At 31.4% G+C, this 72089-nt stretch overlaps 1 protein-coding gene across 2 annotated transcripts; it reads right to left on the bottom strand.

Annotated features, from left to right (window-relative positions):
* Window positions 1-26589: 26589 nt before the first annotated feature.
* Window positions 26590-57324, bottom strand: LOC139511567 (LIM homeobox transcription factor 1-alpha-like). 2 transcript variants are annotated; one of them, XM_071298409.1, is made up of 9 exons: window positions 57153-57324; window positions 43768-43956; window positions 34676-34893; window positions 34062-34210; window positions 33511-33588; window positions 31513-31633; window positions 30452-30487; window positions 29645-29719; window positions 26590-28440 (listed from the first exon to the last, which is right to left on the bottom strand). In XM_071298409.1, exons 2-9 carry the CDS (start codon window positions 43950-43952, stop codon window positions 28256-28258), a joined length of 1047 nt encoding a protein of 348 aa, XP_071154510.1. In that variant the 5' UTR covers window positions 43953-43956; window positions 57153-57324; the 3' UTR covers window positions 26590-28255. The 2 variants fall into 2 exon arrangements, with proteins under 2 accessions (XP_071154510.1, XP_071154511.1); XM_071298410.1 differs by having other exon boundaries at window positions 34062-34198.
* Between the last annotated feature and the right edge of the window lie 14765 nt (window positions 57325-72089).

Here is a 72089-nt window from a genome sequence, read left to right as displayed (position 1 = left end):
AAACAAGTTTTGCAACTTATATTGATCCTTTTCCACTTGGCGGGTTCGAGAGCTGCCTTGTAGCGGCATTAGCCTACTCTTTTTCGAAATCTACAAGGGTGTCTTTAACGTGCAAGAGATATGGCTCTCTCTTAAGGATGTACTTAGGTGAGGTTAGCTGAAAATTAATAAATTAAGAACTTAAAATTGATACTATCAGTTGGTAGAGCATCAATTAAGGATAAACATAAGCTAAAAATATTGATAGGTCATGGACCTCCTTTTCGAGATATTTGAGATTTGAAATATGGCTGGAAAAGGCTGACTCGGACTTTTACCTTATATTTGCAGGCCTCAAAACAAAAGAAAGAAAATAAAAAATCTTCTAAAAATTTGGTAAATGACCTTTCATAAGGAATTAAGTCTTATGTGAAAAAATAAATGGGCGTATGGGGCAATATATTTTACATTGTATTGTATGGAAAAACACCAAGGAGTCCGAACATTTGACACAAATTCCAAAACCTCACCTAAGTACATCCTTAACACGGGTCAGCCATTTATCGTCCCCTTCCGTCGGACTGTCATCGTTTCCCCAAGACTATACTCGCAAATGGTGTCGAGGGAGAGCCGAAAATTGAGTTCCTGAAATTTTCATCCCTAACGGGAATCGAACCAGGAACCTTTACATTTGTCATTTCAGGGCCTTTCATATGACTATACCGTATGAACTTTGCTCATTGTTGAAGGCCATACGATGACCTATGATTGTTAATTGTAAATGTCTCATTATTTTTGGCAATCATATCACATATTTGCTTTTTTATTGATTTCAATAAATTAAGTTGTGTGTGGGTTTTTTTTTCGAGTAAACACGTCATATTCTTCGATTGTCCTCTTTGTTAATCCCTTAAAATGTAGACGTATGATCCCGAACCCGAAGTTGTGACATCGCAACTAAGCGTGAATTCTTTGGAAAAGCGACGGTTCTATGAAAACCTTTTGTCAATTTCAAGTTCTGTTTCGACATCATTGTAATATATGTCACTGGACGTTAAAATTCAATCCTTTATTTCGTCTTCGTCAAATAGTGCTGTTGGTTTCTTTTTATTATTATTACATACTAGTATACATGAATACACCACAAGTTATTCCTATATAATCTCATTTAGATATTTTGTAGTTAAAACATATCATATTGTTTAAAACAAATGGATTAGATATTTAGTTAAAACATATCATATTGTTTAAAACATATGGATTAGATATTTAGTGCATGCAAAGTGAAATTTAAAGATGAAAATCGTATTAGTTCGATAATGCTTCAAACTAAATATAAACTGACAATACATGTATAACTGCCGTATTCCGAATCCCCGACATTCATTTGTGTAAATGAAGAAAAGATAACAATAATTGGTATATGTTTGAATCTACGTCTCAATCACGCTTCATAAAGATATTATACAATTACTGTCTTTTGATGAGGTAAATATGCGGTTTTATTGACTTTTGAAAAACTGATATTCACTGAGGCCGACGGCCGAAGTGAATATCAGTTTTTCAAAAGTCAATTAAACCTCATATTTACCGAAACAAAAGACAGTAATTGTTTTATTCCATATTCCGAGAAAAGAAAATGATTTAATGACAAACATATTATACCAAAACAAAGTTTACATGAAACGTTTTAACGTAACGTTGCAGGTAAAAGCATGTGACGTTAAGCGCGGTGAATAACACTTTCTCAGGTGAATATGCTTTTTTATTCAAAATCCAATTCGCATAGAGAAACCTACTAAAATAATACCAATATGGAATAATACAGAATATTCAAGATTTACAACTTTTCTTGAATATGATTGTCAATGGAATAAACCATGCAGCAGATTTCAAAATAATCCAATTAATTTGTGTGTGAATTATAACAACTGAAACCGTAATTAAGAAACCGGCAGTAAAAATTAAATCTTTAAGACGAATTAAAATCCAAACTAATTATAATATAAAAAGAAAACCTTTAATCCTTAGGCAGGGGGGGGGGGGGGGGGGCTATGAATTTTGTTTTGAATAAAAAAAATATTTCCAGTTTTTGGCCCTGAAAACAGCTGCCACTTTATATAATGCTAAAATTGATTTCGACTTGTCACCAAAATTTGTCCTAAAAAAATCTAAAGCCCACGCATCCCCACCCCATTCCAAGAAATAAAAATGAAATAAATAGCTGCTGCCTAATTCATTTGAAAGGGTCTTCCCGAATCGACTTGACGTACACAGAAATATTCGCCACTGGTCTTTACTCAAACAGAGTCACGCATTAAAGCATGAGTAAAAAAAGTGTGAGGTAAATGATATGTTTGTCTAGTATCTCAGATCCGTTAAATAACACTTAAAATTTAAAAAAAAACGTCACCCTATTTCTTTACCAAATACTCCTATATTGGAGAAAAGATACCATTTGAAACAAACAGAAAAGATAAAAAATGTAGTGATGCTTAATATCTCAATCCTTTTTTTGGCTGTAAGCACGCTCCAGCAGTTAACGTTTTCTAATGCGTAATCGAGACATCTCTAGTATGTTCAAACTACTGCATATTACAAAAATGGCTTTCATTAGGTAGCAACCACTTAACTTAAAAAAAAGGGAGGGAGTTATTTTCGCGCCTACGTTTTCATTCCGTTTTGTTTTCCGATGCTGGTGATCAAATACTTTTTTTCAATATTTAACTTTATAATGTATGGGGAAACTATTGATTCAGTATATTTTTTTATCATCTGTATAACCAGATTTTTTTTATCAAATTCGGGGTCGGAATATTTCCATCCCCCTTTTGAAGTCAAATGGTCGTTCCCTTAATACTATACTAGAAAAATTGTCCGACAACTTTGAATTCAGTTCTACGTAATGAACATTTAAATGACACATAGTTTACAAGTATGAACAAATCTTATTTACAGTTAATTAAACAAGGTGTATAGATGCAGCGTTTTACGTTTCCGCAAATTGGCATTACTTTTCAGGGAAAAAGAAAAGATGTTTCCGGAAAAAAAAGTTTACGTTTCCGCAAATAAATATCTTACTTTTCCAAGAAAAAAATAACTATTCCGCAAAAAAATAATTATTACTTTTCCGCAAATGATTAAGGAATAACTGTTGATCGGAAGCAAGCCATAATAAAAAAAAACAATATTTTTTAAGTTAAAGCTCATCAAAACATGCAAGTAAAAGTCAACAATTTCATTAAAATGGATGAAAACGTCGTACAAAGAAACGTGTTGGCCATTTACCAAAATCCAGAGTCAACTAGTTATATTTAATATATTGAAGAAATAAGATCAGAACCTTTTCATTATTAAAAAAAATAAAATGAAATATTTATCTAATATAATTATATTTAAATATATATAATTTACCAGATAAATTTCCGGAAAAGTAATAAATACAAATTACGGAAACGTATACTTAAAATTTGCAAAAACGTAGTATTGATACTTTGAAAAATTAGCGGAAATGCAATACGCCCTATAGATGTGAACAAATTTAATGTGAAACCAGTGTCCATTACATTAACCTAATTGCAAACATGTTTACTTAACACGGCGTTTGGTGTGAGCACGGCCTTAAACACTTTACATCGTATATCGGGGGCACTGCCGAAAATAATCTTTAAAAAAGATGTAACCTTTAGAACTTGTATTTCAGATAATTTGACAACATGACAAGAAATTATACAATAAACATTGGTCACGCACGATAGATTCTGATATAAGACACGTACCGTTACAATACCCAGTTTACACGCATCAGCGCACACAGGTTTGTCGAATAGGCCAGTTGATTGGAGGAAAGTTACAAAAAACCACGCCTACCTTTAACTATTATCCAATCAAACGCCTTTAACATAAACATAAATAATACATGGGTTTTGAAAAAAGTTGAGACTCTTAATTCTAACTTAAAGGTATAGATTAATGCTCGTAATGCATTTTCGCAATAAATTTTTTACATACTTTCACCTATCTAGTGAGGAAAAAAATACAAATTTTAAAATATTGGAAATTACAACTATTTCGAATTATAATGCACAGAAAGGACGTATAATATTTATCCGTCCTTGTGAACAGTTTGTGATAAATGGTTGTCAAAACGTATTAAACAAAACCCAAAAGACCAGTTTCAAGAAATATTCTTTGCTTTTATTGCAAAATCGCATAAAACATAATGTTATCGTATTTTCAAAAAGAATTACCAATTTGAAAAACTATTTTTCCTTTTTACCTTTCTAAATTCATATATTACACAGATATAGATGTGGTAGTTGACGATTGAGTCTAAAAGGACTCAGAATTTACACAGATAAGACAGAATATGTCGTCTCTGTGACACAAACAAAATTGATGACGAGTACCATTACATTATAAATTGTAGAACATTTAAACTATAGGAAAAGAAGGAAATGTTTAAGGAACTACTATTAGTCAAACCTTTATATCTTTAAAGCTGATAAACAGTTAAACTCATCAAATATTGTAATATTAGAAAAACTATGCAAAAGTTATAAATGTGAAAGTCAGTCCTCCAAGTTAATCTAACTGTATCGTTTACACATGCATGTAATAATTTTACCTCAAAGTTATGTGTATGTATGTTCTTGATAACTAGTAATTGAAGTTTTATGAAAAATAAAGTATTCGTATTCCTTTAAAACCATAAATTACAGTACACCTAGACAGCCTACGAGTAAAGTACAAGTGAATATATCACAAAGATTATATCTAATCGGATCCTCATCCGTACACGTCCTTGTAAATGCAAAACTCTGGATTTTCTTTTATAATTACCTGAGAGGTTATAAAAGATCTAGAAAAGACTTCCAAAGGTGTTTGCCAAAAATGAATTGAAATTATAGATTTTTGTGTAGACGAGTTACAACATTGCATAAGCATGATTAGGAAATTTGAACAAAAAATGTAAGTGCACATATTTCTAGTGGCGAAAAACGCATATCGCGTTACGTAGACGAAAAAGAATAAGTACATTCATAATAATTATGATGTAAATTCACGAAATTATAAGGTAATAATTAGAAAACAATCTAAAACACGATTCGTCATTCCCCATGTATATAGATTAAAACAGAATTATAATTTTGATTCTTAAATTAAATTTTGAAATTCAAAAGACATGTTTCTGATACTTGACAGTTCAGCGAACACTATTACATGAAATGCACGAGGATATTGACCGAAGACAAAGGTGAAAGATTCAAATTACAAAATCAGCCGCTGATTCGTGTAGAATTTCTATCAATCATTTAACGATATAAAAAGACTTTTGAGTGTAAAAGTATGATAGAAATACTTTTAATGTGTTGAAATGTCTGTTAAATTGTTTCAGTTATTGGTTACTAGTGATTGTCAGTCCATTTCGATATATCATAGCACTTTTACAAATTCTGAAACAAAATAAAAGAAAAAACTAATATTCCCATGGGAAAAAAATATATCTTCCCATGAGAAGAAATTTGTCCCGCACAGTGTTCAACTCCCACAAAAGGGAGTCTAACCAACAAAGAAATGCTTACTCATCTGTAGATTGATTTTTATATATGAAACGATGTGTATTGATTTTACTTGGTTCAATGTTCAGTGGCAAGTATTTTATATATACGTAGGTCCTGAAACAGAAAATCAAATTATTCATTCACTTATGGTCTTCTAAATAGCGATTGCGGGATGACGGACAGGAAGACTTCAAACGTAACAGTGTGAACTAGCTGTCAGAAACTTAAGTACTCTCAGATCCTTTCTTGCAAGTGTCGTTTTGTTAATTGTTCTGGTAAACAAGTGATTCTTTCATTGTTGAATACCCTCTAGCGACAATAAAGATGAACAGGAATAAAAACGCTGACCATTGATAATTTGTATTTTTGTTAAGCTCTGACTTTGATATCTTCTAAACTATATTTTTTCGCACAATGTCTGGATATTAATTGGTGGACATGCATCATTGCGAAACCAGACATTTACAAATGAAAATTAATATAATTAACACTTAGACTATAGCCATTTAGTAGAAAAGTAAATGAACAAAAGACAAGTAATTCAGAAACATGCATAGATCACGCAAAATTATGAACATGTAGGGGCGACACCGGAGTAATGGGAGTTTGCTTCTTGCAAGACATTCGCCGTGAAAACAATTTGATATGAAGACAAGCCTTTGTTTCAACTTTGTTTTAAAATTTCAAACATGGGACTTTTTCTTCATCTTTTTGAAACCCTGGTTTTGTATTACCACTGACCAGTTCAGTAAAGAAACAGCTGCTTCATGTTTGCATAAATGTGTTTGTAACCAATCTTACATGCCATTATTTCCTTATCTTTTATTCCGTGTCTATAGGTAGTCTTGATCGGGGACGCAAGATTTATTTTGTCTGTTGGTTGCTTGGCTAGCGTAAGCTAATCGATTTACCTCACATTTTGAAGTTGGATATATATAGAGATTGTTTTTATATAAATGCCGTACCTTTGTACTTTGGTTTCCTGTCGGATTTTTTCTCAATTTTAAATTTGGAAGTTTTATCATTTGTTTTGCATTATTATTATTTTTGACTTGCAAATGAACGATAAATAAATCTAGTCCCATGTGTGCTAGCGAAATGTCTTTAGTGTAATCTCGGAGTGTAATTTTCATTTCAACTTTTACGTTTGCATCAGGAAGACCTAAACACGAAAACTTTCTTTTTTTTAAGAATGACCTTCGTTACTTCAAACAAAAATCGCTTTTATCTTTTGTTGGTTTTTTTTTGCAGTAAAAGACCGGTTTATTAAAAAAAATAATTTCTTACAATCGAATGAACGAAGTATAAGCTTCGGGTAGGTCAAGGATTATAACATATATTTCGTAATTCTGAAAAAAATCGAAAATTTACGGAAGTGAATGGTCAAATTGAAGCTTAATACCTACCAAAAAATCTCTATGAGCGAAAAGACTTTCATTTTAGTAATCTCTGGTGTATTTATGATGGCTTGGTTTGAAGCGAGAACAGACGAACTATGCTTACTAGTGCTGCATAAAAACTGAGGATATGGTTTTTCCTTTATGAATCTATATTACAAAGTTGACTCAAATAAGGATAATTTTTGTCTCATAGAAAAATCGGTAGTTTTAACCGATAATCTATTTTTCGATTGTTATCGGATATAATAGTTATTTTGAAAAATACAAACCGGATAATTATTTATTAGAGTTTTGTATGCACCATAAATCATATATAATAGTTATTTTGAAAAATACAAACCGGATAATTATTTATTAGAGTTTCGTTTGAATTATAAATCAAGCTCCGGCAACTTTTGACTTGTTCTAATATAAATAGTAATGATTTTCATTGGAGAAAAAGATAGACATTTTTGTCGTTAATGTGTAATTTTTCTAAAAAATCTGTTTGTTTAATCGGACATCGTAGAGTCTTAATTTGATTTCTGTTAGCCGAACTGGACTTCATATTGTGTATTGAATTGAAACATGAACGCGGACCTCGATGAGAACACCTGGATTGAAAGTTTGCAAACGTTCCGACCAATGAAACTCATTTTAATTTTAATATGTAACGAGAACTTCAACGAGAGCACCTAGATGAAATATTTTATCTTAACTACAATCAGTTTTAAGTTAAAAATTTCCGCTCAAATATGAAATAAAATTATATGAAAGCAACAATGCAGAATGTTTCTTTTCCATTTTTTTCAACAATGTTTTTGTTCATTTCGATTTTGTAAGTAGACTTATATGAAATGTCCAAAACGTAAATATATGTTTTCTTTTAAAATATTAAAAAACTTTAGACTATGCCGACAAATAGCCAGTCAAGGTCGTTAAACTTTAATCAACTCACCCATCGTTATCGCAGACTAAAATTTATTTCATATATACAGAATACATGTTCATGTATTACAAGTACGTCAGGGTGTATGACAACACAATAATCTTTTACAGAATCGTAAGACCAATTTTTGTTTGATATTTGCTTCTCTTCCACAATTAAGGCTCGATTTGGCCAGTGACCGGTATTACAATTTAACACAGTTTTAAAAGTTCAGTGGGCTGCTACTTCATTTAGAATTTTGAGCATGACTTTCTGTTTATCATATTCAACATACGTCAACATTATCTTCGTCAATTTTATTATTCAACAAAACCTTGTTTTTCATTACAAGCTTTTCCATATATCAATATACAGCAAGATAATGAATATTTGTTGCTTACCGGAAATATAAGATACATCGATTTAAATTATGTACACAATAAATAATTTCTGTGTAGTTTTCCGTGTCTACATTTGATTTACGAGTACAATATAGTAAAACAGAAAAAAGAGAAACGGTAAATATACAGGAATACATAAAGTTTCGTAAATAGTTGCAAAGGACCACACGTAACTTACATGCCACGAGTTTTCATAGAACTTGGCAATTTTTGAAACGCATGTGTATATGCGATAAAGATCTAGTGCACTTGAGCAAATTAGAATCATGTTATATATCTAACTATTTTATTTTCAACAGATTCAAAAGTTTTGCATTTTTAAACCGCGCGTGCATATATATTTTAATGTTTTTATTTAAAGGCCTTATATAGGTACATGTCCCGTGTATTATACGTTCGTTTGTTTAAATTGTGGAGCATCTGACTTTACTAAGACTATACGCATTTAAAGTTTGAAACAAAAAAACGATATATACATCGAGGTCGTTTTGCTTGGGTGATTTACCTGTAAAAATCCCGGGTCCTATCCATGTTTAAAACGAATTAATGCATGTTTGAAACAGTTTAACGGGGGCGTGGCCTATTAGTTTAACGCAACTAACCAGCAACTTGATTTCAATTGATTCACCGCAGAGAAATCTATTTGACTGGCGTTAAAATGAATTGATATGAATTGAAATGAATTAAATATAATATTTAATTTTTGTCAATCTTTATCAAATAACGATCAATCTCATTTAAATAGCGTTAACACGTTTTTGTCCGATCAAGTTAAATTCGGGTTACTAGTGCAGTTACATAATTACATACGTTATGATAAACTTCCTTAGCATGGTTGATTTTTCTGAATAGTAAAAATAGTAATATAATATGCTGCATTTAATACCAGCAATGTCAAAAGTTTAAAAAATGTTTTTTCCGATGGTTACACTAAGTCATTTAAAATTAGAGGAACATTGTGAAAGTTTCATCAATAACGTCCAAGATATGAATTTATGACAGTTACGCTCATCCAAAAACAGGAAAACTCCAAGACCACAAAACAACCCAAAGACAAGAATCAACAAACTCCAAAACCTGTTGTGTTCGTCTGTTGTGAGTCCTTAAAACCTAACCTTGTTCAAGAGGCTTCTATACTCAGCTGTAAATGAAGGTACTACTCTTGCGTATATTTTTCTAAATAATTATAAAACTCTTTTTCAAAATTCATTAAATGATGGACTAAATGCTAAATAAAGTTAGTACATGATACAAATGCCTCATATATAATTAAGGAGGTGTGGTATGGTTGCCAATGATACAGCTATCCACCAAAGTTCAAATGAAGTGGATGTTAGCAATTATACGCAACCGTACGACCTTCAACAATGAGAAAAGTCCATACCGTGTGGTTGGTTATAAAAGGCTCCAACATGAAAAAATATGAATCAATTCAATAGAGAAAACTAACGGCCTAATTTATAACAGTTAACGAACGAAAAACAAATATGACAGATATGAACCGACGTTAACCCCTGAACTACAGGCTCCTGACTTGGGACAGGCACATTATGAATGTGGCGGGGTTAAACATGTTTGTGAGCGTTCAACCCTCCCCGTGAGAGTATATCCATTCCAACAAATAAACTTCAGTCAGTGAAGAGTGAATGGCCTACGCATTGGCATACGAAAAAAACGAGACGTGGAAATATCAGAAGAGATTTTTTTGTTTGTTTGGTTGCTATAGTGTTTCAATGTTTTTTTTATTTGCGGAGGAAGCCTGAGTACTCGGAAAGAACCTCCAAGTTGAACCTTGAGCAGGGAAAATGGCAATCGGAGACAACCGCCAAGTTCAACCTTGATCAGGGAAAATGGCAATCCCTTAAGATCAATATCAAACACACCTCGGTCCGAACTTACAACCAAGGAAAAATAAAACTAGCCAGTTATGAGATCTTTGCATGAACTATCCGTATAAGGGGGATCATTTGTAATTTACCAAATGTATACTAGTAATGTGTTACATGTTCGTTGTATTCTCTGATATGCGTATTTCCATACTAGCCGGACTAACGTACCGAGCTACTATAGACAGGTATTACAGTTGAGAGGCAACTGATTGTCAGCAGATGTGTCAACCCTTTGGTAATTATGATATTTTCAATGTCACCATTCACGAATTTTATTAGCTGGCATAAAAACAGTTTAAGTCAAACTGCACTGCAAAAGTGGAAATGTACGCCAAACATCTTACATTGCAAACAAAGGGACGAATTGGCGTAATAATCTATTATTATATCTGCGATATAAAGCCTTTTGTTATTAAACATGATTGACAAAGTTAACGTTTCAATGTGCACAGATTTATTGGAAATGTATGCAGTGAAAATATCAAAGAAGCATTTTCATATTAGATAATACATAATTCTAGCATTGCACGTTATTATTGCATATTATTTTCAGTAATTACATCAAGAAGTAAAAACATATTAAAGATTGATTCCAAATAACATGAAGCCTCTAGATGAACCAAACTGTAAATCATTGTACGACGATTTATTTCTTTTGATTTTTACAATTTCTTACATCTCATTACTCTGACAAGCCAATACACAAGGGAAACCCGCCTCTCGTAAAATCACGCGAGGACTGTTTTGGCGTGAGATATCTCTTTTGTCATTTCCATATGTTTTTATAACGGCTCTCTAGCTTCACTATTTAAATTGATCCTTTAAGACAATCCACTTGAACATGTCGACTTGACAAATTATGTTCTTTCACAGAAAACAAAACATTATTTCACTCTCGATTTTTACAGAGCAGAAAAAGTATTTAATTGATTGTATTATAGCCGATTAGAAGTGGCCATTTGCATAAGAACAAATACGGGAGACTTAAAAAACAGAAATGTCTTAAATAAATAGTTCAATTAGCTCAGTTATTAGGACAATTATGTTTTTTGTTGAAAAAGCTATCACACGTGCAAAGTTTATCATTAAGTTCAAATTGTATTCTTTATGTGCTCGTCTAGCAGACATCATTCTGCCAAAAAAATAAAAAAAATAGTGGTAGTTGATTTTCATTAAAACAAATATTGTAACGAACCTTTGTTTTTTTAGGGTAACTTGAAGAAAATGAACAATAACATTTTCGTCGTCAAAAAGTAAAAGCTTGTCCAAAAAGAAGATTTAATCAAAGTAATGAAAGGCATGAACATTGCAAGAGGTAATTTTTTTTATGAACGAAATATAGTATCGCCTTTCAATGAAGCGTTATCAAAACATAATTGTTTACTTAAATAATGATTTTGCGAATAATTCAACTCAATCCGGTGCTAGAGATGGCCTTAAACTTTCACTGAGATGAGAAATGTTGTTAAAGTTAAAGGCCTCACTGTGACCTTGGAATGCAACACAAGTGCTGTTCTTTTTCCTTTTTGTGTTTTTGCTGTGCATGTACTGGTTTTGTGTTATGGATGGATACCTCGTATCCTTTCTTTTATATGAACTATATAATATGGATTCGCTTACGCCTATACGTCAACTAAACACTGTCGGATTGTGTCTCAATAGAAATCATATCACATCTCCTAATGTTTATACAGTAATATATATATAACTCGGCTAAATATCAGCCCAACACTGTTAGATCTGTAAATTTGCGTTAGCAAATGTGTTTGTTCTTCCCTCGCCGAGATTAGAACTCATGTAACTGACATATCGTGGTACCAAATCGCCTTGCACTATGCCCGACGCGCTAAACCACTCGACCACCTAGGTTGTACAAAAAATAAAGCTTTTGGTGGCCGGGTGTCTCCTTTCCTCGTAAGCTTTAATCTAGCGTCGTAATATGTATACGATCTAACTTGTTCTTGTATGGTTAAACATACTGATGGACTCTTTAGCCCGAGACTGATACATATAAACCCATGTTCACGGACTGGTTATCTCAACTCTGAAATGATTAAACTTACACTGATGTCCAAATTAGCTCATCTGATATATATTAGTTAACTCACATTAACGTACTCTTTATTTGGACCCTGATATAAGAAAATTGAAACCAATAGACTCCTTAGCTCGGCTCTAGGGTAAAATAAGTGTATTCAGAATATAGTCTTGATGTTTGTAGGATTCAAATATTCATATGTTTTGAACATAAATATATCAAGAGCCTCTAATAAAAAAATTCAACCAAGTTACTATCTTCTGTCTCTTTTACTCAGGTACGCAATATATACTTTTCTAAAAGGGTCATTAAAAAGGTAACATATGGACATAAACTATAATTCATTTTACCCATAATACATCTGAAAATAAAGCAGTTGTCATGAATAAATTTTGAATGACATTATTCTTGTCCTAATACGATTTTAAAGACATGGCACAAGACCTTAAATGCAAAGTAAATTAAGCGGAAGTGCTCGTCAAGATTTAAATACACAGCAATGCTACTGTTACGTGTCTCTTCAACACATCATTACAGAATAATTGTATGGAAATATCCAATTCAATAGACTTTTATTTTTTGAATAAGAATACGATTCAGAAATATAAATTATTTAATCGTTAGGGCTTGCATAGCGAACGGAATAGAAGGTCAATATGAATTTAATCCGGGTACTTCATTGTCATCCGGGCAATGGATTTGTCAGTTGTCATCAACAATGTATTGATCTGTTGACTTTCCATCAGTAGGTGGAACACAAATGTCGTCTGCTAAGTGAAGTAGTTCGGGTGCAGGGTAATGTTATCCATGTAACCAGTTTGTGGAAGATACTTTGCAGCTGAAAATGCATACTTTTTGTGACAGAAAGAAAGAAAAACCACGAAGTACAATTAGTTCTATTTAATGAATATTGAATCAAATGGCTTAGTAGTAACATGAACTAATTTTGAAGCATATGATTTTTTTTATCCTCTTTCATGGAAAACCTCATAATTGCTTTAAAAAAAAACCCCATAAAACATAATAATTTAAAAAAACGATTGTTTATTAGGATTGTTAAGTGTCACTCCGGTTGGTACCACTGTTAGCTAACTGTCAATCGCAAAATGTACCCACTAACCATTATTTCGAAAGAAATCATTCATCGTCATTATGAATACTCCGTTTCTTAATAAAGATAACGAAAAAAGAACCAGCTACAAGTTTGAAGCCTTCTCAGTTAAAGACGGTTTTGATGCTTAAGATTATTGTATTAACAGTATCTAAAGGTTATTTCAAAAAGGATGTACTAACAGCTAAATAAAAACAAACCCTACCGGAGACCAAAGTTTGTTCTCTTGCTATGAAAAGGGCGCTTGTCTGGTAAAATTGAATTATGTACACCTTAAGCAGTGTTATATAGATGGGCAAAGTAGTAACTGTATACACTTTCAAGTACATTTCGAATGACATATTCGGTAGTATAGAACCAGTTAAGAACTAAACTCATTATTTTCCTTAAAAATAATAACATCATTCACATATTTTTATTCTATTTGTTGTCATTTAGACGTTTTAATCGCTTCTATAGTACAAAATTGGTTTTACAGTTCTAATACACGGTGATAATTGTATGTTTATGTTTCAAAACACCACGAACCATATAATCCTTTACAGAAGTATGACAGCTTCATTAATTATGCATGCATTAATCTCTTGGTTGTTTCCTTTTACATTTATAACTAATCGGAACCCACTGTTTAACAACAACCGGAAGTCGTCATCACAGAATTTTTCATTATAAATCATTGGAGAAAATATTTTCCACCGACATAAAAAGGCTGTAAACGATCAATGCGAAGTACGTCTCTAGGAAATTTAGCAGTAATGACAATAGCTGCTATTGTCATCGAATCGTTTTACGACACTCACGTGCAAACTGTTAAGTGTAAAAGCGATAAATATCGCAACAAAATCGATCATATCAACAATTATAAATATAAATGAACCGATGGAAAATAAAATTATTTAGTTTGCCTGCTTTGACAAAAACTATCTTAAAAAGGTTTGTTTATTTTTTGGTGTCAATGAAAACAATATTTTATTAATGAAACTTTTCAGCAGTTTTTAATTGAAATTATATCATAACTATCCATATTTTTTTGGACAAATTTTCATCAAATACACTCTGTACAAAGCCGTATTTTCACCTTGCTGTATGACCATAGATGTGTTGGCAATTTTAGCTCCGTTTTGGTTTCAAGGATATGTCTGCATACATATGTATATTCATATTACGGAAAAAATATTACACCAGGGTTTTCGATATCACAAAATACAACTCAACATTCAGACATCTGATACGTTCAGGTATTTCACATCCAATATTTTATGGAAATATTCTTTACAAAGCACAAAAATGTCGTCAAGTTATTAAGGTTTGGATATTTTGGTAGTAATAATGATTCACTCATAGGGTCTTTGCAACGGAAACACATTTATTCTAAAACCAGTTGTTGGTATGATACGGGAAATGTTATTCTCATATATTTTGCGATGGTATGATACTGAACCCCGTTAGGGAGAGATTGTACTTGATTTTAATGTAATGAAGACACAATCTTTCAATCAGTTAATTTAGGTCTGGAGCTGGCATGTCATAAACTGTTAGTATAGTCTTTAGTTTGTTAATTTATGTATCATTGTCATTTTGCTTAATTTTTTGTGCATATTGCTATGTGTTTCTTTATTCTACATTTGCTAGATGTAAAGGGGAGGGTTGAGATATCACAAAACATGTTTAACCGCTCCGCATTTTTGCATCTGTCTCAATCAGGAGCTTCTGGCCTTTGTTAGTTTAAAATGAGTTTTGAATGTTTTCAAATTTTAGTTCATTTATGTGTTTTGGAGTTTAGTGTGACGTCCATTTTCACTGAACTAGTAAACAATTTTATTGAGGGGGCCAGCTGAGGACCACCTCGGAGGTCCCCCGGGTGCTGGATGTTCTTGCTGCGTTGAAGACTCATTGGTGGTCTTTGCCCGTTTTCTGATCGGGGTGTTGTCTCTTCTCAATGTTAAGTGTGCCCCAAAACACACAGGGAAAACAGGATAATGGTTTGATATAGTGTATTACATGTCGTTTTCTCTATTTTGACTTGAGCTTGCGTGAAAAAGAAAAAAAAAATACAGCTCGCACTATTTTTTTTGTAGCAGATTTAAATAAAGATTTTAACAATTCTAGAAAAAAAAACTCAAAGAAGGAAAGAAAAAAGAAACTCCGAGAACATTTTTAATGATATACTAATATGTAGACGGTATCATGAAAATGATTTCATATGAAGCCATTTTGATGATTACATTTGATAAGACGACCAGGATCTGTAAAAAGAATGTCCTATTCTTATATTCAATCGATATGCTATGATGAAAAATGACTACCTAATTTTCATCAAAGTATAGTGTCTGTTATAATCCCGTGACAGCTCAACAAAAGGGTAGGTTTTAAATGGGTTCCATCAATTTATCCACTAACTCATCAAATCTATATTCTACCAAGGAAAAGATGAACATATTTTGATCTCTGGATATGGTAAATCGATGTCGATCACCCCGGATCAGGCAAATGTGACAGATAACAATAAAAACGATGTAGGAGCAACTACGAAAAGACTTGTGTCAACAAATATTTCGCATCAGTCATTTTAAACTAATAATAATTTAAGAATGAAGATGAAATTTTAAAATAATTTGTCTTTGTCTATCAAATTCATTGCTGGGTTTGACCAAGGGCCAAATGGAATTTTGAAAAGCGCAAGTATCCCATCATGGTCGTTGCATTTTCGTGTTGTGTCGTAGGTTTCCTGTTTTATCATCATTAACAATCCAATGTTCACACAGTTGTAGATAAAACTAACTTTTCATCCATTTTTCACTTTCATGGATAAATAAAATCAATGTCAAAGGATTGAGAGATTTTCCTGCCGAGATATTGTTATAGGACAAAAATCGTCTTTTGTTTTATCGGCTAATATTATCATTTAACCCAGATACTTCCCGATAATAACAAATGAATTAGGAAGAAAAATGCAGGAATGTCCTTGTTTATTTCGATTTCTCATGTCATTTATTTAATTAATAATAAAAAAAAATCGCAAGTTTGATATAATTTAAAATGAAAATCTCCTGGGTGCACCTTCATCAGTAACGCTCAAACTTTAACGTTTGAAATCTAGGGTTATATAAATACGTAAATATGATAAATGGTAATAGTAATTTAATTTTATTTAGAGTCGGCATAGTATATAATAAACAAGGACATAATGAAATATCTATTGAGCTTTAAAAGGTAATTAAATTTCTCTGAGGTTGCTTGTAATAACATTTTAAAGAACATGCCCAAATTGAAGAACCATATAGACTCATCTCAACTTATAGGCAATGCTACATTCTTAATTTCTGTGTAATTTTTGTCTCTTGTTGTCTCATTGGCAATCATACCACATCTTCTTTTTTATATTTGCCAAAAACTTATTTCGATTGAAATGTTTTGCATATGATGTTCTTGTTTTTTTTATTGTTATAATTTTCTGTTTTATACTTGTATAGCCGCACCATTCGTACCGACTGTGTGTAATATACAAATACATGTATAGCCGCACCATTCGTACCGACTGTGTGTAATATTCAAATACATGTATATTGAACGTACCGACTGTGTGTAATATACAAATACATGTATAGCCGCACCATTCGTACCGACTGTGTGTAATATACAAATACATGTATATTGAACGTACCGACTGTGTGTAATATACAAATACATGTATAGCCGCACCATTCGTACCAACTGTGTGTAATATACAAATACATGTATATTGAACGTACCGACTGTGTGTAATATACAAATACATGTATAGCCGCACCATTCGTACCGACTGTGTGTAATATACAAATTCATGTATATCGTACCGACTGTGTGTAATATACAAATACATGTATAGCCGCACCATTCGTACCGACTGTGTGTAATATACAAATACATGTATATCGTACCGACTGTGTGTAATATACAAATACATGTATATTGAACGTACCGACTGTGTGTAATATACAAATACATGTATATCGTACCGACTGTGTGTAATATACAAATACATGTATATTGAACGTACCGACTGTGTGTAATATACAAATACATGTATAGCCGCACCATTCGTACCGACTGTGTGTAATATACAAATACATGTATATCGTACCGACTGTGTGTAATATACAAATACATGTATATTGAACGTACCGACTGTGTGTAATATACAAATAGATATAGGAAGATGTGGTGTGAGTGCCAATGAGACAACTCTCCATACAAATAACAATTTAAAAAGTAAACCATTATAGGTTAAAGTACGGCCTTCAACACGGAGCCTTGGCTCACACCGAACAACAAGCTATAAAGGGCCCCAAAATTACTAGTGTAAAACCATTCAAACGGGAACACCAACGGTCTAATCTATATAAACAAAACGAGAAACGAGAAACACGTATATATTACATAAACAAACGACAACTACTGTACATCAGATTCCTGACTTAGGACAGGTGCAAACATTTGCAGCGGGATTAAACGTTTTAATGGATCCAAACCTTCTCCCTTTTTCTGAAACAATAGCATAACATCACAACAAAGAAAAACATACGATAAAATATCAATTGGCAGACTTAACTCAATCAAAAAACGTATGATTAAACAATGAACGAATAAATTTGATCTGCGATATCTGAATACAAATGCACAGTTAATTAAATATTAGAGACAAACATTCATGACCAAAAAGCTAACAAACAAATTCAAAAACAGGACATGACTGAGAAATATTTAACCAATCAATGTTCACTTTAGAAAAAAAACCGGTTTTTTTTATAATCTTGAAGTTTATACAAATGTTGTAAGAATAAGTGAAGATATTACAAATAATCAAAGCTGGTGTACAGACAAGATCCGTATAAATAAAAAATGACAAAAAAGCATTATAAACAGTATCAACAGGTCGAATTAACAAGAAAATACGATTTGAGAGTACTCGCAGTTACTGACAGCTAGTTAAAAGCCAAAACCAATTAATAATAAAAAATCATGCATCAGAGACTAAAATCGACTAAAACACATCACAGGGATTTAGTATTTTAACGTCATTAATAGTCAAAGAAGACATGACTTGTGCAATGCCAAAAATAAATGTATCGACAGGTAGTAGTATAGTGAAGAGCGACTTCTATAGAAATAAAAGTTAACGTGTCTGTGTCTCTATACATCTCGCCTCAAAAGATAATGAAATTTACTTATGTTTTAATTTGCTAATGACAATATCAATATTAGTGCCAATGTGAACTATATTCAGAGATCTTATTACAATATTGGTACGATAACCCTTACTTATAAGTTTGTTTAAAGGTTCGATGAGTTTACAAGGATCACATAGTGATTTCCTCGCTTTAAGTACAATATTACCATAAAATTTAGGATGTGAAATACCATTTTTAATAAGCTTTCTACAGGTATAGCCAAATTTACTAATCAAATCTTTGTATCTATGAAAGAATTTAGTAAAAGTTTTAAGTAATTTATGGTATCGAAATCCCTGACACAACAATTTACCAGTGATGCATTGATTACGTTCGTTAAAATCTATGACATCAGAACACACACGGGCAAACCGAACGAGTTGCGATATATAAACACCGTATGATGGAGCCAAAGGCACATCGCCATCTAAAAAAGGAAAATTAACAATAGGAAATGAAAAATCGTCTCTTTTGTCGTAAATTTTAGTGTGAAGTTTCCCGTTTGAAATTGAAATGTCTAAATCTAGAAAAGGACAACTGCTGCTGTTTATGTTAGATTTAGTTAAAGTAAGTTCGTTTGGGTAAATTTCTGAAGTATATTTAGAGAAGTCTGGATTATTCAACGAAAAAATATCATCCAGATAACGGTAGGTATTTTTGAATGTATCAACCAAATGTAACAATGATGGGTCTTTACTGAGTTTGGTCATAAACTGAGATTCATAGCAATATAGAAATAAATCTGCTATTAAAGGGGCACAGTTGGTGCCCATAGGAATACCTACTACCTGACGATACACTTTATCGCCGAAACGTACATAAATGTTATCAAGCAGAAAGTTTAAAGCTTCAATCATATCCTCACATTTCCAGTAAGTGTATCTAGCATACTTTCCCTTTTCGTTACAGAAAAAGGCCTTAAACGAGTTACAGCAAATAAAATTACAATGAGATTTTTCGAAAGACCATTTTATCAAATACAAAAACTTTTTCTTTATAAGATTGTGTGGAAGTGTAGTGTACAGAGTAGAAAAATCATAACTGTCAACAGAATTGTAAGGACCATTGAAAGCATGTATTTTATCTAAAATACATGTATAGCCGCACCATTCGTACCGACTGTGTGTAATATACAAATACATGTATATCGTACCGACTGTGTGTAATATACAAATACATGTATATTGAACGTACCGACTGTGTGTAATATACAAATACATGTATATTGAACGCGTTTGATTTGGTCAGTCTTTATTGCCTTGGAGTTCGGTATTTTTGTTATACTCTGCTAAAACAATTGTAAGACATTTTAAATTGAGTACAAACAACTCATCATAGATACAAGGATTGGAGTTTTGTGTTTGCGCCAGACCTGCATTTCGTCAACAAAAGACTCATCATTGACGCTCGAATGAAACAAAGTTAAAACAGCAAGCAAAAAAAAAAAAAGATACGAAGTTGAAAAGCGTTGTGGACCAAAAATTCCTAAAAGTTTTGCCAAATACAGCTAATGTAATCTATCCTTGAGGTACATGTAGAAAAGCCTTAGTATTAAAAAAAAATCAACAGTTATTATTACCATATCAATGATAATTCATGTCTGTGGGTGTCAGTTTAAGAATAGAATGTCTAAAACATCAGTGGTTATCTTTTGTTTCTATTTGCCAATCATTTCATTGTTTTTGTGTTTTCGTCTTTACCGTCCATGGTTTACTCGTTTGATTTGTTTCACATATTGTCATTCTAGGCCTTTATTGCTTTCTATACTGCTTCGGTATTTTTTTAATTCACGTCCCAAACTTAAGTTCTCAACGTCATTGGCAATATCACCACATCTCCTAATTTTATTTTAATTAAATCTTTAATCACTTATTTTATTATTTATAATTTACACAGTGTCATTTCATAGGTTTTGCAATTGTTTGGAATATTTGCAATATTTTGTCATAACTACTTCAATAAACTGACCATTTAACAGGTGTATTTGGTCATTCTTTTCAGTGACGGACCTTAATTGAGCGATAATTCTTGTCAATTTGGTGAATTAAGTCACTTTTATGACCAGAGCTTATGGTATAAAACACCAATATGTGTGGCCAGAAATGCTGTATCTTAAAAGAAGTATAATAAAATCTGATTATATGCCCCGCTCATTTTATAAGTAGTAGGAAAACACTATCCGTCAAAATATCTTGTTAAAAATAAAATTGATTGACAAATCATTTTATTTTACTTGCATCTATTGTTAAATTTCAAATAAAACTTGAATACCCATACTGCATGAATTCATTTTTTGGAATAAATTAAAAGATGTAAGACACATGCACATGGATCATACAAGCAAAATATAGACCACACAAGGACGCGAGCGATCAGATGTGAAAACATCATGAAACGGGCGTATAATCAGCCTAAATGTCAATCAAAGGACTGTAACTTCACAAACTTTAAATAATTTCAATTTCAAATTCATGCTAATAGCATGGGAAGTAAACACCATACAAGAAATCATTCTGTGTAGCATTATTATCTCTTGAATACAACCCGTGTTTCGCTTCTATAATATGATGTAAATCCGGAATTATTTATTGGAAAAACCAACTGGTCCATAAGTTAGTGAATAGTGGTTTTCGTTTTTAAAGCGCACACCTGATCAACGCTTTCACTGAAAAGCTTTTCAGCTTTTTTTAAATAACAATATCGGTAAAGAAGGGTGTCTTAAGGATGAATCTGATTGTAACTTATTTACCAAATAATTGTATAAATATACTGATTATTAGCATATATTAACTATTCATTTCGTGACAGATACTCTATAGCAACTCTCAGCTCTTTAAATAAATTTCCTTTGAAGTTTTCCCCAATACACACTCATTGACAATTACTAAGATTTCTCGACAACATACGAAGGGAAAAACTAATTACTTGCTCTAAGCCAACAGTTTAAAGATTTGCTTAAATAAAAAAAAATACGTTAGCTTCATGAGAAAATTTCGTAGACTTTGAGAGTAACATATCGACTTTGTTTTGTTTTTATTTTTGTTATTTCTTTTTGTGACCCATCAAGATTTATCGATGTCCCTTCACATACGGTTGGTCTACAGTAGGGACAAGCTTACTACTAGTTCTTATAAATACATAGTACATAAAAAGTTTTAATACAAAAAGCACAAGGCTATAAGAAAGTTTATTATGTCTATATAAAACGATTTTAGTGTTTGTCAAACTGCTATATAACCAGTGTAATTTTTCTGATAAAACGGTTGGTTCAAATATTTTAAAATTTTATAAATTTTTGTCAAAGGGTCAAAGTTAATTCTTTGTCAAAATTTTATGAAGATTAAACGAGCCAAATTAATTTTAGTGAAGGTGTTGGGTACCACTTTAACGTCCAGTGGCAAATGTTTCATGCACGTTCAGGATTTTTCAGCTAGTTAAATGATTTCCGAGGGGGAAAAGAAGAATGTTTTGCCATTCTCGAGACGATTTATCCTACAACTTTAATAAACAAAACCATTTTGTTTTCTACTCAAAAGAACACGAATTTGTTTTCTTTAAACCAATGATTTCATTAGAAGCATGTATTTGTTCACCTGCATTCGGAGTCTTGTTAAATCGGACAAATGCAAACAATATTTTTGTCATTTTTTATTTTTGAACATAGATTCGTGTAGTGATTGAGTCCACTTTAAATATATGAAATCATTTAAAAAAAATATCATTAACTTTTACATGCAGCAGGATCTGCGTACCCTTCTGGAGCACCTGAGATCGTTTTTGGTGGGGTTGGTGATGCTAAGTCTTTAGTTTTCTGTGTTGAGTTTTGTGTTCTATTGTTTGGCATCTTGGTGTAAATTTTAAAATATTTTTAAGCAGCTGATTCAGTTTTATTTGTTACGGGTAATAGATGCTAATCAATACATTTCAGAATATGTCCATACTTGTACAGGAAAATTAATTACAAAAACTGATATCACTTTTTATCTATTTATATAGACATGATAGCTGTTTGTCAAGCCCGGTAACATTGCTTGTGACATATCCTTATCGTATTGTATAGGTAACCAGTAACATCCTGATTACCTGTTGTCATTTTATCATGAGGATATATATCTACTTTTATCTTTAATCAAATATATAACGGAACCTTCACCTCGTAAATACTAACCTATCCAAGGCGGATCTAAGTGTTTTGAAATGGGAGGTTCCCGGCATGATGGAATTACTACGTGCACAAGCTAATTAATGAAAACTAAATGTCTTGAGGGAACCAGGATCTGCTCCAAGATATTTTGAAATGGGAGGTTCCCGGCATGATTATTACATGCTCAAGCTAATTAATGAAAACAATATGTCTTGAAGTAACCAGGGCCCGCTCCAAGATCTCAAATGTCCTCCAACTTCACCTACTTTTGAAAAGGATGTGATGCATTTACTGAATGTACTGTCTTGTATTCAATTATATATATATAAAAAAGAGACATGTGTGTGCAAAATTATCTCAGAAAATTATATCTGTTCAAATATAGAAAATTTTAAATGTTAATTCGTTATCAATACAATATCAAAATTTTGAATAACTATTCTTACTTAAACAATTCTTTTAGAGTAAATGTTACGATTTTTTTATTATTGAAAATTGCAAAAACAAAAACAAAATCAGAAAAGTGCAAAAAGAAAAACAAAATCAGAAAAGTGCAAATATTTTCCTGACCTGAACTCAGTGTCATAAATTATTTAAAGCTTAACTTTTGATCTGATGTTTCTTGCATTTAACACGCATTCTCTGTGTTTGTATAGCACTTATACTGAGAACTAATAAATGCAACAAATCTTGAAATTTTAAGAAAACTACCGTACAAGTTAAACAGACAACCAACGCGAAATTCATAAACTTTCCAAAACACCACTTTTGTATAGAAGCTGTAATCAAAATTATGGATTCATAAACAAAATTAAAGAGGAGAAAACAAATAAAACATTCTCTTTGATGTTTATAAAATCTTGATATATAAAATTTCATCTGTTCCTTATAATGTCTTTTTACATAAGGTGTTAACTTGAGGCACAGATAAACGTGAAATATATGAGCCCTTTTGTAATGATCCCGTCCTCTTAATAGCAATAATAAGGAAGAGTCTTTGAAGTTTTAAAGTCTGTAGGTTAAGATAGATTTTTCTTATGTTTGAATAAGTATTATTTAGATAGATGACCCTATACCTTTACCAGGAAACGGGAATTTACGGCGAAGGAGCACGCCTGGTCACCTTGTAGTGTATACTTTATCGTAATGATATAATTTATGACTTTAATATTATTTTTGGCTTATTGATTTTCATTTGAAGTGATTCAAATTACCTTCGACTCTCTATTACAAATACTTATATTATGTTCAATAATATCTACTTTCATTTTCATTTTAATCAGTGTTAAAAGTTTTACGGACGCCCGAATGATGATACACGTAGATTGATTGAATGTAATGTAATAGATAATAATTACAAAATGTATAAAAAAGTTCACGCTCGGTTTCAGTATTGGTTTCTACTTTTCTTCGACTACTGTTTTTATGCATGAAGCTTTGATATTTTTCATTACACTTTATGCAGAGAAGTGGCATAAGCACATCATGAAAAAAAGACATAAAAACCGTACTAGATGCTGAATTAATTTAAAAGATTGTTTCGGGACCGCTATATATTTGAGTGTAATTTATTTTATTTTGAATATTATTTCACATTGTGACAAACAGCATTCAAAAACAAGCAACAATAGCCTATGTTGATTTTTTTGGCACAACTTTTTGGAATTTTGGGTCCTTTATGCTCTTCAACTTTTTACCTTTTTGGCTCTATAATTATTTTGATCTGAGCGTCACTGATAAGTCTTATGTAGACGAAACGCGCGTCTGGCGTATTATTAAATTATAATCTTGGTACCTTTGATAACTATACCACATTGAACATAGCATGTCTACATTAAAGCACATAACTCTTATTTTGTTGAAAATTTTCAACAGTATATCAAGTGAACATAAGTGTGGCAATACTACTGGCTTGTCTTAGAAGAGACACATACCAAATTATAGCGGATATGAAGTAATGACAAAAAATGAAAAACAATACTTATTGAAATAAAAAATTGTATACTACATCAAGTGAATAACTGAAAGATAAATCAAACATGTCAATAAATGAAATGATCATGATTACACTTATATAGAAATATTGTGACTGAATCTGTCTTAAAATTTAGATACATTGTTCAAATTTAGAAACTTAAAATCTTTCTTTTCACCTTAACACTAGATAATCTACTTAATCCACTTAAATAACCCTCTCGACGTGTGATTCAGAAAAATTGAGGGAAAGTTAATTTATCATGGGTATTCTTAAACCATTTTACATTTATGAATGAGAGAATAAATGAATAGTTCCGTTTCTGACAACCTATTTCAACTTAACATTCACCCCTTCCGTCAGAGGTGTTATAACTGAATAGGAGATTCATCCGCGTGAAAACAACGACGTGTCGTTGTACAAACATTACAAATCCTCCGCTAAAGTTTTGTATTGAAATAGATCAGAAGAGTCATTTATCTCTGCCAGAGGCTTACAGGACGTAAGGCAATTCGGACGAATAAGATATGCATTATTTAAAATTCGCGTGTTGGTATGGACTTTTATCGATCAAAATAGTTCACCATCTCATGTCGCATTCGACAACTGAGGTGTAAACGCATAATGGCTCTGACAAGTATTCAGCAATTAATTTCATAAACAAAACCCATAAGTAAAGCGACAAAGATAGGTCAATATGTTACCCTCATGTATTAAATAAACTTTTCCGTAACTAGTTTACAAGTAATCTACAAGTTAAGACTGTATAACTATTTAGTTCGTGTTGATATAAGCAGACATAAAGGGGAGAGGGTTCACTTGAATACCAAAAAGAAAAGGTTTAACACATGTCAACGTGCCTGTCTAAAGTCAAGAAGTGTATTATGATAATGTCTTTCTTTTAATTGAATAGGAATAGTAATACCTTTGGTTCGATTCTTTTGTGAGCTTTACCACAATTATGTTTATTCTTAACCAAGTCAAAAGCATGTAATTCAATGGTTGTGGTCAGTTTTTTGGCTCATAAATCAGTCCGCTCATTTTCTCGCTTTGAGAGTTATGTCCCTTTGAAATTTTAATCATATTGAAAATTGCATTGCATCTGCTCTCCTGTCTTCCGTTCTCTTGAGATATTTATAAGAATTTAAAAGAACAAACTAAATAGGTTTATTTATTTATTATCCTTTAAACAGATAAAAAATGTGCAACGCAGGAGACATTGGAAGTCTGTTCTTTTATATCCATATATATATTTATGAATAAACTAACCGTTAATGGTTGTCTGTATGTTTTGTCAATTGACAGCATGTTGGTCTTTCAATGTTTTTTTTCGGTTTTATTATGAAAATAAGGAGATGTGTTTAGATTGACAATGAAACAACTACCGAACAAACTTTAAATGAAGTGAATGCATTTATAGGCAACTGTACGTCCTTTAACAATGAGAAAATCCAGTACCGTGTAGTCTTTATTGACTACGTATCTTGTATAAACGTTTCTGCCTGTTTGTCGATATACACTCAATATCACTTTTTTATTTGTATTTGTGTTTTTACTGGCTGAATTGTCTTTGTCGTGTGTTGTTGCATGACTTTTTTTTATATTTTGTTTAAATATATTATCCTTCGGCACCCTTGATTAATGTAATGATACTCCTTATTCAGCGACTGTGCATGTGAATGGATTTTTTTTAAAAAGATTAATTAGACAAATATAGTGTTTCATGCTTTATGCTTTCATTTCACGCAAGCGCGTACAGGATCATGTAATATTTTAAAACTTTCATTACGATATAAAAGGTGCTTTCTCCAAATAATAATGAATATTTTAAAATGACAATCTAAACTGAGCATCTTTCATCACCATATTATTTTTTAATATGTGTGATGACTCTTCGATAACGTCTTTGCTAAATAGCACTCATGCATTTAAGATATCATGAAGGTCTTTGGAATAACACAAAAAGCAGACTAAAATATCAATTCTTTATTCAAATTTTCGTGACAACATTTGTATAACAATATAAAATAAATAAAGCACAATATAATTTTTATTTTTCAACACAATAAAACAAACCATACAAAATTAAGTCATTGGTTTAATTCAATGTCAAATACTAAACAAAAGTTGTTTTTGAAAAGCAAATATTGGATATATATGACATGATTGATCCGTTAGCTCACTGAAGCGTCTGAACATATCTTGTGAATTTTTGTCTCATGTATACCCTTCTAGATCCTTGTTCCCTTAAAGTATGAAATATTTAAAAATTGTTCAGGCAGCAATCATTTTAATTCAAAAGAGGGAAGGGGTTACGGTTTTTTGTCTGTGTTGGAGAACATAATTATTATTGGAATGTACAATATTAAACAAAATGAAAATGCGTAGAAAACAAACTTTCAGGAATGAGAAAATGTTCATGAAAATTGATTTGTTCATTCTCAAATAAATTCAATGTAGTATAGAAACAGACACATTGGCGGAAACGGTGGCAGTAACAGCGGCGAAAACATCTATTAAAAAGGAAGGGCAATGTTCAAAATCATAAAAAGAAAACGCAGTAATGTATTTCTTATTTCATTTTTAAGATAGACAAACAATTTTCGCTACGTCCGAAGATGACATCTGAATCTATCTTCATCATAGCCAGATGTTTGAAAGCATTTTACGTAAATACTTTTATGATTAAAATGATCTGAGATGATGAAATACAAACTTGCATGCTAGAATGTTTTTTAAGCTTAGCTTCTAATAAACCCAAAACAAATAGTCTTTTTATCAAAACAGCAATTAAAGAAACGTTATTGTTTTATGCTTCAAATTTAATGTAAACGGGTACATACAAATCTCAAGAATGGTCAAAATACCTCTGGAGTCTACACTTAAATATTTTAGCACATGGTACAGAATAATAAATTAATTTCTTTATATCAATTTACTAGTCTGGCTTATTTTGTGAGAAAGCTACGCGGAATACCAAGAATGAACAAAAAAACATCTTCTGAAAAATTACTGTTTTGAAACATTGGAAAAGAAAACTATTGAAAGTGGCACTTCTATTCGTTCTTACACCAAAATGAAAATTACGTTACGTTGTTATTGGTTGAATTTCGTTTGTTTAGTACGCTAATTAGGTACAAAATTATACATTTAAATAGTACTACCTGATTTTTAAGAAGAAAAAACATGGACACTGACGACAACTACTTGCAATGCCGAACTACTTTTCTTTCGATACGATATTATTTCGACTTATTCGTATATATAGGTTATCAGTATAGTTGCACAAATCTTTAGGCTAGTACATACACACAATGTATAATATTTCTAAAAGCGGAAACCAAAAACATTGTAATTGGCTTACAGTCTTAAACAATTGGAATTCAACCAATGACGTGACGTAATTTTAACTTTTTGGGGTACAAACATTAAAAGTACGTACAATCCTTTTGAGACAGAATATATCACATAATTGCACATTAATATCAAGATAATTATATATTGCTGAATAAATACCCCCAGTTCTATAATAACCTATAGAATCATATTTTTTTAAAATATTAATTAACTCGGAAGTCAACTACATGTATCTTCTTTTACCAAACATACAAATAATATATCTTATCACAGTTCCATATCATTCCACACTAAAATAAGAGTTTTGCATTGAATACAGTTTGTCAATAGGATTTAAGACATTGCCGGTATCCATAGCCGAATGTCCATGGGAATCGGTCATGAACATTTGATCGATGCAATTGATATTGTCCTCCATTGCTTGCCGTACACTCCTCGAATCGTCCATTTCGTCAAATCTTGATTCTAAAATGAAAAAATAATGTAGTTTTATTCAAGAGAATAGATTGAATTGTTTTTCCTTTCATGCTTAGCAAAATATATCTCACCTATCTGGTTTAATTCTGTTATATTTACAGTAAGTGTTTAATTCATGCAAATTCTGATCTTCTACCGACTGAAGGATGAACCATTTCATACTGTGATTTGTTTTCATTGCGAATGAAAGCAACCCATATCGAATGAAAGCAACCCGTGCCGTTTGAAAAATACCCCCGATCATATATTTGTTAGCATACCTAATAAACATGTTACACTATTTTTTGATGGTCTAATACTAGTAGCCCCCCCCCCCCCCCCCCCCCCCCGATTATCTCCAGCTTCGTAGTCAGTACTTCGACACTTACGTGAGTAATACCATAACAATCTCTTTTTAATTTTCCGTTTATGAATTTATAATAAATTTTTGACAAAAAACTAAGGTTCCAGCTCCCTCATGCAATGTTGATCTATTTTTGTGACTTCACTTTTTTGATGGAATTGGATGGAAAGTGGTCTGATTATCACTCATGCCACATCTTCCTATATCTATTGGATATTATATTTTCATGTCCTTTTTGGCCATATAGATCTTCACGTGCTTCGGTACCTATACATTCTTTGGCATTTCTGATGATGGTAATTCAAGTAAACCGCGTCGTACGCATACAATTTATAACGAATCAATGAATGTGTTTGTAGATAAATGATTTTGTGTTCTGTTAAATTGTTCCTTTTAAAATTGTTACACGATAATGACTGCGGTACCCATATTTTGACTGTTTTATTTATTATGTCTGTTAAGTTCACGAATCATTGTAAATATAACGGAATTTGATGAGACTGTCATCAAAGTGAGAGGTTTAGCGCTTAAAAACCAGGTTCAATCCACCATTTTCTACATTTTCTACAAGGAATATGACAGTTCTTGTCCATTCGTTTTTTATGTGTTTTGCCATTTGATTTTGCCATGTGATTACGGACTTTCCGATTAGATTTTCCTCTGAGTTCAGTATTTTTGGGATTTTACTTTTTAAGTGTTCTTTTCATATTTCTTTGATGCATAGCAATAACGTTGCAAATATATCTCATTCAAATTAAGAGGAAATAAGATTCAATATCATTCAACAAATTAGTTTTTGTGTACTATCATAGTTTTTAATCATGACAAAATTAAATCTAATATAATTACCCTGATATTCGCTGGCAGGCAATGGTGATATTTGTTCTGCGTTACCATGGTGATGTTTGTCTGAACTCATTGATACTGAAATGAAATGAAACATTTGAGATTTAAGAAAAAAGAAGTGGCATTGTTATAGTTGAGCGATCTCATTTTAATGTCTGAACAATGTTAAAAATAGTCTAAATAATATTATTGTTTTTGTCTTATATTCTTAAATTGCTACTTTCAAATTATAAAATATATGAGCATGATGACATAAAGTACAAGAAATTAAATTATTTTTTAGTTTATCAAAAAGTGTTGACAAATGACTGTTATTTCGAGACCGTATTTGTGTTACTTTAAAAAAAAATAATGCCTGTACCAATGTACTAAGTCAGGAATAAGAGAGATGATATCCATTCGTTTGATGTGTTTGAGCTTTTATTTTGCCATTTGCTTAGGGACTTTCCGTTTAGAATTTTCCTCTGAGTTCTAATATTTTTGTTATTCTACTTTTTTGTAGGTTACTATCTCCTTGTTTCAAATCCAAATGTTTCCTTTGCTTATATTTAAGAAACCTAAACTTAAGAATTGCCTTATATTTCTTACAATAGTTAATTCTCCTTATTACTTCATGCTAAAACCTAAATAGTCATCAATTTTCGTTCGCTACTTGTGATTAATTGGCTTATTTCTTAATTAAAGCACATTTATCCCATGTGTTGCAATCTTGATGTACTGTTTCCACTTATAAACTTATATTTCAGTAGTTAAAAAAATGCAGTTCCCTATATTTTTGTTAACTTTTATCCTGTAATTTGAGTTTCTTACCTATGGAATCTACGTCACATAGTCGACCATTACTATCTGAAAAAAATCAAAATAAATAGTTTTAAGGATTAAAGGGGACTATTAATAATAATATTGATAATTTTAAGAATGAAATTAATAATATTTTTTACAAATACTATTAAAATGTCACACATTTAGTTTCTTCTTTAACTAAGTTGTTATAAGGCTGTAATCGCCAATAATACCCCAATCATACTAGGACCACTATCCCGCTTTACATCATGCAACATTTTGGAAGTCTTAGAAAGGTCACAGTGAGGACGTACCGAGGTCGTCGTGGTCATGGATTTCCGGCACGACGACCAACTTTGAACATGCTTAAAATATTCGTAAAACTAGTCGTATTAGATGCGTAGAAGCATCGTTTTGGAAACATATTGCAAAAGTCACATGCAATTGGAAAGCCAATGGAGAAGGTTTCAGAGACAACGCAGTGGAGTTGTAGTTCGATCGTAGTAGACTAGTATTGAGATAGTAATGCGATCGAGAAGGTCTTGGTAGAAGTGTACTAAGATTATGTAAGTCGTTCTAATGTCTTATTAGACGTAGCAAAAGAGTGACAATATCGTAACTAGAACGTGTTACTATCGTAGCGGAATGTGCTTGGTCTAGTGTGATGGGAATTTAACATAGTTTTGTGGGGGTTCAAGTGCTTGGTCTAGTGTGATGGGAATTTAACATAGTTTTGTGGAGGTTTAAGTGCTTATAAACAAGTTTCCCCTGTTTGTCTACATAATCTAAGCATTGAAATGAGGTCCGAAGTTGTAGTTGGCTTCTGTTTTTCATGAACAGATGAAGAACTAAAATGACGTTTTGTACCATTCTGAGTTTTGAGTCTATCTACTACGTAGCAACTTTCCATTTTTTAGTGGTGTTCGTGATGCTCTTTTTTTTATTTTATTATTGTTTTGTCTTTTCGTCAATTTTTTTTCCATGGTCTTGTCGTGTTTTTTTAAGATTTCGATTGTCCCACAGTACAATAGCTGTATTTTAGACAGTAATTTTGGGTATAAAAAATTATTTCCCCATGAATACTTTACCTGGATCACTATCATCGCTTTTATAACCGTCCGATTTTTCTTTCTTTGAATCGCCATTTTTATTCTTATTGCCTTTACCACTACTGCCGTCTTGGCTTTGTCTTCGTGCAATCTTTTTAACCTGAATTGTAAAGAGAATTTTAATCAGTTTTGAAAGGACTAGAAATACAGTAATCTTTTGGAGGACAGGAATTCATATGTCCTTTAAATATACATAATTTTTGGGTCCCTTTATAGCTTGCTGTTCGGTGTGAGCCAAGGCTCTCTGTTGAAGGCAGTACCTTGACCTATAATGACCTATAATGGTTTATTTTTATAAATTGTTACTAGGATGGAGAGTTGACTCATTTGCACTCATACCACATCTGCCTATATCTATATATCTGCTAGGTAGTTATCTCCTTGTTTTTATATTTACACTTTACAGAGATGGTATTTACATTTACACAAATAAAAGGTTTAGATCGTTCGTAATTTTTAAAGTACATTCATTGCTCAATTTTCACAGTCATTTTCTTTAATAAGTACTGTTCTTGCCCAGTTTTGTTTTACTTTTAAAATTCTTCAAAATATTTCTTAAACTTTATTTCAAACATATTTTATTTTCTCAAAGTTGATAACTGTCTGTGTTTAAAATATGTCTTCTCTGAAATGTTACGTCATGTATTAATATGTAAATTCATTGTGGTTTCTGTTTCTAGTTGACGGGAAATAAATAAATATCCGACATGCCACGTTCTATGCACAATCTTGGTTATACCCTTCTCTCTTGCTCACCAAAGAGAGATTACACAACAATTAATTTATCATAGGTTGCCAGAAGGAAGCTAAGATAGAATTGACATTTTGTAACTGCGCCAGATGCGGGTTTCGTCTACAAAAAGACTCACCAGAAGCGCTCGAATAAAAAAGTTAATGTTCAAGGCCAAATAAAGTACAAAGTTAAAGAGCATTGAGGACCAAAATTCCTAAAAGTTTTGCCAAATACAGCTAAGGTAATCGATATCTGAGGTAGAACATACATTCATAAACTAAATACAAAATTAACCATATTATCATTCACAAAATATCGCATCTAAAACTAAGGTTGCAACTCCCTAGGCAAGGGTGAACTTCAAAGATATTGGGGCCCATTTTAGTTTTTTATGTTCTATAATAGGAATGTTTCAACTTTTGATCTGCCCACTTTATGCTGGGGTAAGACACGTACACACATATCGCTTGCGTGGAAAACGCAGTCCAGTGTTAATTTTTCGAATGGCAATGTCTACATGTAAACACTGTGAAAGAGTTACACAATCATAGATGCAGATGGTATTTTGTAAGTATTAATTACAATGGTGCTATTGTCGCGACCTTAAACTTGTTAGTATGGCATTAACACATTAGATACTATGATGTAGACATGTTGACCGAAGGTACAAAACCAATCCCCTTATCATAGAATTGAGAAGTACATTTCTATGATGTTAACAAATGCTCGACCTCTATTGTTGTTTATAGTAGAATTGAGAAGTACATTTCTGTGATGTAAACAAATGCTCGACTTCTATTGTTGTTTATACAATGTAGTAGAATTGAGAAGTACATTTCTGTTACTTGTTACTTCAAAAAAAAAACATAGTGGTTGGATTCTATTTTTATTAATTTATGAAATGTGAAGTGCTGTTTTTATAATCGTAGTTTTCTTTTTTTGGCATTGTTTACTTTATAACTTTTATGGTGGTTTTTGATTGCGCCATTGGTGTCTTTTTCTTCTGCTTTTTTCACTCTCCAGATGTAGCAAATCTATCGATACTCTATTCGGTTGTTACAATGTATTCTTTTTGGTAAGTGCTATTTCCTATTAAAATTTGCTATCCTTCTACCTATAATTTAACTTTAAAAACCCATTTCAAAACTTTGTGGATGTTCAAATGCTAAACATGTAATATTTTATCCAAATCTGTTTATTTACAGACTACTGCTTAGCTATGTAAATATGTGATCTGTTCTTACCTTAGCACGTTGATTTTGAAACCACACTTGAACGACACGCACACTTAAACCGGTCTCTGCCGCTAGCTGTTCCCTAACCTAAAATAGAAAAAAATTGCTGAGACTCTAATAAAAAAATATGTGTTACTAACTTTATGTATAGAAAAAAAATTCAAATATTCATTAGTACCTAAAATGAATCGATATGTAGGAATATTAATCAGTATTTAAGTAAGTAAGATATATCAATTTACACTTTCAGTTTACTAAAATAAAGAAGCGAAACATCCTTTCGAGAGGGAAAGGGGAAGCGTGTCTGTGATCCCTCAATGATGAAACCGGACTATTGAAAACAAAGCATACTTCTGTAATCATTATTTATTTTAACCCATCAAAACTGATTTGGCAAACATATTATGAAAATATGTGTTCCGTATGAAATGTGCATTATACACCGACATTACCGAGTGGACAATATGTCTTTTATATCTTTAAGATCAGGAGTACATATTGGTCTTTTCAATGAATTTAATCGTTTGTTCTATCGATGTTAATTTGTAAACAAATCTTACTTTTCGACAAGGTTTGGGGTTCATCTCAAAAGCTGATTTAAACTTTCTTCTTTGACTCGTTGTAAGAATTGTTCGTGGTCTTTTGGGGTGTTTACCTCCATCGCTTTCCCCGTCATCATAATCATCGCTATCGTCACCTAAAATGTAACCTGTTTTAACTCATTTTATAGTATGCAAATGACCTGTAAATTAACACTTTCCACAGCACAGAAAAACATAATATTATTAAGGAGATTTGATGTATATGTAAATTAAAAATGGAATTTATAATTTAGTTGTGATCACTAATTCAAGATTTACACGGGCAGTTAATCTAAAGACATGAATTTGAAACCGGGATCGATTTTGCACATGACAGCGAGGACTAAAATTTCAGCTGCAACGTTAAACCAGTATCATGATACACATGTTGATATTGTTTATTTTCATTTTGTTATGTTGTGTCGCGTGCTTCAAATATATAGTGTAATGGCAATAAAGCCGGATTAGAAATGAATTGATAACCAGACATAAGTTAATAAAATGATACACTTCTAATGTACTGAGTATTTAAACAAAAAAAAAAGGTTGTATAAAAACTCTCCAATCACCAGAATTTTGTTTTCATAACTTACTTTTCGGACTCATGGAATACATATGGAATTCCTTTTCAAAGTCCAGGCGACAGAAGAGCTGACCATCTCGAATGACAAAGTAATCTCCCCTTTGTAATGGCTGACCACATTCTATACAAACGAAGCACTGTAGATGATAAACGTATCCTTGAGCTCTCATTACTAGTTCATTTGGAGAAATGTGCAACCCACAACCATTGCACGCTCCACGAAATAATCTGAAATTAACAAACCAAGGTTTATAGAAATAATAAAACCTATGACCATAAAACAGCATAGAATAATGTGTCGGAAATGGACGAATATTCGAAGTTGCAATACACCATATGGACTTATAAATACTAATGTCTGCATCTTCTTATTCACCCGGAATAAAACACCTATGTTATCACTGTTATGTTGTGAAAAGGTCCACACGATTTTTACAATTTAATAGTTTGTCTTGAGTTTTTTTGCAATCCTACCACCTTAAAAATATGGACAAACTTGCACCTATGTTTTACAACGAAAATAATGTCCGATAGCTAGTTTGATCGAAACACCCATGTTCATAGAATAAAAAAAAAACGATACCAGTTGACCAAAACTTCAGGGAATAAGATCGTTCAACATGAAACAGTATTTTAAAGTTTTTTTCTGACCTGTATTTTTCATTTGAACAGAGTGTTTAGTGCAAAAAAAGTACACTGTTTCTTTAAACAAAATGACTGTTATTCAATACCTTACTTATTATTATTTGCGTTTCTTGTTATGTTTTCTATTATTCTTGTCATGATTTTCAAGAGTTATAGTATTTTTCTATTCCACTAAAAGCATGTCAAAGTCCCTTTTGTGTTCCTCTTGGTCCAATTGATGGTATCAGTTTCCAAGTGACTGAACAACTCTGATCTCGTTCTAACCTCTCTGATTGCTCTTTTCAGGGATTTAATGAATGACTGGCGTTGAATTTGACAAATTATGCTAACCGATTAAGCTTTAATTCTTTTATTATTTTCAAAAACTATTGGAGATGTGAAAAAATCAATGACAACTATTTCGCATCATTTAAGCCACAGCACACAAATTCTATTCATTTGCATTTGAACATCAAAAGACGTGATGCAATAGATTTACCATAACAGAGAAAAAAATAAAAATTCAAAAACAACAAAATACGTACAAATGATCTGAACGCCCGCAGTCTTAACGAACTGGAAAGCGTTTCTAGAAAATTAAGCAATTTCAATCAAGCTTTTATGTGAGACCGAATCATTTTTGCATTTAGTTATAACGTACGAATAGCTTAGACAACGTTTTTTACTCACACTGAAACACTAAAACGGAAGTAAATCGCAGGAATCTATTGCTAGCTTTTCAATGTAACTTTTCTAACTAAAAGCTCTCGTTCTTGTTTATCAGGCTAAAGTAAGCCGATTTCTACAATTTTCTTTGTTCTTTGTCAATACTAAATGGTTCGATCAACTAACTGTGAATAACAAATTCAAGCAGTATTTATTTCTGCCATAGAAAAGAACAATCAGAGTCGTAATGATCAGCCATTGAAATCCTGCAAATGTTCCGGAAACTCCAATGTCCGCCATTGTTCTTCAGTGAAAAGGCGTGAACGGATTAGCGTGTTTTGTAATAGAGACAAGTTTTAAGGTGTTTGATACGGAAAATGAAGGAATTATGTTATTCAAAAGACTTAAAACTTGTGAATAAGACTAATTATGTTTCAGAGATAAATGTGCTCTAATTTAGGGTGCATCTCGTTTCTAACTTTTATTCTTTGTATGCCAGAGATTTGGTACGGTGTATTTGCTTAATCGTCAAATTAGATAACATGTTATATACATTTAACTAAATAAAAAGCATTATGGTCTGTGAATTTAGCTGTCATTTAATAGATTGAGTCAACCTAATCTCACGAATAATTTTCATCTTCACAGGAAAACCACCTTAATACGAAAGTACTAAATAACACTGCCCATTTACATAAGTGAAAAATTTACTAGAGAATATTTCTTGAAATTTTAAAACAATATTTAAGGTAAATTGTAATTTGAACTTCATTCGCACAATTCTTTGTACATGTAATAAATGATAAAATAAAACAATAAGTGAACCAAATGTATCAACTTAAAGCACAAGATAAAATTTAATTCCTGTGACTTGTTTGGTTTGCCTTTCGAAGCCCAATGTATTTGAATGTAGTGAAATTAATCTTTCCAATAGATACGCAATTGAAATCTGGGTATTTGCAAGTAGAATTCAAAACTTAACTCGAAAAAAAAATTGCATACACAATTTATCACTTCCAATTTTAATGAAAAAGTATTGTTTCGTTTGCTGTACAGAAACCTTGACCATACCGGTGTACGTGAATATGTATAGTACATTTGTATGTGGGTTGACATTTTGAGGTTGTTAAAAAAAAAATACACTAATTATTTTGTTTTATAATATCGATTATCACAGTGAGCTTCATTGAATAGTTCACAGTTTGTTTGTTGGTTGCAATTTACGGAACGGAGTAGTTATTTCACGATTGTGTCACCTGTTTGTCATCCTACGATGTTTGTCTTTATGCAGACGTTACCCACGTTATTGAGTCAATACCGTCCACACTAATAAACAGTTTTTTTTTTATTTTTCTTATAATAAAATCATAACAGTTAAGTTATATAAAACTTATATCCATAGACTAGACATGTAAATACTATTCCGGAAAAAATACAATTTGTTTTATCATATTTTACTATAGTCTAAAATAAGGACAAAACGTCAAAAAGATGCGTGTCAGACGTAACAGATGATACGCATAATAACTTAAGGTGGTACCCAACACTTTCACTAAAATTAATTTGGCTCGTTTAATTTTCATAAAATTTTGTCAAAGTATTTACTTTAACCCTTTAACAAAAATATAAAAATTTAAAAAATTTTGAACCAACCGTTTTGTCTGAAAAATTACACTGGTTATATAGCAGTTTGACAAAGACCAATTTTGATCATTGAGAAGCTTAATATTCCTTTTACAACACAACGTAATTAAAACGTTTAGCTGACTTTACAGAGTTATCTCCCTGTAGTGTTAGGTACCACCTTAATTAAGTAGCCATTTTAACTGAAATTTAACCTATATTGTTGTTTCAAACCTATGAAGCCATACTTAAGTATAAATGACATTAACCAATAATCATATCAAAGCAAACTACTCGACTCGCGCCTCGTGAGTAAGCCGGGAATTTTCGGAACAACTATGATATTATTTACAATACACAATAAAACTAAATTAAAGAACATGAAATATCTATAACTTAAATTCTGACCAGTTTACCATAAACATTACACACATTCCTTTTTATTCAGCCAGTCTGAAAGGGGAATCTAGTCTTATACGTCTTTATTGTTATCCTATAGCGAAAAATTCAAAAATACAAATAGTCATACCCTAACATGAAAATCTATGTGGATGATGATAAAGTGTGGTTTCCTATATTAAAAAAAAATCTGCCAATGACGTCTAGCTTTTAAAACAATCTATTTTGATTTCTGTGTATCATAATTTAAAATTGTCGAATGATTCCCGGTCTTAATATATTCTAGGAAAAAAACAATTAAGACTCAAGTAACAAAAGCCAAGACGAAAAGAATCCAATATGCTTCTTCAATATTGCGACTATTTTTCTTCAGGCCTTCAGAACCTCTAGAATTTATTAAACATTTTTTATACCGTTTTCCCAATTCTCCATTATTAATCGAGTGAGAACAAAGACGGAGTGGAAGAGTTAAGTAATCCGACGTTGTTTAAGTTATAAAGACATGCAAAAAAGAAAGAGGTAGAAATATTAAATGAATAAACCGGTAATGTACTAAGATTAATTATAGAAATACCAATTGATTCGAGAATTATTCAAATTAAAACAACAATGGAAAACAGGTAATACACCTTTAATTAAAAGATGAATAATATAAAATCTTGAAAACGATATTTTTAGTCTTAAGAATAATGAAGGATGGTGCGGATGGGTTGTCTTCGTTTCTTTATTAATATTTTTTTTACCATTTTTCTCATTTTTTTTTTTATTATTCTTTACTTTTTACAACTCCGCTATTTTCTAATTTTTATTCTTTAATTATTTTTGCCCGTATTTTGTCTATCTTAAATAAATATATTTGCCAAATTATTTGCTATTTTGTAATAAAACCAATTAAGATCCTCGTCAAGGACAATATCAGATATTGTACAAGCGTCGAAATTCCTGTCATATAATGACATAATAGTCGTGTAACAAAATCTTCTTAAAATATCTCTCTTAAACTTAAATATAAAAATAAGGACATGTAGTAGGATTGCCAATGAGACAACTATCCACCAAATTTCAAATAAAGTGGATGTTAACAATTAAAGGCAACCGTACGGCCTTCAACAACGAAAATAAATCATATGATATACTAGTAGTAGGCTATAAAAGCCCCGACATTGGGAATATGAATCAGTTCAATTGAGGAAAACTAACAGCCTAATGTATATTTTATTTTCAAAGTTGATGTTTTTCTGAAATTGTTTAGCATTTCACAGCGGTATTATACTTTTACTTTAATTATTCATCACTTATTTTTGTTAACTTTGTATTTACATTGTATCATAGATCAAATTTATTCGTTCAGTATATGTTCATTTGTGTTACTGTATACGTCTTTTTATTGAGTAAAGCCATTCCAATTGATATTTTATAGTGTGTCTTTCTACGTTGTGATGTTACACTATGGTTTCAAATAAGCCGGGTGAATGTTTGGTACCATTAAAACGTTTAAACCCATTTTTTTTCAATTATTTGCACCTGTTCTAAGTCAGGAATCTGATGTTCAGTAGTTGTTGTTTTTTATATGGATTAGACCGTTGGTTTTCCCGTTTGAATGGTTTTACACTAATATTTATTTTTAGGTCCTTTATAGCTTTTCGGTTTGAGCCAAGGTTCCATGTTGAAGACCGTACCTTGACCTATAACGGTTAACTTTTATACATTGTTATTTGGATGGAGGGTTGTCTCATTGGCACTCATAACGCATCTTCCTATATCTACGAATTACGAAAACCAAAAATGGCAGACATTTGTGACCATTAGTTGTAGCATACTGAATTAACAGTTACAAAAATGCATTTCATATCGGTTGAGAATAAGATTCTCTTATTGGATTAAAAGGGGTCACATGACATTCATTATTCTTCAGTAATAAATTCCATCGGTCATTAACAGAAAAAAACGGACCAGAAAACCGGTCGTTAACGAACTTTTACATGATAATGACCGATGGGGCGTGGTTTCCGTCTGATAATGACCGTTGGGGCGTGGTTTCTGTCTGATAATGACCGTTGGGGCGTGATATCTCTGTTAATGACCGGTGGGGCGTGGTTTCTCTTTTTAGAGAGATGTACCTTTTATAAAACATGTTCCTGTTTTTAATATATGATTATATTTAAGTTGTTGAATTGTTTATTATATGTTTTCGTTAATTATAAAATTAAAGATAACTTGATTAATAAGTATTTATATACTGAAAAATTGCACTAAAATGAATGGCAGTATTACTACGACTGGTCTTCATTCTTTGCCATAGAAATCGTACAACTACTCAAGTTCGCTTTAGGCATTTTGAATTTATGAGAATTTTCCAAAACAAGGTTTCTCAATGAAATAAACATAATAGTTCTTGAACAACTGGTCATTATCGTGATACATTGACTGCCCGTAGGGCAGTAGTATTGACTGTGACAGCGATAATGACCTCGCCTTCGGCTCAGTCATTATCACTATCTTAGTCAATACCACTGTCCTGTGGGCAGTCCATATATCACGATAATGACCAGTTTTTCAAGAACTATTAAATAATTTTTTATCGGGTAGTCTCCTTACAGGAGCAGATTACCGAGTGACTTAGCTAATGCATGACAATGATAAGCACGGAAGTCCATTTGGTAAAATACATACTCCCATATGCAATATACACGTTGTCAAAAATATCAAAATCATTTGTATTTATCCGAAAAAGGTAAGTTTTAAACCAACTACTCTGTAAATGATACACGGACAGTGTCCGCATCGGAAAGATGACAAGAGTAGGGAAAAGATGCTCAAAGTAAGGAGTCTTATAATACTTTAATAGGTTTTTCAACCATTTTATGTATAATATAGGTTTTTCAACCATTTTATGTATAATATAAAATAAAAACCTTTAATATGCAGGGGTTTATTTAGCATTGCTCTTTTTTTCTTAGATTTTGATTCCATAACACTACTTTAACATGTTGTCCGAAAATAGTCGTACCAACGACATTCTTAGCCAAAATGAATACATTGTATTTCAAAGACTAAAAAGATATTTTAATCAAACTAGAATTTTGGTTTTTGTTCGAAATTATCTTAGGTTTGTTAATTTTAATCAATACATAAAGTTTTACCAAAATCTATAAAAATGCCAATTTTGCGTCTATTACTAAGTTACTTGTTCAAATTTACGACATAAAGTTTTTATAACCACAAAACACACACTAACAGCTGGGAAGTTTGAAATTTGGAATCAATTTTGAAAGATTTTTAAAAAATGAACCGAGTATGAAATAAATTTTACCTCAGTACCAGATATCATGAAGAAAACCTGTCTTATCTATGAAATGGAGCAAATGAAGTTTTTATTTTTTGGCGCAAATGAAATATAACCTTGTGGCGCAAATAAAATATAACCTTGTGGCGCAAGTGAAATATAACCTTGTGGCGCAAGTGAAATATAACCTTGTGGCGCAAATGAAATATAGCCTTGTGGCGAAAATGAAGGATTGGATTTTTCTAAAAGTGGCGCAAATGCAATGCGCCCGGACCGATATATATGTTTGCATCGTGATGCGTACACATAATATGACTTATCATACGGTTTATTGCGAGAAACCTTACTATCGTGTGTTTTTCTTCACTTTTCAATACCCTTAGTGCTACACAACAAAATTGAAAGAAATTGATTATCAAATTAGCTGTAACATATTGAATTTAATTTAACTGGTATTCATCGGGTGGTCTACGAACGGGTATAGATTACGACAGAAGCCTCAGCAAATACATGTTAATGAAATTCACGGAAGTCCATGTGTTAAAAATTGCATTATTTGAAGAATAAAACGTATCATTACAGAACAAATTCGTTATTAAAGTATCAGGTCACTTTCACGAATAGGGTCTGCATAAACCTATAGGACGGTGTCATTTTTATGACCATTTACTTAACTCTTCATGTTAATTTTATTAAAAATTGATCATATATACATTGGTTTAAAGAAACATTAGTTTCGAGCCCTTTCAATATTTAGATATTGACTAGCTATCATTTCCTTAGATATAAAAATGCGCAGCTTAATAATTTTCACTGAATATCTCTTACAGTAAACCGATTTATTGGCTGAAAGATAATTTGTTGATAGAGGTTTTGATATCCGGTAATTTTTAATCGATGGCGTCCCAACAGAGATTCCGGGATTTATGCAATACGTCGATAAAGCAGTTTAATAACTTTTACCAGATGTCGCGTGCCAAATTTGCCCTTATTAACATTAATAAATTCCCAAACAATTACTCTAACTTGTTACAAACATAGTTCGTACAATTTGTTCTCAGATCATACACCAAACCTTTAATTGAATCGGCAAACATTACTTCTTAGTCTGGGTTACCGTGACGTTTGAATCGTTGGTATCGTAGGAGGCTGTTAGTAGCGTTGACAGGGAAATTGCTATGAAATCATGTCAACGTCGCTTGCAGAGTTTGTTATTTGACTTTTTGTGATTAATCAACATCAAAATTGAATAAAAATGGCAACATTATGCGTATAAAAACAATCAGATATTCCAAGCTGTAGCAAAATGTCGTAAAATGGAATGGTTAGAACGACAGTTTGAGTGAGTCTTGGAAAAGAATCGACAAATAAATTATTTTTCTACCAATAATCAATTATATTTTCAAACGTAGTCTTCAAATCGCCCATATAATTATTGAAACTATCATCTGTAATTTGTATGTAGAGCAGTATTATTATTTTGTCTAGTCCTTTCAAAGTTTTGGGTTTCAGACATTTCGCATAACTATCATTAAATTTTTCATAGATTCGATAGTTACACATGTAACATTAATGTTCTTGTTATTCAGCATATTTTTGTGTGTTATTACGTGTCTGCTTATGGTGTAACACCAATAATTCAGGCCTAGCCAGAAAGCACATACCAGAAAGTAGTACATATTTAACAAAAAAAAGTTCCTACTCATGAGTGTTACTTTCAAAATATGTAGAATATTTAGGTATTTTTGGTATCAAATGAAAGCATAAGGACTGGTGATCATTGTAGAACACTTTTGGACTTTTAATTTTGAATATTAAAAAAACTGCACCAAATTTCAAAAAGAGGGTAAATTTTGTCTGTTTGTCTGATCTGAAGTACCTGTTTTGGTACATCCGAAGTTCCGGGAACCAGTTCTTTCTTATATGCCTTTAAAGGTATGTTGATTTTTTTCAGTACAAGACACCATAACGTGTTGCTTTGAAATGCAATGATTGCCACTTTATTTGAACTTAAAACAAAAGAGGTGTGCCTGCTTGAAACGGAGGAATAAAACATAGAAAGCAATAGGACCATGAATTAGTGGTGTACTTCCTTATGCATGTTTTAACTTTTTAAAAGACCAGAATATGAGCGGGAAAGTTTCTCTTTTGCCTGTGACATTAACAAGCTGCCGTCCACGAATCGTTCTTCTGTTAAGTTTTAATCAAATTGTTAAAGTTCAAAATAGGGTTTTTCGGTAATACCTTACGGGTTTTTTTTATTTAAAAAAAATAATATTCTGATTCCGAATTTGATTAAAAAAAATCTGGCCAAGCAGATGACAAAAAACAAACCCCCTTAAAGTTAAATGGTTGCTCCCTTAACTAACAGACGACAAGACAGACAAAGTGGGTCATATGGGACATACTCTCAGTTTACTAGCGACAGCTTATAGAAATTTGACTGAAATATATATGGAATTGAATGAATATTGGTAAAAATAAAATATTTAAATGTTCCTTACTTTTGGTAATCAACTTTACAATAGAGCTTTCGGTTTCTTGAAAAGCATGAATTCGTAAGAGCCATCTGACACATACAACAGCGTACACATTGTTCGTGCCAATAACAGTCCATAAGTTTCATCAAAAATCTATCTTCGATTGGATGTTGACATCCTGGACAGATCTCTTTGTGTGCTGCCGGCATTCCTCTGAAAAACAAGAAAAAAAACACACATGTTAAAATTTATGAAATTCAACACCCGTTCCTTCTTACTGTTTCTCGAATTTTGCATCAACGTGTATTTATTTAGCGGCTATATTAACTATGAATTTGTATTTCTATAAAGTAAATGTTAAGTGTCGTTTCATCATAATACAACGCCTTTTTCGGTTGTTTCACCACATAGCCACTGACCTTGAATCTGGTTCTTGTTATACACTGTTCTTAAAAACCTAGCGGACAATTGTTTCTTTTTTAGAAATTGTTCTAGATGTAAATTAAATGCTGTTTGTTTGGCAAGGATGGAATTTCAGTAATTTTTGCTTATCCTTAAAATTTTATCCTTAAAATTTTCAAAATTTCAAAACCAAATTTGTTTTGAAACATTTTATGGAAAAAAAATTATCTAAAGTTTTTATGCTCCGAAATTAAAGGCAGTTCCATTTACTTATGATACGTTCAAACATTTTTTTTGTCCATTTAATTATAGCTTCTTTCCTGATTGTTTAATTCAACTAGTTTGCTGATTTTTAAGAGAGAGAGAAAGGGAAAAAGAAACCATTTCTTTTACTTTATTTCATTTTTGATAAATGTCTCTTATTGATTTCTTTAATTTGTATTTTGGAATGCATCTTAATATTTCCACTGTCGCAAATTTTGGCGTCTTAAAAATGAAATGAACAATTCATTCTATTATCACATTTGAACTTTAAAAAAAAATGAAATCATAGTACAAAATTTTTTTTGAAATATATAATATTAACAGTTACAGTATACTGATTTAAAAATGTGAAAATCGAATTCCCATAAACAAACAAAGAAATTAAGGCTTAAATTGTCCAAAAGAAGCCTTAAAACAAATTGTTTATCAACAGAACATGAAATAAAAAGCTTAAAATGTGGACGTCAAAGATTACAAGGTGCTCTTCATGACACGTCAAAAATAAACAAACAATAACAAAGGGATTATCCTTAACATCGCGAGAAGTGACCGTGATTTAACGAGAACACATTTTTGGTTGGTCAGTTTTACATAATGTAAAATTAGTGTGAGATCTCTAAATTAAAAATCACAAGAAAAGATATTGCACTGCTTGCCCAACCTTGATAAGTTATTTCAAGGTTTATTGAGAATTATCAAATTGAATTGATTGAACTTAGAAATCGTTTATGCTTTAAATGTGAGAAAAAAGTAATCAACTATGCAACAGCTTTGCATCCAAGACACGATGACCTGCAAGAGAGCATGCAAATCATTCAACAATGTCACAAGAATTCCAAAGTCCAACTAGAACGTTTTGAAAAAGACAATAACCAAAAGAAAAATATATACAATGACAAGAACAAACAAAGAAGAACGCTAAAACAAAGCATATTAAACAGAACCAAAAAATCAAAAAGATTGGATTTTATTCCAAACTTTGATTTGTCAATGCGTCATACGGTTTTACAATTTCAATTATTTTCATGATTTCAGAAAACAAAAACAAGGAATTAAGCGAAAACACTTGTATTCAATCCTTCTTTTTTTTGGGAAACAAAAATTAGAGGAACAATTTTTTTAGAAATATCTACAGTAGAGAATCAGCCAATGTAATATCTTTAAAACAAGCTATTGTAGATCTACAAGTCTCTCAAAAAAAAATAGTGAGAAAAGATGTATTTTGTGTCCGAATTTTAAAATTACTTTATATTCTCTAAACGAGATATATGGTAATATTCCTTTTTCTTTGTCAGTACGTTACAGCAGAAATGAGCCGGTGTAGGGATGGGGTACATGTATATTATCAAACGAACTATTGTGGTTTTTATTATTAAGGTATTGAAAATCTTGAAATCTCAAAAAGTCAGAGTAAGTTGAGTGATTTCAGCAAAGCGCCTTTATTTTCAACAAACCACTAAAAATTTTCATCTTGTAGTCTCTTTTTAGCATTTGTGAGGTAAGAACATAGGGTGAAACAGTGTATCAAGTACAACTGTATGCACTTAAAATAAGTTGTGAATTTTAGAGATTTGCGAGGCTGTATAACGTCATTAAAACGTAATTTTTGTTTATTGAAAAGGAATAAAATATCGTGAGACAGTTATTCCCCTAATGATCCATGTAGATGCATAATAAGGTTATAGATGATTAGATGCTATACAAAACGAATATTTTCCTCGAATAATTGAAGCATTACGTTGCATAAGACTGATTAAATATTATGAATTTTCAAACGGACACCACCCAGCTAACGGGAACACCTCCTCGTATTCTTCACTGCGCACCAAAATATTGACACTTCTGCAGTTGTGAAGATCAAAAAACTTTTTCTTTTCACCTTGTGTGGTCATAATTTTTCAAAGTTCAGTTCATGATTTTGTGATAATATGAGAATAATATCCAAGTTTATTCACTGTAAAAGGTAAAGAGTGAAGTGTATGAGTCGCGGCGAGCTTCCGTCGACGATTATCAACTCCCAGGCAACGCGATTGCTCCGAGATGAAAATTACCTCGGAACTTGGGTACACTGCTTTTGGGTTGTCATGACATTTGCTACGAACTGTGAGATTCGAATAATCACCGTTCTGAAAAGGGTATGAATTCAACAATATTTATATCAAAGACGACTGAAATATGTAAAAATAATTGAGAACGGTCATAAACATCGGTTGTTTGGGTTATCGTCTGCTTCTCCACAATTCTAAATTACAGTACAAATAGATCACGCGGTTTTCTGTGTTAATTCAGTAATTTATAGTTAACATACAGTCTAATTAGTTATCCCAGCAGAAGAAAAAGAAACACAAAATAAAGCACAACTGTACGACAATCTATTTAGATGCTCAGTCTGACAGAACACCCGACAAAATTACTGTCGTATATTAAATGTAAAATTTAAACAATATAGCAAAAAATCATGGAAAAAATAGTGCTATAAACATATGAAATAAAAATAAGAGATTTGAAGGCTATTATTTGAAATGAACAATCGATAAAAGGTTCTCGAAACTTTTTAACTATCTAATTATCACAAGTACAAATGTATAACTCAGGGCATTTGTCATAAACAATATTGAACCCTCTGAGTGACGTTCCCTCTTAATAGCTAATCAATTCTCAAGTGCCTATCATGCACTCAAAACCATGTCAAAATTCTGACAAAGATTTTTCATAGCCCCATGAATTTCAGTAAATCTACTTTTGAAAATAACAACACGTGACGAAATCTTAGTCAGTTTTATTAGCATAATTTAAACCTGCATGAGTTTGCAAATACAATAACGCCCGACAATGCACGTGCCACAATTCGCACGATTATCGCTCTTAAAGATTTATCTCTAATGCCACTACTTGAGGGGAGTGTCAAAATGACCATTGCATTAAACGCATTACCGACGAAAACTGTCATGACGCAGACGACAATGTTATTTGTCACATCGCACGTGTACTGATGGCGATTTGATGTGGTGTTATCGCAGGTTAGGTATGATTAGGATGAATTTGTAAAATGTTATGAATTATGAAGAATACATTTGGATCAATTGTACAAATTATCACTGTCTTACAGACTTCTGTGATTACATGTTATTTGAAATTAATGACAAGTTTTATTTTATATTTAGGTTCATACACAGGTTATTCTACGCTTAGGTTATTCTATGCAAGTATGAAATATTTAGAAACTTTGATATTAAACCGGAACAAATATGTCTTTCTGTAAAGACTCACACTGATAGAGCACACAACTCATTCGATATAAATCCGAGAAAATAGTACACGCACTATCTCTCTCACTCACATAATATTCTGCGTCGCAAGTCTATAATAAAGACATTATTTGCTTAGCGAGAGCCCAGTAAACCTAGTTGCCGATTGGTAGCAGGACACACTAAACGAAGTTTTACAGAAGCATTGGCTCATAGTACAGTGCTGGATGCAATTTTGTAAATATACAGCAGTATGGGTTTTGTTCCTTGTTAAAGGCCGTACGGTGACCTATAGTTGTTAATTTATGTTTCATTTGGTCTCTTGTGGAGAGTTGTCTCATTGGCAATTATACCACATCTTCTTTTTAATAGACACACACACACTATTATATACTTATCATATGTGACATAGATACGATACGTAATACCGTAAATTCATCTCCTTAATCCCATCATGAAAATAGTAAGAAAGGGGAATTTAAATATTTTGCACTTCATGATCCATATTCTTGCATCTGTAGCGGATATTGTTTGATTATTTGGAATAAGACGATTTGTATCATGCGAAACAGTAAGCATTTCATTTGCAAGTCATCATCACTTCAAAGTAAAACATATGCGTGAAAATATTTACCTTTATACAATTGTAATCAGTCGTGTAATTAAATGTTTTACGGAATTTGTTTGCTGGGTTACCACCACCGATGCTTGGGAAGGGTTAAGTAGTGTGTTCGTAGCTAGTAAAGTTAGTACGGAAACTTTTTAATATAACTTTAATGGTGTAAACACATTTGATCTTTTTGTATTGAATATGTACCAAAAACATGTTGTAGGAGTACTTATTTCAAAATAAGTATTAGTATGATTTAGGAAAATCAAAAATTAAAAAAAAAAATCCACAGAGTTTGTTACTTTTTATTCAACTGTGTTAAGTAAATTTAAATGTGGTTTTATTCTCTATAAATTATTAAACCTTACGTTTGGATTTTTCATCAACATGATATTATCGTTTTTGTTTATTTTAGCTTATATATGAATATTCGCCGTGCGTGTACTATTTTTTTCGGATTTATATCGAATGAGTTGTGTGCTTAATTATTATGAGTCTTTACAGTAAGAAGCAGTTAATCAAACCAAATAACCATAAAAACGGAAAGGACACTTCCTTTAAAAATATATTATTTTTCCAGTTATGTAGATTTCACAATCACAATAAAATAATTCAAAGCATGGGAAAATATATATTTAAATAAAAATATGTTCATTTCCGTGTGATTACGAAATCTTAAAATGCAACGAGAATAAACGTATTTTATACGAAGAGGCCAGGCGTTAAAGTGTGCACTTAGGTTTAAAATCGGACTTTTTTTGCATGTAATCGCGTGTTAAATTGTTGAGGTGCTTGCACAATAAATATAAATATTATGCTAATATTCTAGTCTATACTTCATGACTCTTTTTGATGGATTTTTATTTAAGTTCAAGGAGTGCATGTATGTCTTTTATTTTTTTGGGAAGTCACTTAAAGAAAGCTGATATTTTGATAAAAATTCAACTGCAAACGAAATATGGTAATAGATTGATATTAAGCCAACATGTACTTGATTATACTGATGAGCCGTAAGGCTTAAAGTTAATAAAGAATGTAGTTCTTGACCAACACTTAGACAAATAAGTAAATAATAAATGAAAACAACACGTTATATAAATTTCATAAGTACAAAACGCTTTTTCGTTCAAAGCCGAATATTAAACCAAAGATACATAAGAGCCAAAACAGTTGAAGAGCTTAATGACCAAAAAAGGACTTAACACATAGCCAAATCCATCTATCATTTCTTTATGATTTTCAAATTTAGTAGTTTGTTATAAATCATGTCAGTACCAAAGTACTGACTCCAGAGTTGATAATACCCTTGAGAACTGATAGTGCACCAGTATATTTATGTATGTAAAATTGACACAGTATTTAGAAGAAAAAAAAACACCTTTCGAACATCTGTGAATAGTATATGTTACTGTACAGAAACGGATACAGAATTTGCATCTCTTGAAAGTTATTTTAACTTATATACATCTTTGACAAAACCTTGACATTTTTTCTCATGTTTTTTTAGGAATACTCCTTTACAATACAACACAAGAGAACAAAATGCATAGAACTGTAAAAGACTTTAAAAAATAGATTCTAAACATATAACGGCATGCCATCCTAAGCTGAAAGGATTAAAGAGAAATAACAGAAAAGGTGATAACAACTGATGCAGTAATGGATAAACAGGTACTTTTTTACAAACCTATTTGTTTTTTTCCTCGTCATTATGAAAAATCTTAAATGATCCTCCTCTTTAGAACATTACAGATGATGCAACAATGCAACAAGCTTTGTCACTGTTGGAGGACTCTCAGATCTATGATAAACAATACTATGATTTCTGATGTGTTTTTTACACCCATCAATAATCGACTACCTGTGTTGTTGGTTTTTTTTGTTTTTTATCATTTCATTTGCCCTACATCCTTTGCAGCATGATCTCAGTAGTCCGTATTTCGATACTGATAATACAGGGGTATCAATAGTGACTAGAAGAATTTCTTCTGGTTTTTAATCTATAAAAGTTAACCAGAAATCCACAAAACAGTTTTCTTTGTGCTGATTTTTTTTAATGAAAATTACAACCGTAAGGAACAATATACTTTGCTCCATGGGTTACCCTTCTCTCCACGTGATCCACCTTCGCTATTGAGCCAAGGGTTACGATTCAGTCCCCTTTCCACGTGGAGAAAAGTGGTCTGCATTGTAACCCTTGGATAGCGAAGATGCGTATGCTCACATCAAGTTTGATACAAAATAGCATGCAGCTATGATACGCTGTTTCTGAGAAACTGCAATGAAAAATTCATAATTGACTTTTGTTTCAGTAAATATAAGCATATCGGCAAAGGGATGAAGCCATGGAAAGGATAAACAGACTTGCAGAGGACACACAGGCGGACATGCGCAAACCAGTACATCTTTCTTTCGAAGCTTGGTATAAATAGATTTTTCTATGTAGCAATCAGTAATGATAAGAACGAAATCGTTATAATATAATTTTGTATTGTCATATAAGTAAAATGATACTTGTGACATAAAACAAATAACAACAACAAAAAATAACTGATTTGAACACTTATTTATAGTTTTCCTGAAAGCTAAACAGTTACTCTAAGTATCGTATGAACCAAAATTATTCTGAGTTTGTATGCTAAAAAAAAATGATTATATAAAAAACCCAATATGAATGCATTGGAAGATTTAAAGGGACAAAATGTTCTTCAATTTTCTTTAGTCTATTTTGTTGGACAATTTTTCTTTATTTTGTGAACTAATTGTTCACTATTCTGTATACCTTTCCACACTCTTACATACATAAAATCAAAGTTTAATTAATTGCCAGAGAGGAGCTTTTTGTTGTATAAGACGAATCATTTTTCTTGTTTTGGAAAATGCTGATTAGAGGTGGTTTCATAATCTTTCTATTATTTTTTTTTTCAATTTTATTTTGAACTTATCCGCTTTCGTTTTGTGTTGATCCTTTGTCATTTAACTATTTACTTTATGTCTTTTTCATTTTCTTCTCTTGTTTACTTAAATTTTAAGAAGATGTATACAGAGTTTAATTTAAAAACACTTCCGTCTAAGTATAAATTTGTCCGAAGACTCCTATTTCGCCATTTCAAGTCAAAATTAAAATAAGTTTCGGCAGCTGTGAGAATGGTAACAATTTGACCTTGTACATGTAACTTCCATAAAAATCTGTTTGTCAAAGGTCCAATATAATGCGAAACTAATCTTTCAATATTATATAACAAATTTAAAGAAAATACAGGCAAATGATAGAAATTCATTTACTAGTTGACACAAGACATAAACTTTTATTCTTCATTGAAAATCTAAACAAAAAATAATAACTTATTTTTGTTCCTACTCGCCCGTTTAACTACCCTTTATCTTGTTCGAACTATTAAATATTGGATCAAACAAAATAATCTACTCTAATGGTTATGTATTCTGATATATTATTCCCGTATGTAGTTAAAATATACAAGCATAACCGACGTCTCCAAATAGCATATAATTTGTATACAGAAGACAAGCAGACGTCATGCAGATTGCCGATACAACACAAAGACGCAGCTATTTATGGTCTTTTGAATACATCTTCAACGGCTTGTAAACACGCGGTAATATTTCATGACCATATTTACAAAGTCTCATTCTACATTAACATATTTCAGGATTAGATCTTAATCCTCATTACTTGGTTGAAAGTCACAATAAACGGTCAAAAGTCGTGTAAGAAGTTCATCTTTTAAAAGTTTTCATGGCTACAATTAGGCTTTAACACTGTAGCAAGACTTCAGCCCTGTCACAACGATAAAGCATTGAAAGTTAAATTCTTTGGCATATAAAAGGATCAAATACTAGACGAAAGACAGATGCAAGTCAAATTTAGTGATTGAATAATCACTCTGAAATGAATTACATGCTTTTGTAACATTCTATTAGATCATATAATTCAAGAATGACTTCAAGAGTAGACCAGTCTTTTTAAAGTTTTTATTCGGCCTTAAGGTGGTACCCAACACTTTCGCTAAAATTAATTTGGCTCGTTTAATTTTCATAAAATTTTGTCAAAGTATTTACTTTGAGACTTTAATAAAAATTTAAAAATTTAAATTTTTTTGAACCAACCGTTTTGTCAGAAAAAATACACTGGTTATATAGCAATTTGACAAACACCAATTTTGATCATTGAGAAGCTTAATATTCCTTTTACAACACAACGTAATTAAAACGTTTAGCTGATTTTACAGAGTTATCTCCCTGTAGTGTTAGGTACCACCTTAAATTATAAAATAAAATAAAAATCAATGAATAAATAAATTGTGGTCTGTTGTTGATCATATACTTTGTACCAGATCGTCTTATTTTTATATTGATAGTATTTGTACACAGCTACTTTTGCATAGGTACTATTTCTGTATCAAAAATATGTAGTACTGGAAATCTTCTTTTAATATTCAGTACTATTTTGTTACTTAAGAATTATTGTAATATTTAGGTACCTGTATTTTACAGTACTTGATTTGTACTTGAAATTTAAGTACTACAGATTTTTGGTTGCACGGTTACATTTTCAGCATTTTGAAAGTTTGTCCATTTCAATTCTCTTAAAGTTATGATGTTCAAACATGGAATACTGTGATTATTTTTGGTATTGTTTTTGTACCAATATTTTAAGAACAAATCAAGTACTGGAAAATACAAGTACCTAAATATTACAATAATTCTAAAGTAGAGAAATTGTACTAAATATTAAAAGTAAATTTCCAGTACTACAGATTTTCAGTACAGAAATAGTACAAAAATAGTATCTATCCAAAAAGTAGCTGAGTATGTAATATTTCAGATCTACAATTGGTTATGGCAAACAAGAGTAGAAACTAATAGTTCTATAATAAAAAGTAAAATCACAAAAATACTGAACTCCGAGGAAAATTCAAAACAGAAAGTCCCTATAATCAAATGACAAAATCAAAAGCTCAATCACATCAAACGAATGGAAGACAACTGTCATATTCCTGACTTGATACAGGCATTTTCAAATGTAGTAAATGGTGGATTGAACCTGGTTTTATCCACCACTTGTATGACAGTCGCATCAAATTCCATTATATTGATCACGATGCGTGATAAACTGACGTAAAATAAAACAGAACATTATTTGACATATCTGGTCACCATATGTGAGAACCATCTCTAGATTCAAAATATCACCTTTTTACTTTAAAATATAAAAAGCGTTAACGATAAGACACAAAAAAAAACTGTCTATGAAGATAAAAAATTATTTGGTAAACTACAGTATAACTTGGAATCGTGAAGCATCGGATGAGTGGATTAATGCAGATCGTTGGAGCTTTAAGGCAATCTCCACCAAAACTTTACATATTTGGAACAAAAATCTTACAATGATACAAAAAGAAGAAAAAAGCAATATCCGCTAACAATATTATGTATTCTTATTTTTAAATTATTTGATATATGTTCATAACTGACCCTTCTATAGTTCAAACAAAATTATAAATTGCCAGAATGTCAACCAATTATTGAGAGAATATGAATAAGCATGGAGTAAATATATGATGAATATAGGGGTTAGTCTTCCATTTTGGTCTTTGACAAGTTGATTTTGGAATGAAAAGACAAATCTGATTTGCTTGTTCAAAATAAGAAGCCATTTTGTTTTGTACAGAATTTTGACTTTAACGGTTATCGGAATGCAAAAAAAAAAAAAACCATTATAGTAATGATGAACATCCAAGGACACAGTTATCGTAATATAGTCCCTAGTGTAAACAGTGTATAACTTGCATGTTTTATTTGATACACTTTCTCAAATTATTTCTTGATATTAAATGCATGAAATATTAAGAAGGGGATGTATTTACATGTTAAAAAAATTTGGTGCTGAATCTTTATGTTAAGTAGTGATTTGGTCCAGTTCAAAAAGGTCAAATTTTATCACGTCTGAAGCTGTCAAACTGAATTTTACACCCCCTACACACAGAATTGTCAATATTTTGAGTTAGAGCTGGTAGAAGTTTCTATAATTTTGATATTATTTGTCTCACTGGTAGTACACTACACTGTAAAAATCTTTTTAAGAAAGAGCAGGTGCGATTTTTTTAATTTAAATTTATTGTCTAAAAGAAATACACTACGTAATAACTGTGTTCTCGGGCCTTCTATAACTTTAGTGATATTGTTCAAATATATGCACTTGTAAGAAAGAAAAGACCACATAAGTTTTTAAATAAGAGATTTTAATTTTGATGTAGAAAAGAACAGGCGTCTTCTGGTATGGCGTTGGTATTAAATGTATCAGGTAAACTGACTATTGCATGGCATGGGTGGTAGTCGAAGCAACCCCATTTTCAGTAGACTTTTAGGCGTAGATAGAAAAATAATAAATAGAACCGGATTTGCAAACGTAATACATTACAAAAACGGCATTATGATACTTCAGTGACTGCGTTTGAATATTAAACAACACAGCCTTTTTTAAAAAAAGAAATAATAATAATAATAATAATAAAAATAATAATAAAAATAATAATAATAAATAAAAGATTTATAACAACTTAAAAAAGGGGAATATTCTAATGATTATTATGAGCAGAAATAAAAAAATACTAACGTCCTCAAAAGTTTTCGATGAGTTACTGTATATAAAATATAAATTACCTACAACCATAAGGACTTAACTGTTTATCGCCGTTTTATTTCGTTTGTATGATAAACATTTAAAGGTTCCGTGTACAACTTTATTCGAAGAGTTCACAGTTACAGTGATTAAGAGAAATTAGCAAACTGCTAACCGAGTTGTTTAACTTTTTAATTCATCATTTAAAGTACGCGAACGGAAAATATAATATTATTTTTATCAAAAGATAGCACTATCAAAGTGGCATATTTATAACCTATAGATGGAAATTCTAACATAGAACACCTGATAACATTGTTGGGTCGGAAAATACTCTAATTGCAATTAGAACTTTCCTATCGACAAAGGTACGGTTAAACACCGATAAGGATACTATGACATGCAATTCACTAATTGAACGGACACTCTGGTTAAACATTTTATGCAAATTATATGTTTGATTAGGATGCACAAAGTTTATTTTGAAAATTAACAAATATTTACATACTTTCATGATATGTGGTGAAAATTGCAATTATTTGAATTTGTTCATTTTCTTATTTCTGTCAAACATGGAAGCGAGTTGTTTCGTTTGATTTTCATGCCATAAAATATGACAAGTGATTAAAAGGCCATTTAGATGATAAAATGAACTATTCAATGGTAAATATCATTTTGTTCATTTCATCGATGAAATAGAGATTGCATCTTAAAATTAATTACTTGAAAATGTTCAATAATTATTAGTTAAGTGTTCCGACACCCGGTGGTATTCTCCTGTTAGTAGAATGACTGCTATAAATTATTTGTAAATCATTGTAAATTGGGAATTCCAAAAATTCAACCGAATAAATAAAACCGTTATTTGACCACTCACATATTGTGATATTTCTTGGATAATAGGTAACGGAATAATTCAATTACCAGTGCCATTTCTTCACCGCTTTATTTTGGTACTGAACACACGCACGCACATTAAATTAGTAATTTAAACATTAAAATATTATTTTGAAAAAGTTGAAACTGCTTTTGACTATAACCGCGAAACAGAATTTCAAAACTTTTAAATATATATAAAAAATACACTTAAGCTTGCAATAAATTATATCAGCAGTCATACAATTTTTGACTGATTGATATGCATCGCTTTCATGTTTGGCGAGGAAACACACAAACCTACTAACAAACAAACACACAGAGGAGGCAAGCGTGCTGCTCTAACATTTTTAAAACAAATTTCAGACGAAGTAAATTATATTATAAACATAAATTTTTTTTTCATACACTGGAAAATATATTCTGGAAACAAACAAGAGGATTGCATGTGTTTGTCACGTCCTAATCTAGAACTATTGGACTTATTCAATATACGAATAAAGAGTAAATTATGACTATTTTTACATTTGCATAAAATGATTTTTTGTGTAGTATATTCTTTAGCTAATTTTATTAACTGTTTTTTTTTTTATTTTCTTCCTGAATATTTTATATCTATGTGTTTGGTGCACTCTAGGTTTTAATCATATGTAATATAACTAAACTTTTAAATATACCATTCACCGCAATTGATTTTTGAAGATTATATATCTTCTGGACAGTTGTGAACAACATTGTTAATTTTAAGTTATCTTAATTTATTTTTAATTTTCAAACGGTTAGTAAACTATTAACAAGTCTATAAAAATGTAAACGGGTGGTAATTGAAATATAAAAGTCGCATCCACAGCTAAACATGTTAGTATTTGATTAAACAATTATATTAAACATATTATAATTATTTTATTTTTTATATAAAAGTTGTCTCTTCAGCGTTAATACAACTTGAAAAAAAGTGTATCATAAATAAAAAAGAAAAAAGAAAAGAAATGTGAAATTTTTTGAAATAATATTTAACTTTAGCAAATAATATTTTTCTTTCAAATTGGGTGTTTAAACCTAACAATTATTTTTTCTTAATGAATAAGTAAAACAGTGCGTATAATATCATCTGTATCAGGATTTGGTGTTCGTGGTCAAGCATTTTTTTCTTAGAAAGACAAACTTAACCAAAAATATAATGATGAACAAAAATAATTCCAGTCTGTTTCCAGAAACAAATAAACAAACTAACAAAAATCCTGTTAGCTTGGTTTTTTAATTTGTGTTACATTTCTAAGTTTAATTTTCTATAAAACAATCAATTGATACATTGCATTAAAATGCATCTTCAGTATAAAATATTTAAAAAGAAAAAGATATTTACCTGCAAATTGTTGAAGTATGCTCCAGGGTAAATTTCTTGAATTATTTACTACAGAATCTGTTTGAAATTTTTATCCGAGGTCAATTTTTCGTCTTGTCAAAGAATGTTTATTTCGGAAATGTGAAATCTAATTGAATCTGACGACTTGTTGTCAATCAATCTGCCCATGTGTGATCGACAGCTAGTGGAGCTCTTCCTTTAAAGGAGATAGAAAAGCTATTGGCCATTTGCTTTATCAAAGGTGTTTATTGATTACAAATAGAAAGCAGTGATTTGTTGACAAACAGATGGATTATCATCGTCAAGTTTGTCACTGGTTCGATGTTGTGTGATTATTTTCACACCGTTTTCATTTTCCCCTTTTTCATGGGAAAATGCAGAAAAATATGTTCTATTACAGAAGATGCTTATGATGAAAAATGCAAAAAAAAAAACCAAAAAAAAAAAAAAAAAAAAACCCCAAACAAATTAATATTAAACGTACGCAAATCATATAAAGCCTGTATAAAATAAATATTTGAATCTTGCGTTAAAAGTATAAGTCTGTATGATATTAGAAGAAAATAAAAAAGTAAAAACTAACTGTTTTTTTTTTTACTTGTGGAACTCTTAAAAGAAGTATGCCAATGAAGAATTCACTAGCGATAATAAAAAGCCAACATTTGAAATAAAAAAAATATATGCCTAAAATTAAAGTTAAAGTAAAAATTTTACATTTAAAACTGATTTATATGCATAGAGAATAATTAAATTATCTTTAGCAAATTGATTTACTGACCTTACAAGCGTATTATGCAAATCTGGTTACTGAAGTTTTAGTTGGGGTGGAAGATGAAAACAAGAGAGAAAGGATGTTAGTCATGATTACGACTCCTTTATGCAATGAAGTATATTTTTTTTTATTATGATTTCAGTTTTCTTTTCTTTTTTCTTCTTACTGTTTGTGCAATTGAAATTGACTGTGTAGTGATAATTTTCCAAGAAAATCAAAATTAATGAAAAAATAAATTCCACTTTCATCATTATCTTAAGCCATTTAAAAACTGGTCTCTTAGTTTTTTAACTCCATATATACATCGTATAAATAAATTAATATTACAAAAAGAAAATTATCTTTTTGTATAATTTCCGCTTTCTTTTCTTTTCACTTCTTCCTGTATGTGAAATCGAAATTGACTGTGTAGTAAGTGATGATTCTCCAAGAAAATGAAAATTAATGTAAATAGAAATTACACTATCATTATCTTAAAGTCGTTTAAAAACTTAGTTTATATAACTGCATATTTTACACGGTTAAATATAAAGTATATTTAAAGAGGAGTTTGCAAAAATACTGGACAAAACAACTGACCAATACTACTCTGAGAAAAACACCCCAGACATACGCAAGGTTCAAAATAGCCCAACTCGTTACAGACACATCACATGGTGGGGTTAAAGTTGTTTTTACTTGCGTGAAAACATATTCTCCACTTGTAATTAGACCATATGAGGTTAAAGACGAAAACAATTACAAATCTACACAGTCCTAATACCAACAGAAGGATTACTAATTTGAAGAATGATGTTTTGGTTTTTTTTTATTGTTGTAAAGGCCATTTATAAGAGAGAAGTCTCTTCAACCAAAATTCTTAAAGGGATCTCAAAATCCTGTTTATTGGTCCCTAAAACATTTTTGGACTCAAAAAACTTTGAGCTTTTTGTTTATTCGTTTTGGTAAATAGGCAATTCAGTTTATTTCCATGAAAGCATATCATTTAAAAATCAAAAATAGTATACTATATTATAGTTTTAGGATAATAATAGTGGAATTTCTATTTTAATTAATTTTGATTTTCTTGGTCAGTCAATTTCATCTGCACAAACAGTAAAGAAATCGGAAATCATAAAATACTTCATATTAATGGGCTTTTAATGCAGTATGAACTTAGCTCAATGTCGAAGATCGTAAAGGGACCTATAGCCACTAATTTCTGTGTAATTTTGTCTATTTTGGAGAGTTGACAAATTGGCACAATCTTCTTACATACATGTACATATAAATATAAGTGAAATAAAGTTTTTTTTTTACATACACCCAGGTGCAGTCTTGTAAGTTGCAAGTAAATTTACCATTGACATCTACTTGAACCATTGTACATACAATGTATCATTAAGGATAATATAGAAATGCATCACCGATAGAAGGTAACTAAAACTGGGTGTTAGATAGTCTGAAGTCAGAAGCCTCGTCATCAATGTATTTACCGGTTATTGACATACTGCAGCTACTTTGAACTGTTGATATAAAAAAGAAGATGTGGGATGATCGCAATGAGACAAATCTCCACAAGAGACCAAATGACACCAAAATTAACAACTATATGTCACCGTCCGGCCATCAACAATAAGCAAAGCTAGTCTATTTTGCTCTACTGTTTAGGTCCTTTTGGTCAAATAGCTCTTAACGTTGCAGCCTATTTACGCATTTCTGCCTTACGTGTTTAGGTTCGAACGTTCCTGATGAATGTTAAATCAGAAAAACAAAAACACTCTTGACGATCAAAATTTATAAAGCGTCAATTTTATTTCTATCACTAGGTCGATACAACTGCTTGTGGAGTTTAAGTTCAGAGAGTAACGGCAGGTCAGGAGTCAATGCGTCGTTTCTGGCACGATTTTATAAAAAGTAAAATAACAGAAATACCGAACTCCGAGAAAAATTCAAAACGGAAGTCCCTATTTAAATAGCAAATTCAAAAACCCCAAAGTATCAAACGATTATATACTGAATTAGTTTCCCTGTTCATAGATTAAGAAATTATAACTTAGAAATAAAGGCTGAAACTCACTCAGAAAAAGGTAATCTTAGTTGAATTTCCTTATTCTGTTAGACCTTTGTTTGGTTATATAGTATATATATATATATATATATGGTAGACTATCCACGCATTCTAGGCTTGATGAAGGTAAGTTAACTCTTTGGACACACGAAATTTAAGTGTTTATTTCATTTGCAGTTACATATATTTTATGTCTATCTTATGTATAAATGTTGTAAATTCTCCTTTTTTATTATAATCTATATAATACTTATTCATAAACTATAAACCTAAAGACATATCATGATCATATACAAAACAAATTTTTGTTTGCCACTTGTGGAAAAGGACCAGTTTCCCGTTCAATGAAATCGGATTCTTAAGTACTTGAGTGCATCTTGCTTGTTGACGTTCCTCGTGATACACAATTTTTGTTTTCCGTGTATTGTTTTGCAGACATTTATTCGACTAATGAACTTTCAAAGCTCCCTGTGATGTTTTCATCCCCACAGTTAATTAATGCAATTAGCTCCAAAAGCAGCATGCTTAAAATACGCAGTACGTCAGGAAGACTGTGACGTAAATATGATTCAAAAGATCAAGGACGAACCCTACGGGTTTCTTATTTTGCAAAATATGATCAAAATTTCATATTGTGTTTTGAATATATTAGTTAAACAGCACATTTTTAGTCTTATATTAGACCTGTGAATTAACAGAAAATAATGATAAAGAAATATGTTAGTCATTATAAATATGTTTTTAAGCTTCTAAAGAAAGGACTTACACCATATGAATATTAATTTTGCTAATCGTTGAATTTGAAAACAGACATTTTCAAGATTTTTTTTAGCAAAAGTAGTATAATTTCACAATTTTGTAAAGGGGACAGACCACCTCCGGTATGGGATTTTGTCGCTGTGTTTAAGACCCATTGGTGGCCTTGGGCTGTTTTCTGCTCTTTTGACGAGTTGTTGTTTCTTTTACCTATTCCCTCTATCCATTCTCAATTTAAATTTCATAAATATTTCGACTAAATTGTTATTGAGCTCAAATGAGGCCACAAATGAGACCACACATTTATTAGGGGAATAAGCATATAATACACTCACTTATTGATATCTTTTTGTGTAGCAGTTTTTGTATTTTGATATTTATTAGCTTGTGCAAGTCAAAAAGTCAAAATTTTACGTACACTCAAAAGGAGAAGGTATGGTGAGGGTTTATTTTTTGCCTCATGAATTTGAATACCAAATAGTATTATAGATAATAATAGCGAATAATAACTATAGTTATCAGCATGACAACTATCAGTATTTATAATTTTGAATCCTACATTTATTTTTTAAATTCAGAATGGAAATGGGGAATATGTCAAAAAGACAGCAACCCGACTAATGAGCAGACAACAGTCCTGCAAAGGCCACCAATGGGTCTTCAACGCAGCGAGAAAATCCCGCAACCGGAGGTGGTCCTCAGCTGGTCCTAAATAAAATTGTGTACTAGTTCAGTGAAAATTGACGTCACACTATAGTCCAAAACATTTAAATTTACTAAAATTTAAAAAAAAGCATACAAGACTAACAAAGGCCAGAGGCTCCTGACTTGGGACAGGCTCAAAAATGTGGCAGGGTTAAACAAGTCTTGTGAGATCTTAACCTTCCCCTATGCCTCTAGCCAATGTAGAATAAAGAAACACATTTGTAGACGAAACGCGTGTCTGGCGTATATACCAAATTAAGTCCTAGTATCTATGATGAGTTTATAGCAATACCCACAGTAAAACTCAGTTTAAAAGAAGTCCAAGTCCGATGTAAGAAAAGTTAACAAGAGACAATAACAGAGGGAAATTACTGACATGCCAGCTCTAGATCTCAATTAAACTGATTGAAAGATTATGTATTCATTATATGAATATCATAGTATTATACCATCATAAGATATATGAGAAGAACATAACTCGTATCATGACAAAAACTGGTTTTAGAATAAATGTGTTTATTTCCAATGCAAAGAACCTATGAGCGAATCAATATCAATTACAAAATATGTAATCCTTAATGACCTGACAACAGTATATCCTTTCCGAATACGTCTGTTTAAAGGTTTGGTTAGCTTTTGAGGTGAATGCCGACATTTTTGTGCTTTGTAAAGAATATAACCATAAAATATTGAATGCGAAATAATTGAACGTATCAGATGTCTGCATGTTGATTTATATCTACGAATGATGTCCTTGTACCGATGCTTAAAAGTTGAATATGGTTTGACTAGTTTGTGAACCGTGAATCGAAAACCGTGGTGTAATAATTTTTCAGTAATACAGAGGTTTCTTTCAATTAAATTAAATACGTTGTTAAATACACGAGCGAATCTAACAAGTTGAGATATATAAACACCATAAGATGGTGACAAGGGAACGTCACCATCTAAAATTTGATAATTAACAATAGAAAATGATCTCTTTTATCATAAATTCTGATATTAAGCTTCCCGTTTAAGGTATAGATATCAAGATCACGGAAAAGACAGTGTTCATAGTTAGTATTAGCTTTATTTAAAGTTAGTTCGGCAGGATAAATCTCTTTAGTGTACTCACTGAAGCCGTCATTATTGAGAGCCATTATATCATCTAAATATCACAAAGTGCTAGTTTTGTTTCGATGGGTCTTTGCTGATTCTAGCCATATATTGTAACTCATAACAATACATTAATAAGGGGTGCAGGGTTAGTCGCTATGGGAATTCCAATAACCTGACGATATACGGAATCTCCATGGCGAACAAAAATGTTATCTAGTAAACATTCAAGGGTATTTATAGTATCAAGGCAGTTTCAATTGACATAGTTCTCTTGTTTCTTGTTACTAAAAAAATGACTTTAAAGAGTGTGAACATGTATATTCGCATTCCGTTTTTTAAAATGCCTATATAATCAGATGTGTAATTGTTTTCTTAATTTGATTATGAGTCAAAGTCGTATATAGGCTAGAAAAATCAAAACTTTGAACAGTTTTGAAATGACCAATATAAAAAGTAAAAACACAAAAATACTGAACTCCGAGGAAAATTCAAAAAGGAAAATCCAAAATCAAAAGGCAAAATCAAAAGTCCAAACACATCAAACGAATGGATAACAACTGTCAAATTCCTGACTTGGTACAGGCATTCTCTAATGTAGAAAATGGTGGATTGAACCTGGTGTTATAGCTAGCTAAACCTCTCGCTTGTATGACAGTCGTATCAAATTCCATTACATTGTCAACGATGCATGAACAAAACAAACATACTCAAAGAGTAAAAAATGTCAAAAATAGGGGTACAGCAGTCAATATTGTGTTATCATCTTAATATCAGCAAGTACTTTCAACGAATTTTTAACACTCTAAAAGTTGTTTATTCCACTATTTTTAAAGGCCTTATTTTAACAACTTATTAACAGTTTGTTTTATAATACAAGTTGAACTAGTAAGTAGACAAGATAGTTTAGAAGTGGGACAAAGGCTTGTAGACGAACTAAATCTATATTTGTAACGAGTTTTGTACAGCTTCGGAAGCTAGTACATAGCAGGAACTTTCATTGTACTTTATTCTGCTTGTAAAGAGGTAGCTAAAAGTTTATGTTTGTTACAGATGTCATTTTCCGAAAATGAAGTCAGTTTGAATATAGGTGAATAAATTTTTTCCCTTTGTAGAACCTCAATGTAAAATTTACAATAATGTTATTGTAAGCAGCCTAATACCGTTGGTTTTCCCGTTTGAATGGTTTTACACTAGTAATTTTGGGGATCCTTTATAGCTTGTTGTTCGGTGTGAGCCAAGGCTCCGTGTTGAAGGCCGTACATTGACCTATAATGGTTTACTTTTTTTTAAATTGTGATTTGGATGGAGAGTTGTCTCATTGGCACTCACATCACATCTTCCTACATCTATTATAAAGCCAGGATAAAAACAAATTCCTTGGCGAGTTCGTTTAGCTTATGCTTAATACGAGAAACTATTATGGTTGTTGTTAGGAGTAAAATGATCTTTAAAATGTTGAATACCTATATCACCTATGTTCATTGCCGAATTTAAAAAGAATCTAATGATTTCTAGTCAGCACTTTCTCGCTCGTTTTGTCCATTTAGAGCAGGAAGAACGGATCGAGTCGTGGACGATGTTACGACATTCTTTCCAATTAATAATGACGGGGGCGATATTTAGGTCCTTTACTGAGGAATGATTTCAACATTCGGTCACGAACGATTTTAAGGTCTCCTGTTATAAAATGGGTACTGGAGCCATAAATGTATTCGGAATTCCTGCAATTTCATGAGATAGGTGTATTTTCATATTTGCATTAAGGTTTCAAATTGTTGAATTTGATGCAAAACTGCAAAAAGTACCGAAATTATCTCATTTTTAAGTAATTAATATTTAGATATTGTGCAACACAATTTATTTTTCAAGATGTTTATGTTGGTATAATACCTTTTTTGTAAGGCAGTTGCTCATATCTTCTCTCAGAAAACATCTGTATAAAATGTCAATTTTTTGTGATAAAATATATGTCAGTATTTATAATTTTGAATTTTACATTTCATATTTGTATAAAGGTTTCGTGTTGTTTATTCTTTAGTTTTCTATGTTGTGTCATGTGTACTATTGTTTTTCTGTTTGTCTTTTTCATTTTTAGCCATGGCGTTGTCAGTTTGTTTTAGATTTATGAGTTTGACTGTCCCTTTGGTATCTTTCGTCCCTCTTTCAAATATCTTGTTTTTAGTTCAAAATTGCAAAAACTACAGAAATTTATTCTAAAGTCTTGTCATTAATACTTAGATATTCTGCAACAAAATTTATTATTCAAAGATGTTTATGTTGGTATTAAATACCTTTTTTTGCTCATATCTACTTTCAGAAAACATCTGTGTAAAATGTCTATTTTTTGTGATAAAAGATATGTTAGTTTTGACTTGTATAATTATGACGCCATATTGCCACAATTCGAGTCTATTTTTGACGCAAAGAATTGGTAGTATGGAGAGACAGTTTATAAAATATTTCATATATAAAGTAGGACATTATTTCATATAAACAAGTAAAGTATTTTGACCTTTCTTCTGGTGAGTAAGAAATGTAAAAGTTAATATTTCTTTATACTTTATTGTGATTTGTATGGACATATATAGCAGGGTTAATATTTTGTACGCTATACGCACGTTGTAAATGCATGTTTGTCTATTTTTGTCCGTGGTTGAAACTTTTTTCTGGTAGTTCAATTTTTGAGAAATATGCGACACTGCATTGCAAAACGATGACGCTGGTGAACGCGGTCCAAGTTCGACCAATTTCTCTTTTAATATGTGCAAATGCTGTTATTAGATGACACAGGTACTTACAAGAAATAAGATTATTATGAGTCTATTTTTTGACACCTTGTTATCCTTGGCCATAGGCCCGTCTAAAATCATGATCACTCTGGACGCTCCAAATTCGTAAAGTGTTGTTTGTTTGTTTAATTAGCACTGGGTCGCTATCACCGATGGTAATATTAGCTCAATAATCAGAGCGTAGTAACTGGCATGGTTTTCAAATAAAGGCAACAATAATATACCTTGTTCAAAAGTCAAGAAAAAATAGATATATCTGGGTTACAAACTTACAACAAGGGGAACCCATTAACTGTAAGAGAAAAACAACGGAACAACGGAAACGCTGCAATGCAACAGAAACAAACGCTAACATACATAGAAACAAACTATTAGATTAAACTGGTAACACAGCCGTTTTAAAATTCTCAGTTAAAAATCCGCAATTATTAAAACAAACTTAGGTCTCATCTCCCTTAGGCAGAGACGAATTTGGCTATTCGTCTGATCTCTTTTTGCCATATGAACGATTTTTATTATTAAACGTCCATGGTTTTCAAATATTTAGTTTTATGAGTTCTCAGTGAAGGTAAAGTCAGAAAAAAATTTCACATTTAAATGTTTTAGTATTTTGATTGTAATTCTTACATAGAAGGTGCCATATGAGTCTGCTTTAAAGACACTTTGGGACACTATCGCCTCTCTATTAAAACTATCGGATAATTCTAATGTCTCTGTGGAACACTATCGCTTCTCTATTAACACTTTCGGACAATTCTAATGTCTCTGTGAGACACTATCGCCTCTCTATTAAAACTTTCGGACAATTCTAATGTCTCTGTGGGACACTATCGCCTCTCTATTAAAACTTTCGGACAATTCTAATGTCTCTGTGGCTCACAATCGCCACTCTATTAAAACTATCGGATAATTCTAATGTCTCTGTGGCTCACAATCGCCTCTCTATTAAAACTATCGGATAATTCTAATAAGTCACTGATGAGTCTAATGTAGACGAAACGCGCGTCTGGCGTACTAAATTACAATCCTGGTACCTTTGATAACTATCTAATGTCTCTGTGGGATTCTTATTAAAATTATTCCTAACTAGAAATTTATGAAGTCCATACTATTATCCGAGAAAGTATGGGTTCTGAATGAAGTGAAACAACCTAACAACAGAAACATTGAACTGCTACAAAAACAAAAACCAACATTTCTTGTGTACAATTTGGAAATTAGTATGGCGTTCATTATCACTGAACTAGTATATATTTGTTTAGGGGCCAGCTGAAGGACGCCTCCGGGTGCGGGAATTTCTCGCTACATTGAAGACCTGTTGGTGACCTTCTGCTGTTGTTTTTTATTTGGTCGGGTTGTTGTCTCTTTGACACATTCCCCATTTCCATTCTCAATTTTATACATAGAAAAGGACTATGTAATAACAACTTCCTGACTTGATACAGGACATTTCAAGAAAAATTGTTGTTTGAACTTGGTTTTATGGCTAGCAAAACCTCCCGCTTATACGTTAATGTAACGAATACTGAACCTTGGTAGCATGGTCAAAAGTTAAAAAAAGAAATACAAATCTATACAAATGTATATGGATAATTATTGATAATTTCAATTTACTTTGATATACGGTTTTCTCAGTCTTAAACCTACTCTTTTGACAAATAAATGTTAAAAGACAAGGCAATGTTGTCTATTTATTATATATACATTTTGTGTACTTACCTTATATTTTGAAATTTTGATGTACCAGCAAATAAAGCATGGTTTTGTCCTGGTAACGATTGACTTCGAGAATCCGGAGCACTCTTCATTAAACCGTCTTAAATTTGAAAAAAAAAAATCATATCACGCTTCATAACATGGCCTCAACTTGAGTACTATTAATGTTAAGCTTTGTTCCAAGAACCCTACTTAAATGAACTTACAACCAAAAGGGTCATACAAGACTTCTGATTATACGAATTTTTAAAGATTGTGTGCATATATGCTTTAACAAATGATTGTCCTGTTTTGTCTACTTTTTGTCTTTTATGCCTTTCATAGTTTTGAATAAATTTTGGACTATTTCAACCTCAATAATCACCATAAACCATGAAAGTTATTACTAACTTTTGGATCCGGATTACATAATTGTTCGACAGATTACCTACTCTGTTGTAGGACATCCTGATACTTGGTCAAGTAAGATCAACAAAAAGAAGTAAAATCAAACATATAATCGGTGCAATGGGGGAGGAGGGAGTTGAACTTTTCCCTATAATTTTGAGATGTATAGAAAACATAAAACAGTTAATTCCCCGTCCCCTACTGTACTAACTTTCAGCTTGATTTTACTTCTTGAAGTAGCTCTTATTTGACCTTATACCACAAAGAGGGTAAACTGTGGAAAAAATAGACACTATGGAGTAAAAAAGGTAACATGGAATTAGTCTATTGCGATTATGTTCATCAATTGTCTCTCCTATAACAAAGGAATTCATACTTAAAATTACTCACCTGTTGTGTTCCTTGAATGTTCAAACTTATCATCTTGCTGTATTCCTGCAAATATTCGATCCATTGGATGTCCATCTATACTACATAGACGTTTTAACATCATTCTCCTCTCAACATCCATGCAGTTACTACTTGACATTATGGCGTTGTTCGCTTCTTTTATATCTAATAAAAGACCAACATTAAATTCATTTCGATATAGGTTTTGTTTTACAGTGTTTAATTCCTAAAAATAAATAGATAACACCTACAATAATGAGTTATATTACAAATTTACATAATACTTTTACATATACTTAAACAAACATGATGACTCTGCAAATGTTCAATCAGAAAGTAGTCTATCGACTAGTTCATTTGATTCAAACCATGGAAACATATTTGTTTGTTATATTTGTGATTAAGATTATAACACAATGTTGACTACTGTATTTTTGACATTTTTACCTATTATGTCTGTTTGTTTCGTTCGAGCATCGTTGTCAATATAATGGAATTTAATGAGACTGTTATACAAGTGAGAGGTTTTGCTAGCTATACAACCAGGTTCAATCCACTATTTTCTACATATGAAAATGCCTGTACCAAGTCAGGAATATGACAGGTGTTATCCATTCGTTTGATTGTTTTAGCTTTTGATTTTCCATTTGATTTTCCGTTTTGAATTTTTCCTCGGAATTCAGTATTTTTGTGATTTTACTTTTTGCCACCATTAACCTCCTTCTGCAGGATAATTTTTTAAAAATATCGACCAACATTAGGCTACACCTCACATCGACTGATTACATGTGGAATTTCATGGAATCATAAAAACGTCTATATATTGTATATATTGTGCTTATATTGTGCAAATATCACAATGTAGAGGGAAAATCATAATGATATATTTGCAATCATGCCTATCACCTATACATTTCCATTTGTGTGAAGAAAGTAAACCTTCCAATTTACTAACCCGTCTGGTGCTTTGATAATTCCAACTGTGTACCTTGTTGTCTTTCTGTAAATATACCATTTTCATACCGTTCATCAATACTAGTAATATCTTTTGACATCTTTCCCGTCTTTAAAACATCTGTAGAGTTGTTTACACCAGTATCTATTAAAAGAACCAAAATTATATCTTGAAACAGTTGTTTATCTTACAGAGTGTTCTATTGTTAACTTAATGAGATGTATGCCCGAAGTACTGAGATATGCTACATTTTTACATGACCCGTCTACATGTTCTTTAAATTTGGAGACCATCATGAAAAATAAGTATATCAAACGAAATCCCTCTGACTTAAAAAAAAATTATGCTCAGTCTTTTGCTTTTTTTCTTGTGTGTAATTAATTAAAAATTATTATACCTTCATGTTTTTTATAGGACTTTTTTCTTCTTTTTTTTTTCTTTATTCACATAAGCGTTTCATTCATAATATATCCATCTATATGGCTAATATCGTGAGATATTCTGTTCCAAATGTCAGGAAGATTGTAACTAATCGTCACACACAATTTACCTCATTCAGCCATTTGACGGCATACAAATCTTTTACTTATACAACAGGAGTAATGTTAGTTTTGATTTATTCATCAGTTTGTTGATTTATTTGCATCTCATCTTTGTCTTGTCATATCTTTTTTGAAGTTTTATAACAATCTGTCATCTGTGAATATCATCCAGTCTATCTTTTTTCAGGTTTTCTTTATAGATTTATAACATATCTCTCTGAGCAACACGACGTGTTCCACATGTGGAGCAAAATCAACTCAACATTTCAGAATACCAGAAATCGCCACCCGATAGTTTTTTTTAGGTTTGTGATGCTCAGTCTTTGAATTTTCTACGTCGTGTTTTGTGTTCTGTTGGTTGCATTTCGCCGTTTTTGTTTTTTGCCATGGCGTTGTCAGTTAGCTTTTGACTTAAGAGTTTGAATATAACTTATGTATATTGCCTCACGTTCCAAGATAAGAAACGTAAAGGTAAAAAATTCCTTTGTATATTAAACTAATTATGTATTCTCACGGAATCTAGCGCATCGGATTGCAGAGGATTCCGTAACAGATACACTTTTGAAAGAAATATACGTACATGTACATTGTTTAGTGTTTTGCATATTTCCGTCTTGGTGTATTCTCTTCAATGTGCTGTCATCAATGTTCCGTTCATTTATATAGTCTACACAGCGAGACTGTCTATTTACTTTGTCTATTTCAGTCTTTCTCATGTCCATGGGTATCTTTGTCACTTCGTTTTCTGTAAAAAGGTCAAAAAGTAAAAAAAAAAAAAAAAAAAATACTAAACTGCAAAGAAAATTCAAACGAAATGTACCGTATTATATGAAAAAAATCAAAAGCTCAAACACAGCAAACGACTTGAAAATAATTGTTATTTAAGATCGTGCACTCACACTCAGTTTCATGTTTTTGAAAGGTGCTTTTTCATCAGACCTCGAAACAGCATCGTTCATAAAAAAATCCAAATAGGACTCTTTCAATCAACTTTTTAGACAAACAGTATAGTTTGATGCAAAGTTTTCTCCCTTTGCATTGGAAATCTTCCATATGACTTTACCAGCAATACGCATAAATTTGCAAAACAAAAAAGAAAATGAAGGAAGTATATAAAATGAATTAGATAAAATAATTATCGTTAAGTACTATTTTTATACAGATTTAGCGAGTTATTTGTGAAAAAAGTTAACTTTGATATACCAACAGATCTGTAGCTCGAAGAATTTCACGTGTTTCAGACAGACCATTAGACCAGAATCATTAACGCCAGGTATTTTGAAAATATTGATTGTAATCTACGTGTCTCTAAATTCAGATTCAAACAATTGATTCATAGATTAAATATGTATTGTTTAAAGTAAATTAACAAAAATACTGATATCTAAAAAGAAAAAAAATCAAAATGTAAATTCACTTCAAATAGCAAATCAAAAGCTTAAACACATCGATTGAATAAAAACAACTGTCACATTCTTGACTTGTTTCAACTTTTAAGTTTAGGAACATTGGCATTTAAACAGGAAAACCTGTCAGATGAAAAAGTAAGGATCCATGGATGAATTAAAAATGAAAAAAAAAAAAAATCAGCACAAGGGGCAATTGTTTTTGATATATCTGCCATTGACAATTTGGCGAGACTTAATTCCCTCTAATTTTTCTTACACTTAACATGGTCTTTTGTTTTTCAAATTGATGAAAAATGAAAAGGATTTGATAAGATTTTCAAAGATGACATTTTGAACTATATGTAATCAAATCATGAAAAGAAATTATTGAAGGAAAGTAGGGGTTAGTGGGCAAAAACTTAAAATAGCACAACATGGAAGGAAAGTAGGGGTTAGTGGGCAAAAACTTAAAATAGCACAACATGGAATGAAAGTAGGGGTTAGTGGGCAAAAACTTAAAATAGCACAACACAAGAGGAGAGAACATCCTTAACTCGAAACTTTTTTTTTATAATTTCGAATAATTCAACTTAAAAAACCCATCTCATTTAGGGGGAAATAAACATATCTATATTTCATGTAAATACAATGTCGATTTACATACCTCCTTGCAACATGTCCTGGAAAATATCATCTACAGTGTGTCCATCAAATTGATGTAGACTACTAGGCATCCTGTTAAAGACATCTCTGTTTCTAGCTATCATCAAAGACCTTTGACAAACTCTTGTTTCTTCAAAAAAAGGCAAAAACTCATTTAAAATTGTTGTTGTTTTTTTTAAACATCTTCAGAAGTTTGGATATAACTTATTTTTAGAGACATTATTAATGTAAATCAATTATACCAATTTCATAAAACCTGGGAAGAATTATACATGTTATATAGTGGCAAGTAGAAATGGTGTATTTTTCATATCAGATATATTTTGTCTGTCGTAAAGAATGGTAATTATTTACGATGCCGCCATATAAAAATTATCAATAAAATCAAATTAAGATAGATAATTTATTTATTGACATTTTTGAAAAGTCATCTATGTGGACCATACCAACACAGATACCAACACTAACTAGAGAAATAGATGGACCGTATCAAATGAAAAAAATAGGTTTTGTTTTAAAACTGGATTTTAAATATACATGTCTTAAAAACATAATTTGTTTTTATTGTGTTATCTATTGATATCTCTGCAAATGTATAGTCTGCCCTTCAACAACATTTCCCCATAAAAAACAAATGTATAAAATTGAAAAGTGGGAAACCTATACGACAAAAAAAACCCCAAATATGTGGTCAAATCCATTCAAGATTAACCTTGCCTGGGG

The sequence above is a fragment of the Mytilus edulis genome, chromosome 2, assembly GCF_963676685.1.
Source record: "Mytilus edulis chromosome 2, xbMytEdul2.2, whole genome shotgun sequence".
NCBI classification, from domain to species: domain Eukaryota; kingdom Metazoa; phylum Mollusca; class Bivalvia; order Mytilida; family Mytilidae; genus Mytilus; species Mytilus edulis.
Note: the sequence above shows the minus strand (reverse complement) of the source record. Positions and strands in the feature narration are given on the sequence as shown.

Bases quoted from the DNA above. Each gene is read 5' to 3' on its own strand.
- LOC139511567 (XM_071298409.1), bottom strand. From the start codon at position 43,952: ATGCCGGCAGCACACAAAGAGATCTGTCCAGGATGTCAACATCCAATC. The intron at 33,589-34,061 runs GTAAGATTTGTT...TTTCTATTTTAG, and splicing joins ACCCCAAACCTTGTCGAAAA to GTTAGGGAACAGCTAGCGGC. The intron at 31,634-33,510 runs GTAAGAACAGAT...TTTACAATTCAG, and splicing joins TTCAAAATCAACGTGCTAAG to GTTAAAAAGATTGCACGAAG.